Below are 65,935 nucleotides of genomic sequence, written 5' to 3'. Positions count from 1 at the left end.
TTTACGTGGTGGTGGCGTGAACTTGATTGGTCCTGTGCAGAGCAGGGCAGGGCTGGCGTTATTACTTGAATAATTTTTTTATTTTTTTATTTTTTTTACGTGGTGGTGGCGTGAACTTGATTGGTCCTGTGCAGAGCAGGGCAGAGCCAGGGCTGGTGCTATTACTTGAATAATTTTTTTTTTTTTTTTTTTTTACGTGGTGGTGGCGTGAACTTGATTGGTCCTGTGCAGAGCAGGGCAGAGCTAGGGCTGGTGCAATTACTTGAATAATTTTTTTTTTTTTTTTTTTTTTTACGTGGTGGTGGCGTGAACTTGATTGGTCCTGTGCAGAGCAGGGCGAGCAGGGTAGGGCTGGCGCTATTACTTGAATATTTTTTTTTTTTTTTTTTTTACGTGGTGGTGGCGTGAACTTGATTGGTCCTGTGCAGAGCAGGGCAGGACTTTCGCTATTAGTTGAATATTTTTTTTTTTTTTTTTTTTCTACGTGGTGGTGGCGTGAACTTGATTGGTCCTGTGCAGAGCAGGGCAGAGCAGGGCAGGGCTGGTGCTATTACTTGAATAATTATTTTTATTTATTTATTTTTTTTTACATGGTGGTGTCGTGAACTTGATTGGTCCTGTGCAGAGCTGGGCGAGCAGTTCAGGGCTGGCGCTATTACTTCAATATTTTTTTTTTTTTTTTTTACGTGGTGGTGGCGTGAACTTGATTGGTCCTGTGCAGAGCAGGGCAGAGCAGGGCAGGGCTGGTTCTATTACTTGAATAATTTATTTTATTTTATTTTTTTTTTACTTGGTGGTGGCGTGAACTTGATTGGTCCTGTGCAGAGCAGGGCAGGGCTGGCGCTATTAATTGAATATTTTTTTTTTTTTTTTTTTTTTACGTGGTGGTGGCGTGAACTTGATTGGTCCTGTGCAGAGCAGGGCAGAGCAGGGCAGGGCTGTTGCTATTACTTGAATAATTTTTTTTTTTTTTTTTTTTTACGTGGTGGTGGCGTGAACTTGATTGGTCCTGTGCAGAGCAGGGCAGGGCTGGCGCTATTACTTGAATAATTTTTTTTTTTTTTTTTTTTTACGTGGTGGTGGCGTGAACTTGATTGGTCCTGTGCAGAGCAGGGCAGGGCTTTCGCTATTAGTTGAATAATTTTTTTTTTTTTTTTTTTTTACGTGGTGGTGGCGTGAACTTGATTGGTCCTGTGCAGAGCAGGGCAGGGCTATCGCTATTAGTTGAATATTTTTTTTTTTTTTCTTTTTTTTTTACGTGGTGGTGGCGTGAACTTGATTGGTCCTGTGCAGAGTAGGGCAGGGCTGGCGCTATTACTTAATCATTTTTTTTTTTTTTTTTTTTTTTTTACGTGGTGGTGGCGTGAACTTGATTGGTCCTGTGCAGAGCAGGTCAGAGCAGGACAGGGCTGGCGTTATTACTTGAATAATTTTATTTTTTTTTTTTTTTTTTTTTTTTACGTGGTGGTGGCGTGAACTTGATTGGTCCTATGCAGAGCAGGGCAGGGCTGGCGCTATTACTTGAATAATTTTTTTTTTTTTTTTTTTTTTTTTTTTTACGTGGTGGTGGCGTGAACTTGATTGGTCCTGTGCAGAGCAGGGCAGGGCTGGGCTGGCGCTATTACTTGAATAATTTTTTTTTTTTTTTTTTTTTACGTGGTGGTGGCGTGAACTTGATTGGTCCTGTGCAGAGCAGGGCGAGCAGGGCGAGCAGGGCAGGGCTGGCGCTATTACTTCAATAAATTATTATTATTTTTTTTTTTTTTTTGTACGTGGTGGTGGCGTGAACTTGATTGGTCCTGTGCAGAGCAGGGCATGGCTGGCGCTATAACTTGAATAATTTTTTTTTTTTTTTTTTTTTTTTACGTGGTGGTGGCGTGAACTTGATTGGTCCTGTGCAGAGCAGGGCAGGGCTGGCGCTATTACTTGAATAATTTTTTTTTTTTTTTTTTTACGTGGTGGTGGCGTGAACTTGATTGGTCCTGTGCAGAGCAGGGCAGGGCTGGCGCTATTCAATATTTTTTTTTTTTTACGTGGTGGTGGCGTGAACTTGATTGGTCCTGTGCAGAGCAGGGCAGGGCTGGTGCTATTACTTGAATAATTTTTTTCTTTTTTTTTTTTTACGTGGTGGTGGCGTGAACTTGATTGGTCCTGTGCAGAGCAGGGCAGGGCTTTTGCTATTAGTTGAATAATTTTTTTTTTTTTTTTTTTTTTTTACGTGGTGGTGGCGTGAACTTGATTGGTCCTGTGCAGAGCAGGGCAGGGCTGGCGCTATTAATTGAATAATTTTTTTTTTTTTTTTTTTTTTTATGTGGTGGTGGCGTGAACTTGTTTTTTCCTGTGCAGAGCAGGGCAGGGCTGGCGCTATTGAATATTTTTTTTTTTTTACGTGGTGGTGGCATGAACTTGATTGGTCCTGTGCAGAGCAGGGCAGAGCAGGGCAGGGCTGGCGCTATTACTTAAATAATTTTTTTTTTTTTTTTTTTTTACGTGGTGGTGGCGTGAACTTGATTGGTCCTGTGCAGAGCAGGGCAGGGCAGGGCTGGCGCTATTACTTGAATAATTTTTTTTTTTTTTTTTTTACGTGGTGGTGGCGTGAACTTGATTGGTCCTGTGCAGAGCAGGGCGAGCAGGGCAGGGCTGGCGCTATTACTTTAATATTTTTTTTTTTTTACGTGGTGGTGGCGTGAACTTGATTGGTCCTGTGCAGAGCAGGGTAGAGCTGGCGCTATTACTTGAATAATTTATTTATTTTTTTTTTACGTGGTGGTGGCGTGAACTTGATTGGTCCTGTGCAGAGCAGGGCAGGGCTGGCGCTATTACTTCAATATTTTTTTTTTTTTTACGTGGTGGTGGCGTGAACTTGATTGGTCCTGTGCAGAGCAGGGCGAGTAGGGCGAGCAGGGCAGGGCTGGCGCTATTACTTCAATAATTTTTTTTTTTTACGTGGTGGTGGCGTGAACTTGATTGGTCCTGTGCAGAGCAGTGCGAGCAGGGCGAGCAGGGCAGGGCTGGCGCTATTACTTCAATAATTTTTTTTTTTTTTTGTACGTGGTGGTGGCGTGAACTTGATTGGTCCTGTGCAGAGCAGGGCAGGGCTGGCGCTATTACTTGAATAATTTTTATTTTATTTTTTTTGTACGTGGTGGTGGCGTGAACTTGATTGGTCCTGTGCAGAGCAGGGCAGGGCTGGCGCTATTACTTGAATATTTTTTTTTTTTTTTTTTTTTACGTGGTGGTGGCGTGAACTTGATTGGTCCTGTGCAGAGCAGGGCAGGGCTGGCGCTATTCAATATTTTTTTTTTTTTTACGTGGTGGTGGCGTGAACTTGATTGGTCCTGTGCAGAGCAGGGCAGGGCTGGCGCTATTAATTGAATAATTTTTTTTTTTTTTTTTTTTTTTACGTGGTGGTGGCGTGAACTTGTTTTTTCCTGTGCAGAGCAGGGCAGGGCTGGCGCTATTACTTGAATATTTTTTTTTTTTTACGTGGTGGTGGCATGAACTTGATTGGTCCTGTGCAGAGCAGGGCAGAGCAGGGCAGGGCTGGCGCTATTACTTGAATAATTTTTTTTTTTTTTTTTTTTTTACGTGGTGGTGGCGTGAACTTGATTGGTCCTGTGCAGAGCAGGGCAGGGCAGGGCTGGCGCTATTACTTGAATAATTTTTTTTTTTTTTTTTTTACGTGGTGGTGGCGTGAACTTGATTGGTCCTGTGCAGAGCAGGGCAGGGCTGGTGCTATTACTTGAATAATTTTTTTCTTTTTTTTTTTTTACGTGGTGGTGGCGTGAACTTGATTGGTCCTGTGCAGAGCAGGGCAGGGCTTTTGCTATTAGTTGAATAATTTTTTTTTTTTTTTTTTTTTTTTACGTGGTGGTGGCGTGAACTTGATTGGTCCTGTGCAGAGCAGGGCAGGGCTGGCGCTATTAATTGAATAATTTTTTTTTTTTTTTTTTTTTTTTACGTGGTGGTGGCGTGAACTTGTTTTTTCCTGTGCAGAGCAGGGCAGGGCTGGCGCTATTACTTGAACATTTTTTTTTTTTTACGTGGTGGTGGCATGAACTTGATTGGTCCTGTGCAGAGCAGGGCAGAGCAGGGGAGGGCTGGCGCTATTACTTGAATAATTTTTTTTTTTTTTTTTTTTACGTGGTGGTGGCGTGAACTTGATTGGTCCTGTTCAGAGCAGGGCGAGCAGGGCAGGGCTGGCGCTATTACTTCAATATTTTTTTTTTTTTACGTGGTGGTGGCGTGAACTTGATTGGTCCTGTGCAGAGCAGGGTAGAGCTGGCGCTATTACTTGAATAATTTATTTATTTTTTTTTTACGTGGTGGTGGCGTGAACTTGATTGGTCCTGTGCAGAGCAGGGCAGGGCTGGCGCTTACTTCAATATTTTTTTTTTTTTTACGTGGTGGTGGCGTGAACTTGATTGGTCCTGTGCAGAGCAGGGCAGGGCTGGCGCTATTAATTGAATTTTTTTTTTTATTATTACGTGGTGGTGGCGTGAACTTGATTGGTCCTGTGCAGAGCAGGGCAGGGCTGGCGCTATTAATTGAATAATTTTTTATTTTTTTATTTTTTTTACCTGGTGGTGGCGTGAACTTGTTTTTTCCTGTGCAGAGCAGGGCAGGGCTGGCGCTATTACTTGAATAATTTTTTTTTTTTACGTGGTGGTGGCATGAACTTGATTGGTCCTGTGCAGAGCAGGGCAGAGCAGGGCAGGGCTGGCACTATTACTTGAATAATTTTTTTTTTTTTTTTTTTTATGTGGTGGTGGCGTGAACTTGATTGGTCCTGTGCAGAGCAGGGCAGAGCTGGCGCTATTACTTGAATAATTTATTTATTTTTTTTTTACGTGGTGGTGGCGTGAACTTGATTGGTCCTGTGCAGAGCAGGGCAGGGCTGGCGCTATTACTTCAATATTTTTTTTTTTTTTACGTGGTGGTGGCGTGAACTTGATTGGTCCTGTGCAGAGCAGAGCAGGGCTGGCGCTATTAATTGAATATTTTTTTTTTATTATTACGTGGTGGTGGCGTGAACTTGATTGGTCCTGTGCAGAGCAGGGCAGGGCTGGCGCTATTACTTGAATAATTTTTTTTTTTTTTTTACGTGGTGCTGGCGTGAACTTGATTGGTCCTGTGCAGAGCAGGGCGAGCAGGGCAGGGCTGGCGCTATTACTTGAATATTTTTTTTTTTTTTTACGTGGTGGTGGTGTGAACTTGATTGGTCCTGTGCAGAGCAGGGCAGGGCTGGCGCTATTAATTGAATAATTTTTTTTTTTTTTTTTTTACGTGGTGGTGGCGTGAACTTGATTGGTCCTGTGCAGAGCAGGGCAGGGCTGGCGCTATTAATTGAATAATCTTTTATTTTTTTATTTTTTTTACGTGGTGGTGGCGTGAACTTGTTTTTTCCTGTGCAGAGCAGGGCAGGGCTGGCGCTATTACTTGAATAATTTTTTTTTTTTACGTGGTGGTGGCATGAACTTGATTGGTCCTGTGCAGAGCAGGGCAGAGCAGGGCAGGGCTGGCGCTATTACTTGAATAATTTTTTTTTTTTTTTTTTTTTACGTGGTGGTGGCGTGAACTTGATTGGTCCTGTGCAGAGCAGGGCAGGGCTGGCGCTATTACTTGAATAATTTTTTTTTTTGTTTTTTTTTTTTTTTACGTGGTGGTGGCGTGAACTTGATTGTTCCTGTGCAGAGCAGGGCAGGGCTGGAGCTATTAATTGAATAATTATTTTTTTTTTTTTACGTGGTGGTGGCGTGAACTTGATTGGTCCTGTGCAGAGCAGGGCAGGGCTGGCGCTATCACTTGAATAATTTTTTTTTTTTTTTTTTTTTACGTGGTGGTGGCGTGAACTTGATTGGTCCTGTGCAGAGCAGGGCAGGGCTGGCGCTATTACTTGAATATTTTTTTTTTTTTACGTGGTGGTGGCGTGAACTTGATTGGTCCTGTGCAGAGCAGGGCAGGGCTGGTGCTATTACTTGAATAATTTTTTTTTTACGTGGTGGTGGTGTGAACTTGATTGGTCCTGTGCAGAGCAGTGCGAGCAGGGCGAGCAGGGCAGGGCTGGCGCTATTACTTCAATAAATTTTTTTTTTTTTTTTTTGTACGTGGTGGTGGCGTGAACTTGATTGGTCCTGTGCAGAGCAGGGCAGGGCTGGCGCTATTACTTGAATAATTTTTTTTTTTACGTGGTGGTGGCGTGAACTTGATTGGTCCTGTGCAGAGCAGGGCAGGGCTGGCGCTATTACTTGAATAATTTTTTTTTTTTTTTTTTTTTTTCGTGGTGGTGGCGTGAACTTGATTGGTCCTGTGCAGAGCAGGGCAGGGCTGGCGCTATTAATTGAATATTTTTTTTTTTTTTTTTTTTACGTGGTGGTGGCGTGAACTTGATTGGTCTTGTGCAGAGCAGGGCAGAGCAGGGCATGGCTGGTGCTATTACTTGAATAATTTTTTTTTTTTTTTTTTAACGTGGTGGTGGCGTAAACTTGATTGGTCCTGTGCAGAGCAGGGCAGGGCTGGCGCTATTAATTGAATAATTTTTTTTTTTTTTTTTTTTTTTACGTGGTGGTGGCGTGAACTTGATTGGTCCTGTGCAGAGCAGGGCAGGGCTGGCGCTATTAATTGAATAATTTTTTTTTTTTTTTTTTTTACGTGGTGGTGGCGTGAACTTGATTGGTCCTGTAGATCAGGGCAGGGCTGGCGCTATTAATTGAATAATTTTTTTTTTTTTTTTTTTTTACGTGGTGGTGGCGTGAACTTGATTGGTCCTGTGCAGAGCAGGGCAGGGCTGGCGTTATTACTTGAATAATTATTATTATTTTTTTTTTTTTACGTGGTGGTGGCGTGAACTTGATTGGTCCTTTGCAGAGCAGGGCAGGGCTGGCGTTATTACTTGAATCTTTTTTTTTTTTTTACGTGGTGGTGGCGTGAACTTGATTGGTCCTGTGCAGAGCAGGGCAGGGCTGGCGCTATTAATTGAATAATTTTTTTTTTTTTTTTTTACGTGGTGGTGGCGTGAACTTGATTGGTCCTGTGCAGAGCAGGGCAGGGCTGGCGCTATTAATTGAATAATTTTTTTTTTTTTTTTTTTTACGTGGTGGTGGCATGAACTTGATTGGTCCTGTGCAGAGCAGGGCAGAGCAGGGCAGGGCTGGCGCTATTACTTGAATAATTTATTTTATTTTTTTTTTACGTGGTGGTGGCGTGAACTTGATTGGTCCTGTGCAGAGCAGGGCAGGGCTGGCGCTATTACTTGAATATTTTTTTTTTTTACGTGGTGGTGGCATGAACTCGATTGGTCCTGTGCAGAGCAGGGCAGGGCTGGCGCTATTACTTGAATAATTTATTTTATTTTTTTTTTACGTGGTGGTGGCGTGAACTCGATTGGTCCTGTGCAGAGCAGGGTAGGGCTGGCGCTATTACTTGAATTTTTTTTTTTTACGTGGTGGTGGCATGAACTCGATTTTTCCTGTGCAGAGCAGGGCAGGGCTGGCGCTATTACTTGAATTTTTTTTTTTTACGTGGTGGTGGCGTGAACTTGATTGGTCCTTTCCAGAGCAGGGCAGGGCTGGCGCTATTACTTTCTTTTTTTTACGTGGTGGTGGCGTGAACTCAATTGGTCCTGTGGAGAGCAGGGCAGGGCTGGCGCTATTACTTGATTTTTTTTTATTACGTGGAGGTGGCGTGAACTCGATTGGTCCTTTGCAGTGCAGGGCAGGTCTTGTGCTATTACTTGCTTTTTTTTACGTGGTGGAGGCTTGAACTCGATTGGTTCTGTGCAGAGCAGGGCAGGGCTGGTGCTATTACTTGCTTTTTTTAATTTTTTTTACATGGTGGTGGCGTGAACTCGATTGGTCCTGTGCAGAGCAGGGCTGGGCTGGTGCTATTACTTGATTTTTTATTTTTTTTTGTGTTCCGCTAGCTCGGGGTGAACACCTGCTCATCCCCCGCCGAGCTGCACGGGTGTTAGTCTGGGTCCCGTGTCTCGAGGGAACATCGTTTCAATGCACGTCCCCTGTACCCCGCGGCGCACGAGTATTATGAGGCTGGACTGGTGTTCCGCGAGGTCGGGGTGAACACTTGCACAAGAGCTGCGGAGACCCCGTTAGAAGCAGCCCCGGAGGCCAGCGAAAACAGCCGAGAGTTAAGCCCCTCCCCGCCGTGGCTTCGGCTGCCTTCCGCCACGTCACATCGGACGGGACTCTGGTCATGTGTTTTGCAACATGACCAGAGTCCCGTCCGTCTTGAAGTGGCGGATGGCTGCCCATGCCACGGTGGGGAGGGGCTTAATTCCCGGCTATTTTCAAACTCGGCGGGAAGGCAGCAGGAGGCTCCATTCACGGCTAACTCCCTGCGATCCCCGCTGACCGATCGGAGCCGGTTTAGCGCTCCAGGCAGTCGGATACTTTAGCGCCTCAGCAGCGGGGGCGACGACCTCGAACATTCCCCGGGCCTGCCCGAGTGTAAGGCTGGGACCCGTCTGCCGGGGGAAAAAAATACCTGCATGTCCCCCGTCCCCCCCGGGTGCACGGGTGTTATGAGGCCGGGCTGGAGTTCCACGAGCTCGGGGTGAACACCTGCTCATCCCCCGCGGAGCTGCACGGGGGTTAGCCTGGGTCCCGTGTCTCGATGGAAAATCGTTTCAATGCACGTCCTCTGTAACCCGCGGCGCACGAGTATTATGAGGCCGGGCTGGAGTTCCGCGAGGTCTGGGTGAACACTTGCACAAGCGCTGCGGAGGCCCCCCCTGTCCTTAACCCTTTCAGACCTGGTGTCCATTACAATGGACATCACATGTTTGAGCGTTTTTTCTAGAGTTCTAAAAACACCTGCAGTGATTTTAGAAGAATTCTTGCAGAAATCAGATTTCTTTAGCAATTCAAACAAGAGTAACAGCATTTGCATCGGGTTCCCCAATGTCATAATTATTTTCCACCAGTAGATGGCAGCAGCCCCAAAGAAGTGGCGTCAAAAAACATTGAAATACTTGAAAATGTACCTTTTGAAGTGTTTTTCAGCCATGCAACCAGGCAGAAACACCATTTCAAGGGCTGTAGGATCAGACCAACAGTCTGTGACTGAGCCCAGTGTTTTTAGAGTGATTCCTGCAAAATTCAGGTTTTTTGCCATTCAAATCAGTCGACCGCTGCTTTAAGCCTATGGGGAGTTTGGAACACATTTGGCAGGCTCTCAAAACATCGGCGAATGCGGTAGGTGGCTGAAACTTGCTACAGAGCACCTCTAGGACGTGTAGATAATTGGTTGAAAAGCACAGGTCGCTGGGCCTTTCGGTTCCGACGCCGCCCCTGTCCTTGAATGCCACTTCGAAGTGGTCTGCGGGCCCCTTGAAAACGTACCTTTTGAAGTGTTTTTCAGCCATGCAACCAGGCAGAAACACCATTTCAAGGGCTGTAGGATCAGACCAACAGTCTGTGACTGAGCCCAGTGTTTTTAGAGTGATTCCTGCAAAATTCAGGTTTTTTGCCATTCAAATCAGTCGACCGCTGCTTTAAGCCTATGGGGAGTTTGGAACACATTTGGCAGGCTCTCAAAACATCGGCGAATGCGGTAGGTGGCTGAAACTTGCTACAGAGCACCTCTAGGACGTGTAGATAATTGGTTAAAAAGCACAGGTCGCTGGGCCTTTCGGTTCCGACGCCGCCCCTGTCCTTGAATGCCACTTCGAAGTGGTCTGCGGGCCCCTTGAAAACGTACCTTTTGAAGTGTTTTTCAGCCATGCAACCAGGCAGAAACACCATTTCAAGGGCTGTAGGATCAGACCAACAGTCTGTGACTGAGCCCAGTGTTTTTAGAGTGATTCCTGCAAAATTCAGGTTTTTTGCCATTCAAATCAGTCGACCGCTGCTTTAAGCCTATGGGGAGTTTGGAACACTTTTGGCAGGCTCTCAAAACATCGGCGAATGCGGTAGGTGGCTGAAACTTGCTACAGAGCACCTCTAGGACGTGTAGATAATTGGTTGAAAAGCACAGGTCGCTGGGCCTTTCGGTTCCAACGCCGCCCCTGTCCTTGAATGCCACTTCGAAGTGGTCTGCGGGCCCCTTGAAAACGTACCTTTTGAAGTGTTTTTCAGCCATGCAACCAGGCAGAAACACCATTTCAAGGGCTGTAGGATCAGACCAACAGTCTGTGACTGAGCCCAGTGTTTTTAGAGTGATTCCTGCAAAATTCAGGTTTTTTGCCATTCAAATCAGTCGACCGCTGCTTTAAGCCTATGGGGAGTTTGGAACACTTTTGGCAGGCTCTCAAAACATCGGCGAATGCGGTAGGTGGCTGAAACTTGCTACAGAGCACCTCTAGGACGTGTAGATAATTGGTTGAAAAGCACAGGTCGCTGGGCCTTTCGGTTCCGACGCCGCCCCTGTCCTTGAATGCCACTTCGAAGTGGTCTGCGGGCCCCTTGAAAACGTACCTTTTGAAGTGTTTTTCAGCCATGCAACCAGGCAGAAACACCATTTCAAGGGCTGTAGGATCAGACCAACAGTCTGTGACTGAGCCCAGTGTTTTTAGAGTGATTCCTGGAAAATTCAGGTTTTTTGCCATTCAAATCAGTCGACCGCTGCTTTAAGCCTATGGGGAGTTTGGAACACATTTGGCAGGCTCTCAAAACATCGGCGAATGAGGTAGGTGGCTGAAACTTGCTACAGAGCACCTCTAGGACGTGTAGATAATTGGTTAAAAAGCACAGGTCGCTGGGCCTTTCGGTTCCGACGCCGCCCCTGTCCTTGAATGCCACTTCGAAGTGGTCTGCGGGCCCCTTGAAAACGTACCTTTTGAAGTGTTTTTCAGCCATGCAACCAGGCAGAAACACCATTTCAAGGGCTGTAGGATCAGACCAACAGTCTGTGACTGAGCCCAGTGTTTTTAGAGTGATTCCTGCAAAATTCAGGTTTTTTGCCATTCAAATCAGTCGACCGCTGCTTTAAGCCTATGGGGAGTTTGGAACACTTTTGGCAGGCTCTCAAAACATCGGCGAATGCGGTAGGTGGCTGAAACTTGCTACAGAGCACCTCTAGGACGTGTAGATAATTGGTTGAAAAGCACAGGTCGCTGGGCCTTTCGGTTCCGACGCCGCCCCTGTCCTTGAATGCCACTTCGAAGTGGTCTGCGGGCCCCTTGAAAACGTACCTTTTGAAGTGTTTTTCAGCCATGCAACCAGGCAGAAACACCATTTCAAGGGCTGTAGGATCAGACCAACAGTCTGTGACTGAGCCCAGTGTTTTTAGAGTGATTCCTGCAAAATTCAGGTTTTTTGCCATTCAAATCAGTCGACCGCTGCTTTAAGCCTATGGGGAGTTTGGAACACTTTTGGCAGGCTCTCAAAACATCGGCGAATGCGGTAGGTGGCTGAAACTTGCTACAGAGCACCTCTAGGACGTGTAGATAATTGGTTGAAAAGCACAGGTCGCTGGGCCTTTCGGTTCCGACGCCGCCCCTGTCCTTGAATGCCACTTCGAAGTGGTCTGCGGGCCCCTTGAAAACGTACCTTTTGAAGTGTTTTTCAGCCATGCAACCAGGCAGAAACACCATTTCAAGGGCTGTAGGATCAGACCAACAGTCTGTGACTGAGCCCAGTGTTTTTAGAGTGATTCCTGGAAAATTCAGGTTTTTTGCCATTCAAATCAGTCGACCGCTGCTTTAAGCCTATGGGGAGTTTGGAACACTTTTGGCAGGCTCTCAAAACATCGGCGAATGCGGTAGGTGGCTGAAACATGCTACAGAGCACCTCTAGGACGTGTAGATAATTGGTTGAAAAGCACAGGTCGCTGGGCCTTTCGGTTCCGACGCCGCCCCTGTCCTTGAATGCCACTTCGAAGTGGTCTGCGGGCCCCTTGAAAACGTACCTTTTGAAGTGTTTTTCAGCCATGCAACCAGGCAGAAACACCATTTCAAGGGCTGTAGGATCAGACCAACAGTCTGTGACTGAGCCCAGTGTCTTTAGAGTGATTCCTGCAAAATTCTTTTTTTTTGCCATTAAAATAAGTTGACCGCTGCTTTAAGCCTATGGCCAAATTTGGAGCAATTTCGGCAGGCTCTCAAAGAATCAGCGAATGTGGTAGGTGGCTGGAAATTGCTACAGAGCACCTCTAGGACATGCAGATAAGAGGGTGAAAAGCACAGGTTGCTGGGCCTTTCGGTTCGGACGCTGCCCCTGTCCTTGAATGCCACTTCTAAGTGGACTGCGGGCCACTTTAAAAACTATATCTTTGTGTTCGCTGGGTTACTATCGAATCTATTACTGACACCTCGTGGTCATGATTCGCAACTGCATGTCATTACGTTTGCTTAACATTCCATGTCTGCAAGCGTGTCACGTGAATCTCGTTTCGTGTTGTTTGTATACTCTTAGTAAATGAAGGGTACAACCAAAAATATGTTTTAAAACAAACAGCATGTATTTACATTCACAACATAGAACTGCATAAACATTCTGCGTGGGCAAATATGATCGCACAGTTGCGTTTTTCCAAATGGTAAAGGATTTACTCCCGGTGAGTCAGGGCAGTACGTGTGCTGCTTAGAGTGACTGTATCCTACTTCCAGCGCATCGACTCAGACAACACGGGTGTAAAAAAAGCCCCAATAAGTGACCCCTGTCACCTAATTACGAGATCATTTTTTAAAACCTAGTTACGTGATCATTTAATTTCTCGTGAATACGGGTTGCTTTGTCACGTGTATACGTGATATTTTTTAACACACATTTACGTCATAATTTTTGTTTACGAGTGTAAGTCGCCCTGGACAAGTGCGTCTGCTAATAAATAAATAAATAAATAAATAAATAAATAAATAATTACGTTTTACTTGTTGTCACGTATGTGCGTGATATTTTCCTTTCATGTAAATAGGTGTTTTATTATTATTTATTTATTTATGTAAGGGAGCAATGCGCTTCCTTAATAGCTGTAATTACAGAACCGCATCTGAATGAACTGCGTTGAACCAGGCAGCTGTGAAAGGGAGTCATTAAGGGTGCGTTCACGGAGATCATTTTGTGTAGAATCTGACCAGTTGATAGAAGTTCATTGGATCAATTGGTCACATTCTGCACAATATCTGCGCAGAATTATCTCCGTGAATGCACGCTGAGACTTTATTCACTTCAGTGCGCAAGCGCAGCTGTAAAACAAGAGAGCGACGCTGGGAAATGCAGTCTTTCGATTTCACTTCAATGCGCAAGCGCCGCTGTATAAAGAGAGAGCGATGCTGAGAAATGCAGACTTTCTATATTCACTTCAATGTGCATGTCCCGATGGAACATCAATTAAATGCACGTCCCCTTTTCCCCCGGGTGCACGAGTATTATGAGGCCGGGCTGGAGTTCCACGAGGTCGGGGTGAACACTTGCACAAGAGCTGCGGAGACCTCGTTAGAAGCAGCCCCGGAGGCCAGCGAAAACAGCCGAGAATTAAGCGCCCTCCCCTCCGAGGCTTTGGCTGATTTCCGCAACGTCACGTCGGACGGGGCTCTGGTCATGTTATTATTATTTTTTTTTCACATGACCAGAGTCCCGTTCGTTTGTTCGTGGCGGAAATCGACCGAAGCCTCAGAGGGGAGGGCGCTTAATTCTCGGCTATTTTCGCCGGAATATCTCGGTCGGTATCGGAGCTTTCTGCACGGGGGGGTCTGCGAGCTCGTCCCCCCGGGGAGCTGCACCGTGTAGAAGCACCGTTTCAAGGGCTGTAGTATCAGATGAACAGTCTGTAAGTGACCCCAGTGTTTCTCGAACGATTGCTGCACAAATCTGAGTTTTAGCCCTTCAAATACGTCGACCGCTGCTTTAAGCCTATGGGCAATTTGGAACAATTTAGGCAGTCTCTCAAAGAATCAGCGAATGTGGTAGGAGGCTGAAAATTGAATCCTCTCATGTAATTGGGTTAGTTGTGTGTTTGTGTTTATTGAAGAGGCCGCTGCTGTAGGAGAGCAGGATCGGGAGATTGGCGGGTAGGATAGTAGGGAGTACATTTACAAGAGGGACCCTAATTAACTGGGAAAAAATTCATCATTTTGTGTCATTGGCAATGTTACCTGAAAGCAGTGTCAATGTTATTTTATAACATTAGTTACGTAAGATCTCGTAACTTTACGAAAACATTCCAAAAAATGTTCTTTAAAAATTACTTAATGTTATGCTGACTTTCAAATAACATTCTCCTAACGTTCCGGAAACATCATTGTGTTAGCTGGGTTACTATCCAATCTATTACTGACACCTTGTGGTCATGATTCGCAACTGCACGTCATTAAAGTTGCTTAACATTCAATTTCTGCAAATGTGTCACATGATACTTATGGAGGGTGATCCGTGCCAAAATTAAGATGCACTTCCGCAATGGTATTCTGCTTGCTGATCATGATCATGATTATGCAACATGGTATTCTGCTTGCTGATTGTGATTATGCAACATGGTATTCTGCTTGCTGATTGTGATTATGCAACATGGTATTCTGCTTGCTGATTGTGATTATGCAACATGGTATTCTGCTTGCTGATTGTGATTATGCAACATGGTATTCTGCTTGCTGATTGTGATTATGCAACATGGTATTCTGCTTTCTGATTGTGATTATGCAACATGGTATTCTGCTTGCTGATCATGATCATGATTATGCAACATGGTATTCTGCTTGCTGATTGTGATTATGCAACATGGTATTCTGCTTGCTGATTGTGATTATGCAACATGGTATTCTGCTTGCTGATTGTGATTATGCAACATGGTATTCTGCTTGCGGATCATTAACATGAAGACCGTATTCGTTTACCAGGGTTGCCATGGAAACTGTGGACCCACAATCCTCCTGGTGCATCGCTCACGTTACAGGTGGCGGATAGACCTGAATTAAGGCAAGTTCGAGTTTATTCCGAGTTTTCTTTTTATATTTGTTTGTTATTGTATAAAAATTAATACTCGATCACATGTGCTCATAACATAGACGATGCATGATACAATTTAGCTATAGATAACCAACTTATAATGATTTGAGAGAGTATAGTGACCACATTTGTCACTGTTTTTTGTTTTTTTTTGTTTTGTAGTATATAGTGTATGTAACTGTAAAACGGTGGTGGGTGGGTGGGTAATGGTACCTGTATTTAAAAGTAAGTATTGGAAAATCGTGATGGGTTTTTGAATATTATTACAGTAGGTACAGTATTCTGGTCGGATTAAGAGACAGACGTGTATCAAGGCAAGTTATTTATTTTATTTAAATTTTTTTTGGCGGGGGAAGTGGGTAAAAATGAGTATTTCATGAATTAATTTCCCGTCGTCTACTGCAGCTACCTGTCTGAGATGTTGCATCAGTATTATACAGTTGTACCGCTTCACTTAAGATGTACCTATCATTTGTATTAATTACTTGCTAGATGTATAGGTATTTAGAGTTAAGTTTTCTTTTTAAATTTATTTTAAAGCTGATCAATACTTGGAGTAGCACAAGGGTGTAAGCAGGACGGTTCTCCTAGTTCTTGTGAGGTCAAACAAGTGCTGCAGTTGTGTGTGTAAAATACTTGCAGCATTCATTTTATATATATATATGTACATTTATCAGTGCGGCAGTGTAGAGTGGTGGTTAGGATTCCGGGGTTCGATTGTATGTAAATAGCTTTGGATTAAAGCATCTGCTAAATTAATTAATTTTATTTTAGTTTATGTGAATATATGATTTCAGTTCCGTTCCTTTTGTAGTGGTGAGAGTGCCAATGTTGGGGCTGCTCGACTTCTTCAAGAAGCTGCAAGGATTTTGAAGAGAGAGTCAGAAAGCACAGCCACTGCTGGCTCAGGATCACAGACTGGTACTGGGACGTGTTCACCCAGTTCTTTTAGAGGTTTGTTTAACAACATGCAAACCTCACTAGCTGAAGTACAACAGGGAACCCCTACAGTCGATTCAGGCAGGATTCCCTGCACTAGAAATGACCACATTCAAAGAAATCTTGTGCAGCTGTTTCAGCCATGTGATCGGGCAAGGGGGCAAAAGATGTTCCAGAAAACTGGAAAGTGTAAACGGAAAACTACACACAGTGAAACCTGGACACGTGATTTCTTTTGCTTACAGAGACCAATGTTCAAACTGTGCCCAATGGAGAAGACCGCATTGGTTTACAGAATTCAGCCCTTGGTAGGAAAAAAATAACATTTGCAGACAAAAATGGAGGATTTTCTGAACTATGTGAAACTCTGTTTTCACATTTTCCACAATTGAAAGGTGCAGGAGGCTTTCAGATGTTGAGGTCCGTTAATAAAACCAAACAATTGGCACCAATTCCAATGCCAGCCGGTGAGTACAGTGAGAAATTTCTGAGAACTGAGAGTGGCCTGAACCAGGCAATGGCCTACATTCGACCACTTCAGAAAAACCTGGAGAGCATTGCGAAGCGTGAGGCTGAAGAGGTAAGAACAGTTGTCAAAATCTGATCTCCTCTATATTCCTTCTTCTTCGCCTCCCTCTACAGACCTTTCTATCTGAATTTCCCTTGATTCTATCACCCTTTCCCCTTCCTCCTCTGCCCAAACCTTGGTGTCACCTTTGATTCCTCCCTTTCCAACTCTCAACATATTTCTTCACTGGCACGCTCTTACTGTCTCTTTTTGAGCAATATCTATTGCATTAAACCTGCTGGACTATGGCCCTCGACGATCAGGACTGGAGATCACTGGGTTAAGGTGTAAATGCACATGTAACACATACTATAAAAATGAAGCATGTTAAAAATAAATGTGTGTTTGTTTGTTGTAGTGTCAAGAGGTGGTCATGGAGAAGTGCAAAAGGTGTGGAAAAGATATCCCTCTGCAATGCCTTTCAGAACACATTGAAAACTGTGGAAGGTCATCTGTTTTTCTGGTGTATTTGTCATATAAATTGCTCATTTACTTTTACAACATAGTGGTTGACTTGTATCTGTGGTAAATATGTTTTGACATTCAAAGCATGTATGTCTTTGTTAACTGTTTTCAGACAGCCTGATGACACTGATTTGGAAGATGATGTCGTTATGGAGATATCTGAAGAGACTCAACTATCTATGTCATCACATGACAACACATCCCATGTTCTAAATTATTACAACAAGTGCCATGCTTCTTCTAGTGGACTGTACAGGTATGTAATGTTTTCAATGTGGAGTACTCGTAAGTAATTGTCATTTTTATATAATCAAAATATTTTTTATTTTTTTAACATTAATATTGAGTACGATGTTTGTTTCCATGCCAGTAATTTCTGTTGTGCACAATGTCTCACATTGATGTAATTTAAAAGACTTTTACTATCAAAGGACTATTACTGCAGAAGGAAAGTAAGAATGGAGCTTCAAATGCTATCAGTGTTATAGTGGGCTGAATTTCTTATTTATTCTTTTGTTTCTTAGAGACTATGTGGACCTTGTCAGTGAAGACAATGTATTTAGTGATTCTGAAGAAGAGCAGCTGAATAGAGTTCTAGAGGAATCGCTAAAGGAAAGCTCGCATGCAGCTTTTAAGTAAGTGTTACAAGCCTTATTGATTGTTTTTTCCCCCAATTAAAATAAGTCTTGAGGAACAGATGTATTCATACAACTAAATTAATATTTGCTTGGTGACTGTATATTTTAAATGTATGTTTAGAATTAATTCATTTAAATAACTTTTTGTCATAGAATTCTTTGTCATGACATTTATGAACACCACCATTTTCTGTGAATGTAACATTGTAACACAATGTCCACCACCCATAGGAAAGTAAACACTTTGTGTTGTGCCAGATTATGGGATGGCAGAGGTCAGAGTTCTTTGTGTTCTTTGTGTCAGAGGTCGTTGTGTTGTGCCAGATTATGGGATGTCTTTTTATCGTTGTTTTTAAACAACAAAAAGACACATTGCACTTTCATATTCATGATTCAGTCAGTTGTTGCCATTCATTTCCACACAGCTTAGCTTCCGAGATGTACTTAGCTGATGAAAACCGTTTTGATAGGCTTTTATGTTTAATCTGTATGTATCTGGGAATATAATACACTGGAAATGAAATGCACTAATTGAGTTTTGATTGATAGTTAAGTTCAATGTATATTTTTGTTGTTTGTGTCTGTATGGAATTTGTATCTATGCCCCAAAATATTTGTGTTTTAAGCTGTTGGCTGGTCAAGGAGCACCCCTGTGCCCTTTTTTAAATAAAAAAACTGTAATGTTTTAAAGTGGATTATTTGAAGCATTGCTTAAACTTGAAAAAAAGGTTTTAATGAAATCATGTGTACTCTCATTCTTGTCTAGCTTCTCATTATTTGTCCTCTTCCTTTGCATTCCTTGTTTAGTGGATGTTTGTATGTATTTAAAACAAGTATATTGATATTTTTTATGCAAATAAATAGTCCTAAATCCAGAAACATAAATTAACAGGTTATATTTAGAAAATAAATAAATATTGGATGTCAGGACTGAAGAGGATTTATTGTGGATGCTGACTCTTGGATTTATATTTTGCTTCAATGTGCATGCATGTTCTCTTTATTTCAATTTTAAGATTTCAAAGTCAGACAATTAAAAAGGAACTGGATGATGCGGTTCGACTGGTATGTTCTTCAGCGAACAAGAACACAGTTTGAAAGGTTTGCTTTTTACAAAAAATCTAATATTACAAAGAACAGTACCCACCTAATGTTGATGCTCCATAGTTACAAAAAAGTTATAAAGTCGACTCATTCCATTCCTAAACTCAGCCAGCCAAAGCAGTCTCAGCCTTTTAAATTCACAGCCTAATTGTTATATTAATTATATATTAAATATATATTAAATGTGTTCTGAGAAGTTTAATAAAAGTGTTCTATGTTATTATGTAGCATGCAGATGTGTACTGAATTGAAAACCAAACTGAATCTACTTTGTCCCTATATTGTGCTGAAGAAATATCACTTATTATATGTTGTGACTAGCACCAAGCTGTATATTTATACTAATACATAGAGAATCACATTCCCCCTACCCACATCTGGGCTACTTAATTAAATAATTAATGTATTGAAGAAAGCCAGTGGCTTGTTTTATATATTTTAAAAAAATCTACATTATTATTGAAGAGAATATTTTATATGCTCTGAAAACAAGCATTGCATTGGGGTATGTACATCTTTTTTTCAAGTGTCTACTGTATTACTAATTCAGAACATTCATTATTCAAATATTTTGCACAGGTTGCAAGAAGGACTCCGTTCTCTCGGTGTAATGGATTCTATGAAGGCCCACCCTGAAACCTTTAAACCTATTTTCTGTCAATCGACAGAGAAGCTGACTGCTGATGTGCTTGAAGAGCAGCGATCTGACTGTGGGAGTAACAAGTTTGAGAGAGAAAATGAAGCAGTATGTCATTGGAGGGATTATCTCTTGGATGTAGAGAGTACGTTTTATTTTAAATGCAATTTCAATAAGATGTTGTGTATCCACATTGAACTAGCATCCCAATATAGTAGTATACATTTAAGAAGTTTATATACAATTTAAAACAGTCATGTGAGAGGGTTCTTGATGGAAAATGTAGCTCTCAGCAGGTACATGTCAAGAAACAATTGTATAATGAATAAAATGCTTGCGTATTATTATTATTATTATTATTATTATTATTGATTGCCTGACATTTAGATAAATTAATTATTTGTTATCAGACCAAGGTTTAAACAGGTTACATATTCAGTACTTTGTTTAAAATACAAAACTAATATGAATGAAGTTATATACCGTTAGTTACAGTACTTCTATGTAAACGTTTATACATAGTTAATTGGACTTGCTCATAAAACATATATTATAATAACTTTATATAAGGATTAAAAAAATACAAATCATCACTTAAATCTGTAGAGTGTGCATACATATTTCAAAATAATCAGTGATACAATTTAAAAGTCTTTAACTTAATCATATTTTAATTATATTAATAACATTATTCTGCCATTGGCATACAGTGCTTTCTGCCCTTCAAAATGGAGACCCAACAGCAGTGACGTCCCGTGAAAAACCTCAATGGCAGTTACAAAGATGATTGATGTATTTTTCTGTTTGTTTTTTTTTAGTGGGGATTTGTGGAGTTACCCTGGAGGACATCCTTGTCTTTGCCACAGGAAGTGACAGTGTACCAGCATTGGGCTTCAACCCTGCTCCAACTGTTGAATTTTTGCATGATGGTTCACGGTTTCCACTTGCAAACACATGTTCCAGCATATTAAGGGTACCATGCAGGCATTCATACGAGTCCTTCAGGGATGATATGGACTTTGGAATTAAAAATTCCCCAGGCTTTGGAAGGGCATAACCAAATTCCTTTGCTTACCATACCTGTAGTCAAAGGGCACAAGTATGTTCGATCCTAAGAACAATGTTATGCATGCCAAAGTGCTGCTAGAATTTTTATGTTTGTCATTTTTGTTATCTATAATTCTTTGTACACTTAAATTTAGCAAGTGAGTCACTTTTGGTTGAGAATTCTTACCTGTAGTTATTATTATTGCAGATATTTAGCAGACACCTTTATTAAGCACTACAATTCAATTTACTAAAATATTAAAATGTAATAGTTCAATCTGTCAATATTAACATCAGTGCCTTTAAATAAAAGTATAGGCTGGATCTTTTCCCTCCTAAGGATTTTTGGTAATAGAGAATTCTTAACAGTTGTTAAGTTGTTCCAAGAAAGAACATTTTACTTTTCCTCCTTATTAATAAACACTATTTGCATTTCTGTGATGTAAAGTCTGTTTGCAGCTTATTTTTAAACTGAGAATTAAAACACAAATCCATCAGCTATATTCACATTATATTTAACACTACTTAAATCAAAATGGCAAAATACTGTGATACTCCAAGTTGACTAGAAATTGGCCTTTACAAACTGGGTTTAAAATAAAAAGGGTAAAAATAATTATTTTTATTATAAAAACTATTCACATTAACACTTGCAGAGGTGATGAGAAGAGAACCCTTGCTAAAACCTGAGTGCACTGTACAATACATGTTTGAAAGCCTTTTCAGGATGAAAAGGAGCGGTTGTGGTATGTAAAGGTCTTAAAACCTACATTTAGGCATTTCTGTTGTTTGCTACACTTAATGCTTCTAAATAAAGATCAAGTCCAAAACAGCTGCTCGTCCTCAAAGGGTCAATGTTGACTGGAAGGAGAGGAACCAGTGTGTCCTGCAATGAAACTGGGGGCTCTGATTCACGGCAGGCTCCAGGTCCTTCCATAGTTATCAAAATCCATCTAGTAAAATGGAGACAATCAATTTAACATGTTAATTAGATATATAAGGTAACCTTTATTTGTATCGCTGAAGAAAAGGAAGTACCATATCAGAGTTCCAAGTCTCACAGGAAGTGGGATTTCCGCTGCTGTAGTTTGACAGTAGCCCTTGAATCCATAGCTGCTGTGGGGATTTCATGTGCTCCGAGGATAGAGGACGTCGGTCCCACATATCAAGGTGCATGTTCAGTCTTGGAATCATCACGTAGTGAAGTTCATCATCTGGGTCAAGTGCCTGTATTGCCTGCAAGTACTGCAAGGCAGCATAATAATTGCTGGTAACTGTGTAGCAGACATCACGCCACAGCCTCTCAATGCGCTGGTTGTGCACACTTCGACCTGTGATATGGCTTCCTCTGTCTACAAAAAATTAGAAATAGACAAACAGTTTAAAATGCTAGTGTTTTAACGATGGCAAAACCAACTTACTTTAAACAAAATATTTACACAGGATTCTAAATTCTGCCTTAGTATGAAATTATTTTGTCATTTATTTTAATTATAAAATACTTAATATTTACTTATTAAATACAAGACACTAAACAGTATGTAAATTCAATAAATTTAACTGAATAAATGCACTATTTTTCCATTACAGTTCTGTAATAATTTACCCAACACACGACGAGGATGCTCCAGCATAAATCGAGCCACTTCAATGTTTTCAAGGCCTTCGGACTTGTGATGGTAAGCCAAACTGATATACAGCTCCAACAAAACTTTCAAAAACTGTACAAGCTCTGTTGATGTTGCTGGCTTTCAGGTACACCATTTTTCTACTGTAGCCATCAATGCCGCCATGAATGACTATCCTCCATCTGTAGGCAAAATAAGATACAATGTTAACCAGAACAAAATATTTGCTTCTTTGTACTGTAGTTCCTACTTTGCCTGTGTTTCTAAAATGTGCTATTATACACTTATCGTGCTTTTAATAACTGTAAATGCTTCCAAAGCGTTTACAGTTCTTATGAAATCTGTACAATTGGATGAAGGGGAGTGGAAGAATATGCGGAAGCAGTTATTGGTGAACTGGAATTTAGCCAGGACACCAGGGTTGACAACCCTACTCCTTTTGAAATGTGCCCCATGGGATCTTTAATGGCCACAGAGAGTTAGGGCCTCAGTTTAAAGCCTCATCCAAAAGACTAATTGGAAGATATTATTATCATTTAACACAAAATATCACAATACATTTTACTAATAGTAACACAGTATCTTGTTCTGCAGTGAATGCAATGTTGAACTTCATTGAAATACAAGGTGATGCAGTGATGTACTACATACTATTAGTAATATACATTGCCTTATGCTTGTAAATACATTTTTAATGTATTGATACTTTGTGTTCAAATTTAAAGTATGTTTTGTATTTGTGTACTTACTGAATTAACTCATGATTCCCATCTATGTGCCAGAGTGACAAAGGAGAAGGAACACTGTAGGCTCTTCGTTGGGTAACGCTCAAGTCTTCACAAAAGTGTCCCAATTGGATCAACAATCCTCATAGTTTCTCTCATTCTGCATTGCTGTACCCTATTAAAAATACATCAATAAATATACAGTATAGTGTTGGTGGAGGCCTCATACCGCAGAGGGTCACACCGTGCTATTCTACTGAAATATTTCCATACTTGGAAAGTATGTTTTTGACAGTACAGGCCCAATGTTGCATTGAACACATTAAGTGTAATTTATTATTATTATTATTATTATTATTATTATTATTATTATTATTACAGACATTTAGCAGACAACTTTTTCCAAGGTTTATCAAGCAGCAAAATACAATCTACTATAAAAAATTACAATGTAACAACTTCACTGTAATAAATTAGCCACAGACAACAGTAGACATTAAAAAATAGAGAGTAAATACATACATAAAATAAAGCATAAAAAATATGAAAGCAGATTACAAAAGTGTGTGGGGGGAAAAATCCTTTATGTCTATGTACACATACCTAATCTGATTAGTTAAAAAAAAGTCAGTGTGTGTGCGTCAGTGTGTGTGTGTGTGTGTGTGTGTGTGTAAGCGCATGGAGAGGTCACATGAGGTTTATTTGAAATGCATCCAAAACTGATACTGAACTTGAAACCCAGAGTGTTTATAAGAATTCAAAAGCTCACTTCAGAGGAATGATGGCCCGGCTTCACTGTCAGTTCCACGAAGTTGCCTAGAAAAGAAAAGGGTTGGGTTAAAATGACAGTTTGGAGAAAGCACATGCACAAGTAAAAAGGTACGTTCACTTAGATTTGAATGAACATGAGCGTGATTCACCTGTCGCTCCTTTCCTCCTGTGTGAGGCGCGAATCTCAGCGTCTCTGTGATGAGGTCTTCCACGCCGCTGGCCTTCACACGTCTGTCCGGCCCATAAACTGCTTCTACAAAACAAAAGAGCTGGAGACAGAGATTAATAACCCTGAAAATAAGAGTCTAAACGGCCGAAAACATCATCCCAAAAGCTTTGTTCAAGATCATTCAAATTAAACTCTACAATGCTCATTTGCAGCAGCTTTTTCATTTATGTTAACAATTGAATGAAAAAGACTTCCCTCGATATGAAGTTACATATTTTCATGAACTAAATTAGACAATCTACCTGGATGAGCCTTAAATTACAATATTGGAATACAAGAAATATGAAAATGGCAAATCTAAATATATATGAATATACAGAGAAAACAGAATTAGTGGAAATGATTCTGCAGAGGCCAAGACCCTGAAAAGGCTTTTTTTCCTTTCCTGCCTTTAAGCTGTATTGAGCCCAGAGGGAATGTGACCTCAACGCCCCAGACCTGCCAACCTTGACATTTCATTTTGAGTAGCACTCTTTCACAAGGACATCTCGGCTTCCCCTCAGAATTGCTTTAGGGTATCAAACAGCTAAATGCTACACTCTGGAGAGTTCTGAGGATGAAATTATCAGTAAAAAAATAATGAGATTAGATATGATTGTTTCAGTTTAAATTTAATTTTGTTTACCTTAGTATAGATGAAACCTTTTTAATTTATACCAACTGAATTATTTTAAGTACAGAAAATAGCCATTTTTGTAGTATGTTGGTATTTTATTTACTGTCAAAACAAAACAAATTGAAATGTATAAGCTTCTAAAAACAGAAACAAAGCACTTTCAAAAAATGGAAAAACCCCTTGTAAATAGTCAGTGAGTCAGCACCAAATGTAATAGCAATCCACAAAGTGAGTTGTTTGGAACAGAAAGGAATCCAACAGGTCAAACTGCACTTTCAGATCTTGAATGTTTAGCTTCATAGGTGGCTGACTTGGCTTTCCTGAGCAAGGTGTCACGAAAGGTTTGTGTGTGACACACTTGCTGCTTCGCTGACATCAGGACTTTGTGCGTTACCAGTGATCTTAGCATGTCTGTGCTCAGGCTGGCTCTGTGTTGGGTTTTGTTTTTGGTCACCAAGCTGAACACTCTTTCACAGTCAGCATTACTATGGAAGATGACCAAAATGCCGAGCGCGGTTATGCCCGATTCTTTTGTTCTGGACAGAAATATAAAGTTTCCTTCTGATCCAGACAAAAAAAAACGAAAAAGACTGAAACCGTTCGTTTGCAGTGAGCGCTTCATAAAAATTTAATATGAGTAAGCATATATTAGTAGTTCTGATATTACGTTATTATTAGTAGTCGTACTTGTATAGTCGTTTTTTTTTCATAAATATTATAAAAAATAAAAATTTATAAAAATATTATAAATATTCAGCTATACATTTAAACAGGATTACACTTATGCGGGTCGATTATTCCCAGTCCTTACATATACACACACATATATATATATATATATATATATATATATATATATATATATATATATATATATATATATATACCGTTAACAAAATCCATAATGCTACATTGATGATCTTACTGAACTTCAATATAAAATCACAAACCAGCCCGTTTATGACCTGTTTAAAGCACAATGAAACGGCATTTATCTACAATGTAATTGTACGCTACTTGCAAAGTAAACAGAAGCCTTACGTCCCTTAACCACATTAACAATGTTAATGCTGCGCTCATTTTTATGAAATCGAATTTTACTGACATCCCTGTATGGTAACATGCGTTTGTGAAAAACGGGACAATGAGCCAAAAACAGAATATTAAACTTCAATATTGTACTATATTATTATAATAAATGTTTGTACTTACTCCCTCGCCATTCTCGTACAATCCTCATTCAGCTGTAGTTTCTTTTCATGCGATACAGTTATCCAAACCGAGCTCGTTTTTCTTTAAAACGCAAGTGGGGTTTTACCCCCCCAGACAAAAATGAATGCTTAAATAATGCATTAATTAAAAAACAAAATGTACCATAGCCAGTTTGAAACAAATAATTTCCTCACAAGTCCCAGTACTTCACACTCCCTCCAGTGTTTCCGAAACTAGCAGCTGAAACACAAGCGAGTCAGCTCAACAAAGCCTGATAGGCTACAGTAGCATGGCAGGGATTATACAAAGAAACTTAGTGCTGGGAAATTCTGTCTGTCAACCCACGATAACTTTTTTTTTTTTTTTTTTTTTTTTTTAAACGGAGGTTGGCTCGTCAACTAAACTCAAAAGCTGAGTGGTTAATTTATCTTGCTTGCCTTGCCATAATGCCGGCCCTGACGTTAGACGTTAGCCAATCGGAGCTCCTCTCTTGTCACCAAGTCAGCCAATCGGAGCTCCCCTCTTGCCACCAAGCCAGCCAATCGGAGATCCCCTCTTGTCACCGAGTCAGCCAATCGGAGCTCCCCTCTTGTCACCCAGCCAGCCAATCGGAGCTCCCCTCTTGTCACCGAATCAGCCAATCGGAGCGCCCCACTTGTCAGCCCGCCAGCCAATCGGAGCTCCTTTCTTGTCACCGAGTAAGCCAATCGGAGCTCACCTCTTCTCACCCAGCCAGCCAATCGGAGCTCCCCTCTTGTCACCAAGTCAGCCAATCGGAGATCCCCTCTTTTCACCGAGTCAGCCAATCGGAGCTCCCCTCTTGTCACCCAGCCAGCCAATCGGAGCTCCCCTCCTGTTACCCAGCCAGCCAATCGGAGCTCCCCTCTTGTCACCCAGCCAGCCAATCGGAGCTCCCCTCTTGTCACCGAGTCAGCCAATCGGAGCTCCCCTCTTCTCACCAAGGCAGCCAATCGGAGCTCCCCTCTTCTCTCCAACCCCTCTACTGATTAAATGTCAATGTTGTAGACAGCGCGCGTGAGAATCAGATTATTAGGCTATTAAAGATTTATAATTATTATTTATTAGGAGGGATTAATAATCATCCTCCGGTGAGTTTTAGCGGGCAGCAGCCATTCCAATAAATGAAAAAGGAATACATTGTGGATGGACAGATGTGATCACACAGTTCCGTTTTTCAAAGCTGGTAAAGGATTTACTCACAGAACTAGTTTTTAAAAAATGATCGCTTAATTGCGTGACAGGGGTCAGTTATGGGGGCTTTTTTTACACCCGTGTTGTTTGAGTCGATGCGCTGTAAGTAGGATACAGTCACTCTAATAAACACATGTACTGCCCTGACTCACGAGTAAATCCTTTACCAGCTTTGTAAAAACGGAACTGTGCGATCACATTTCTCCATGCAGAATGTTTATGCTGTTCTATGTTGTGAAAATAAATAAATGGTGTTTGTTTTAAAACATATTTTTGGTTGTACCATTAATTTACTAAGAGTATACAAACAACACGAAACGAGTATCATGTGACACACTTGCAGAAATTGAATGTTAAGCAACTTTAATGACGTGCAGTTGCGAATCATGACCACAAGGTGTCAGTAATAGATTGGATAGTAACCCAGCTAACACAATGATGTGCCCAGAACGTTAGAAGAATGTTATTCGAAAGTCAGGATAACATGAAGTAATTTTTAAAGAACATTTCTTTGGAAGGTTTTCGTAAAGTTACGAGAACGTTCGTAACTAATGTTATGAAATAACATTGACGCTGCTTTCAGGTAACATTGCCAACGACACAAAAAGATGAATTTATTCCCAGTTAATTAGGGTCCCTCTTGTAAATGTACTCCCTAGTATCCTACCCGCCAATCTCCCGATCCTGCTCTCCTACAGCAGCTGTCTCTTCAATAAACACAAATCTTTCTTCAGGTGTTGTTATTTTGATATAGTTTTGAGGCTGAATATTTCAGTCCAGGTTTGAAGCACTCAGTCTTCATTACTGATATTTAAATCCAGAAGAAACACAATTACAATTTAAAAAAAAATAAATACAAATCTGTGTTGAAGTATTTGTATTGGGGTTGTTCATTTTAAATGCCACGTGTTTACAATTACCAGTTCTAGATTAAACAGCAGAAATAATTTTACTGGCTTGCCAGACACAAGAGCCTTTTCATTTCACAGGCTAGCAGCCCACGTCAGTATTTTAATAGTATTATATTTTCATGCTTCTAGTGAAGAATTGTTTTACTATCAGTCATATTTTAAAACGGCCAGTTTCGAAATAACCAAAGAAAACAACGATTCTAAACCGGAACGTGCGTGAAGGAATCAACTGTAGTTCTCTTTTATAGCGGTTTAAAATGTATCTAAAAGTATATACGGGTGTTTGTAATAATTTAATCACAGACGTAGAAATATAACCAAGATTCACGACGACCATTGTATTGATAGAGCAGTTGTTTAAATAAAAGAGCAGCGTCAGTTTTGGAAATGTCACATTTTATATTTGTGTCAGTTTTTAGTTAAGTAAATTGGAAAACTACAAGCGGCGTGTATTTCAGTATGCTAACGTGACGTTTTTCAGCAGGTTTCATTTGATTTTATGAAGCAGAATTAGTTAACACTCAATTCAACCCCTCGACAGCAGTTCTACTAAATGTCCACACGAGGGCAGCATTGGCTAGGAAATGAAAGCTAAAGCCTCGTCTGTCTCCCTGAAGTTCGCTACCAATTGTAAAGAGCAGAGGACAGCTCAGCCGGAGGCGTGTGTCTGTGTGAAACGACTTTATTTCATGTGATAAGTTTGTGGAAGAAGGACGCCATGTGAGGAGGCGTTTGCTATTGTTTTACACAGACTACGAGGGACAGCGCTCGTTAAACCAGGTGAGTGCATCTCGTTTACTTTGTTTATTATTCAGTGCAGCGGTTGTTTTTGAATCCCGCATTTTTAATAACAAATGGCCGTCCGGACCCGCTTGTGACTGTTTGCTGAGTGGCTTTTAACAGTGTTTGTCTTTGTGAGCTCTGATCAGCAGGGTGCGGTTTGACGGGGGTGTGATTCCCCGGCTATATTGACTGGGGGTCATCTTTATTGTTTATAATCGTACGTTGTTCTTGCCTTTTAGCTCATGAGCATAATAATCTCAATCCCGTTTGAAATGACACTAAGTGCATTTGCATGGTGTCAGATGAGGGATGTTGCTTCACTCGAGGCTTGCGTACTGATGAAGATGTAGATTCAGTGTTTAATGCTCATCCCCTCACTGTGTGTCTGTGTGTTCTTGTCTCTCTCCTGTCCTGTGAGGATGAAGATGTAGTTTCAGTGTTTAATGCTCATCCCCTCAGTGTGTGTCTGTATGTTCTTGTCTCTTGACAGGTCTGTGAGGATGAGAAGGTCTCCACAGTCTGGAGTCTGGTCTCTGACAGGCTCAACATACCTGTCAATCAACAGGGACTCCTCTACAAAGGCAAGGCGCTGGCAGGTAGGCTGAACAGCACAGCACAGCACAGCACAGCTCAGCACTCAGTTAAAAAGCATGCATGTTATTCTACATATATCTATTAACAGTAACACCTGCAAACAAAGTGTTTTCAACCTTTTATCATCTTTGAGTTGCATGAAGTGTTTTAACCCTATGCTGCCTACGGGGAATAACCATATCCGGTCATAAACATGAACACTTTCTGTTTAAACACTTGTAGTTTTGGAACCTTAAATCAGAAATGAAAACCCAATACACCTACAGAAAGGCATTAAGTAGATCTTTCCATTGATGTAATTTATTTTGTTGTGGGGTGATTTTATTTTTATTTTCATATGAGCTACACCTCCCAAAAAATTATCGAAATATGAAAAATAATAAATAATATTTTTAAAAATGGTCAATTTCAACCTCTTTCCAAGTGTTATATAAAAAAAAAAAAAACTTAGAGTATATTGTAGCTGCACAATTTTCCAAGGAATTCAAATCTGAAATCAGAATTGAAATATCTTGAACAGTTGCAGAGCTAGATAAGGTTTTGCAATGCCTAGTATTTTACAAAAATCAACCTCCGAAATGGCAAAGGCAGACCAGGGTTAAAACTTGGCAAAAAGTGAGACTGGAAACACTGTTGCCCTGTTTGAGATACAATTATATTTCAGTACAAAAATAAAGAAACAACACACAAGTTATCAAGTAAAATGTTTAATTTTTTTATTTGAAAAAAAAAGTATATTACAAATAAAACTCTGAAATTAAGAATTTTATTTGGGAGGGAGGGAGACAAAAAAATAAAACCTTCCATATTGTGCTGTATATATTTATTATCAAAACTACCCTGCAGTTGAAGTGCTGGACTGGGGCTCCTCCAGATCACTCTCCTCCTCCTCCTCATCCTCCTCCTCCTGCAGCAGCTCTTCATCAGGGAGGTCCTCCTCCATGGCGTACATGCCCTCGATCTCTTCCTCAGTCAGGGCCCTCCTCCTCTTCAGTGACTGAACCACATGCTAGAGCTGATTGTCTCCATCCATTTTCTGGCTTACACACACCCACATAAAACATTAAAATAAATACCAATTAATAATAATAATAATAATAATAATAATAATAATAATAATACTAATATTAATATTCTGCTCCATCCTTTTTCACACACATAAAAAAGTAAACAAGTAATAAAATACATGGCTAAATAATAATAGTGACAACAGCTAAATAATGTTTTCTGTTCTTTACACACAGTAAACGAGTAATAAAATACATGGCTAAATAATAACTCCAGCTAAATGTCTTTGTTTTTTACATAGGCTACATACACAACGTAAAAATAAAAACTAAACAAGGTGTTTTCCTCATTCTTTTACACATCGAATAAAAAAAGTTAAAAAATAATAGATGCATAATTAAATAATAATAACGACTACAGAGAAATAATGAATCGACTAGAAAAAGTAAAACACAGACGTACACAAACGCCTAACTTTGCATCACATGCGATAGACCTGTTAGTTTTGCCTTCTCTCCTGAGGAAAAACAAGTCTAAAATAAAAACGTATGTGAAACTAACTATAAGAAAGATGTTTAAAAAAACAAACAAACAAAACGAAACGTGGTGTTGGTACAGTAGCTCCTCTCGTCTACAGCAGTCATGAAGTTAGCCCTGCCCAGCAAGCAAGCGAGCACACGAGAGACACAGAGAAAACAAAACAAAAATAAACACTGCAGATGTACTCAGCACAAAAAAACAATATCAAGTTGAAAAAAAAAACAACAACAATATGGTTAATTAGCCCAAGTACCTCCCGTTTAGATGATATGTAGATTAGCACTCTTGGGATTGTAAAACTGGAGATACAGAGCTTCGACTCTGCTGTGCACTCAGTCACAATGGCGCCAACAGAGACTCGCCCTTGTAATCAAAATATTATATGTCCCGCCCACCCTAGCCCTAAACCAATGGTATCATGACAAGTCCCGTAGTCATGGCTATGACTCATACTTTAAAAAAACAAAATTGCTGATTGGACGGCAGAGATATGACGTGTTTTGTCATCGTAACAAAAGTTATGAAATTACACTGAGTCAGCAGCTAAGAGTTAATCTACCTGGTCTTGAATCTCTCCTGTTTCTCCCCCTCCCTCTCTCTCTCTCAGATGAGCACAGACTGTCACATGACTCCATCGCTCCCGATTCCAAGCTGAACTCGTTGTGACGCCCCCAACAGAGAAAGTGTCACCCGAGCAAGAACAGCACTCCGTGTCACCCCTCCTCTCAGACCTCACCCCTCACCCTCGCCTCACCCCTCCTGTCACACCTCACCCCTCGCCACACCCCTCCTCTCACACCTCACCCCTCCTCTCACCCCTCTCCTCAACCCTCCTGTCACCCCTCGCCCCTCCTCTCACCCCTCGCCTAACCCCTCCTCTCATGCCTCGCCTCACCCCGGGTCAGTGTGGCACAGCCTGCCTGCTATTCTGAACAAACACTTCAGCCCTGCCGACGCAGTGAGAGTCTGGAGCAGCAACACAAGGTAACCTGAACACAATAAACACACACACTGCTATATACACACACACACACAAACAGACACACACACACACAGTGAGAGTCTGGAGCAGCTACACAAGGTAACCTGAACACAATAAACACTGCTACACACACACAATCCTAGCTGCAGCACATGCACAGTGTTATACAGACACACACAGACACAGTTGTACAGTGACACAGAGACGCACACACAATCACAGCTGCAGCACACACACTCTGAAATGCAGGTGTAGTGCAGCGTGTAGTTGTGACTCTGTGTCTCTCCCTCTGCCTCTCTCTCAGGATTACGAGCGGAGGCTGCGCTTATTGAGCCTGGATGATATGGAGCGGCTGGCGACCCGCATGCTTCACCCTGAGGCAATGGGGAGTGCATGGAGCTGTCCTTCCTGGACTGAGCAATACTGCTGCTGCCCTCTCCACCTCTCCCCTCTCTCCTCCCCCTCTCCTTACTTTGTTTAAAAGAATAGAAGCACACCCAGTGAGCAAGGTATTGAGCAGCCCCACATCCCGCTTCACAATACCGCTACATATTGACTGACTGTTCGCATTGTGTGTGTTTGGTAAGACAAACCACATTTTCTCCTTTCTGCTATTTTAAAAGGAGCCCAGTTTGGTGCAGGAGGCTTGTGGGTAACAGAGTGTGTTTTTGCTGGGGACTGCAGCCCTTCCATTACCATTGCTCGTAGAGGGGAGATTGTTTTACTTTCAAGCCTTTTTCTTTAATAAATCCGGACGTTTGGAAATACATACTGTGTGGACGTTTCCCTTCTTCATGGCTCCATGCAGCATCCTGTCACACAACAAGCCCTGAAAGGGGATCCATACATATTTATTCTCAATCACCAGGCAGTAATCGCAGCTACAATACAGACACACAACGTGGCACTTTTATTGGCTGAAACTTTAAACTACGACTAGAAGCCTCTGAAGCCTTTTCATGGCCCTCCACCTGTCCTTGATCAGAACGCTGTCCTTCCTCTAAGGGGTCGCTTTCCATGCTAATCTAACGTTTCCTCTGCAGAAAGGACAGGACAGTGTTCACAGAGCTCCCTTCACTCCAGCAAAGCCAAGACATCCAGGCTCTTGTGCTGCTTTACTCCCCAGCGCCCGAGTGCTTGCTGGCAGTGCTGAGGCACGCTCACCCTGAACAGCAGCGCTAGCTTTGCCTATTGAGGAAGGCTTGGCGCTCCCGTTGGTTCATCAGTAATAATGATTTAGTGGAGACAGTACAGTGCTCGGGGGGGGGATGAAAGTTTACATCAGAATAGAAACTTTGCACAAAGTCAACCTGCTGGAAGTGGAATCATTTCTGCTGCGCAGCTTCAGATTCCACAGCTTGACGAGGAACACAATATAAAAAACACATGTTCCTCTGGAAGCCACACAGTTATTATATATATGATTAGTGTTAACACTCATAGCATTGACCTGGTATCCCTGGTATTTACCTCCGAGCCCTGCTGTGTAACAGGGGTGTTTCATAATCCCTCCTCTCTTCAGTGGCATGAAAGACTGCAACTGTGCAGCCAGCGCCAGGATTCTCAACTCCTGCAGTGTGCGATCTTTGACAAGGTAAGTGAACCTCATATACAAGGTTAGACAGCAAGGCAGTCACAAGCAGACAGGTGGTGCAGTGGGCTAGTTCACTAGCATGCTGTGCTGCTCACCTTGGGGGACTGAGTTCAAATCCTGGTGCGTTCTTCCATTGTTTTCAAAGACTTGGTTAATTTCTTATATAAGGCAATGAAAAAGCAGACTCCTCCGTGGAAGTGAGATGGACTGGGTTCAAATCCAGGCGAGTTCTTTGCTTGTTTCAAAGAATGTGTTAATTGAGCTTATATATAGTGTGAACCAAAGCATTCCTGTGGGAGCTGGTGGCGCAGTGGCTATGCTGATGGCCTTCTCTCCCTGAAGACGGTGGTTTGAATCCTGGTCCCGGAGGCGAGTTCCTGAGGTAAGTAATGCTGTTGTTTGTGAGTCATGGTGGTGGTTGTAAATCTGGGTGTTGACTGTAAGTAATGATGCAGGTTGTAACTAACGATGTTGGTTGTGTCTCCACAGACGGAGGAGGGCCGTGTGCCCTGAAGAGGAGCCGGAAGAGGATGAAGAGGGGGCTTCGGCCCCCGGCCGTGGGGGGAGTGGAAGACGGGGGTGTTGGTACCATGGGGGGAGGAAAAGCAGGAGGTGTAAACATGGGGGAGCAGGCAGGGATGTTACCTTGCCTTTTATGCCCTGCAATGGGCCCGATCAGCTGAGCTCTAGAGATGATTATAGGACATAAAGAGACGCTCCCTGTCAGATGGCAGGGCAAAAGGAATATCCCTGCCTGCTCCCCCATGTTTACACCACCTCCTTCTTTTCCTCCTCTCTGGTACCAACACCCCCATCTTCCACTTCCCCCACAGCCGGGGGCCCCAGCCCCCTCTTCATCCTCTTCCGGCTCCTCTTCAGGGCACACTGCCCTCCTCCGTCTGTGGAGACACAACCAACATCGTTAGTTACAACCTGCATCATTACTTACAGTCAACACCCAGATTTACAACCAACCACCATGACTCACAACCAACAGCATTACTTACCTCAGAAACTCGCTTCCAGGACCGGGATTCGAACCACCGTCTTCAGGGAGAGAAGGCCATCAGCATAGCCACTGCGCCACCAGCTCCCACAGGAATGCTTTGGTTCACACTATATATAAGCTCAATTAACACATTCTTTGAAACGAGCAAAGAACTCGCCTGGATTTGAACCCAGTCCATCTTACTTCCACGGAGTAGTCTGCTTTTTCATTGTCTTATATAAGAAATTAACCAAGTCTTTGAAAACAAAGGAGGAACTCACCGGGATTTGATCCCAGTCCCCCAATGTGAACAGCACTGCATGCTAGTGAACAAGCCCACTGCACCACCTGTCTGCTCGTGACAACCCAGCTTTGCACAGAAGCCCTTATATCATCCTCTTTATATTATTTGTATGCTTAGACCACTGACCCCTTGTCCTGTTACGTAAACACAAGTCTATCAAAATAGGTAAAGTGTTTGAAAATGAAAAGGAAACACCTGCCCCGGGTTTGAACCCGCTACCCAGGGAATCACGGGTCTCTGCTCTACCAACAGAGCTATCCCGCCGACTGGTGCTGATGTTGTTTGAAACACATTATTACATTGTGTGGTGAGGACCTGGGGGCTAAGAGGTGATTCTTAGCTTTGTTTAATTTGTGATGAACTGGATTCAAAACCAAACCTTATAAACAGGTAAGTTTAATAATATTTTTGAAATCAATAGATTAACACTTGTGCTTTACATGTGACTTGAACCAACAACCTTGGAAGTCAGAGTCCAGTGCTCTACCAACTGAGCCAGCCAGAGAGCTGCGTTTTCCTTCTGTCAAATGACCTCCAGTACATTAACTAATAATTTGTACAAAATGCAGATCATTGGAAATATCCAATAAAAGAGTCACTTCTATCAATCTGCAGCTTGGATTTGATCCCAGTCTCTCAAGGTAAAGAGCATTTAGGCACAGGGACCGCCCCCACTGCACCACCTAGCAGCTGTCCTTGATGTTAGGTTTACATTGCCTACAAGGCAAATTAACCAACTTGAAAAAAAAACTACCGTGAGCAGGGTTTGAACCACCAGCCCTGGAAATCAGGGCCCTGTACTCTACCAACTGAGCCATTCTGCCAGCTGTACCACTGTACTCATTTGTGACTTGAACTGGCCTAATGATCTGTACAACAGAGGTGATTACTGCCTTGAAAATATCCAATAAAAGAGTCACTTCTGTTGTATCTGACAGATTCAAACAAACAGACGCTGTGGAGAAACAAAACAAGCACACAACACAAGACTTTAAACACAATTCTGGTGTTCATTTATCATTTCTCTTAATCAAAGGACATCAGTAATGCTGTGCCATTGCATTGTGGGTCTGGTTTCAAACTCAGTTCACATGCCCTGTGAGCTGGCTTTGAACCCAGACCTCCAAGGGGAAAGGCAGGAAGAGCTAGTGAACCAGCCCACTGCACCACCTAACTGCTTGTGACAGTCTAGCACTCTAACCTGGTATATGAGATTCAATTCCCTTGTCAGCACACACACACACACACACACACACACACACACACACACACACACACACACACACACACACACACACACACACACACACACACACACACACACACACACACACACACACACACAGAGTTGCATGCCACTGAAGAGAGGAGGGATTATCAAACCCAACCCTATTATACAGTAGCTCCATAAGCTAAATTAAACAATATTTCTGAGTAAGTCGCCCTGGATAAGGAATCTGCTAAGAAATAAATAATAATAAATAGACACCCCCCCCCCCCCCCCCCAGGTGAGGTGATTAATTCAGGACAGTGTTCACAGAGCTCCCTTCACTCCTGCAAAGCCAAGACATCCAGGCTCTTGTGCTGCTTTGCTCCCCAGCGCCCGAGTGCTTGCTGGCAGTGCTGAGGGATGCTCACCCTGAACAGCAGCGCTAGCTTTGCCTATTGAGGAAGGCTTGGCGCTCCCGTTGGTTCATCAGTAATAATGAATTAGTGGAGACAGTACAGGGCTCGGGGGGGATGAAAGTTTACATCAGAATAGAAACTTTGCACAAAGTCAACCTGCTGGAAGTGGAATCATTTCTGCTGCGCAGCTTCAGATTCCACAGCTTGACGAGGAACACAATATAAAAAACACATGTTCCTCTGGAAGCCACACAGTTATTATATATATGATTAGTGTTAACACTCATAGCATTGACCTGGTATCCCTGGTATTTACCTCCGAGCCCTGCTGTGTAACAGGGGTGTTTCATAATCCCTCCTCTCTTCAGTGGCATGAAAGACTGCAACTGTGCAGTCAGCGCCAGGATTCTCAACTCCTGCAGTGCGACCTCTGACAAGGGAAGTGAACCTCATATACAAGGTTAGACAGCAAGGCAGTCACAAGCAGACAGGTGGTGCAGTGGGCTAGTTCACTAGCATGCTGTGCTGCTCACCTTGGGGGTCTGAGCTCAAATCCAGGTGAGTTTTGTTTTCAAAGACTTGGTTAATTTCTTATATTATTTCTTAATCCAGAAGAAACACAATTACAACTTAAAAAAATAAATAAAAATCTGTGTTGAAGTATTTGTGTTGGGGTTGTTCATTTTAAATGCAGTGTGTTTACAATTACCAGTTCTAGATTAAACAGCAGAAATAATTTTACGGGCTTGCCAGACCCAAGAGCCTTTTCATTTCACAGGCTAGCAGCCCCTGGCCTTAAAAAAAGAAATGCTGCTGCTGTTCTCCTAGGTTCTGCTTTTATAAGCTGGCATCTCTGCATTGTTAACGAGCTTATTTTTATCAGAGCGATGTAATTTTTCACAGTTTTGGTCGCTCAGCTTTCACGGGCAGTTTCTCTTCCCAAGCTCCAGAGGTTCACAGTGAAAACTGCGAACGCTATCTTCACAAACAGCGACAGACGGGCCAATCGGGGCGGGGACGTCGCAAACGCGCTCGAGTCATGCGGAGCCGGCGCCACGGAGGCGCTCGGCTCCCTCCAGTGGACACGCACCGGTACTGCAGTCGGGAGGCGCTGGAAGATTATTTGATGAATTCCTTACCGATGCGGCTATCTCGTGGAGAGAAAGTGGAACGGTTACGTCATGTCCTAAACAATCTGATTGGATAAAAGACAAGTCACAAATTAAGTGACTTCTGATTGGCGAACGCAGTTAGCGAATCAAAAGTTAGAAATGCGTTACCTAATTTGTATAGACCCTATAGCTGTCCAAGGTGCGCACCTGTTTAAAAATATACATTTATTATTAATAAAACATTTTTTAGTACACGTGTCCACGTCAGTATTTTAATAGTATTATATTTTCATGCTTTTAGTGAAGAATTGTTTTACTATCAGTCATATTTTAAAACGGCCAGTTTCGAAATAACCAAAGAAAACAACGATTCTAAACCGGAACGTGCGTGAAGGAATCAACTGTAGTTCTCTTTTTATAGCGGTTTAAAATGTATCTGAAAGTATATACGGGTGTTTGCAATAATTTAATCACAGACGTAGAAATATAACCAAGATTCACGACGACCATTGTATTGATAGAGCAGTTGTTTAAATAAAAGAGCAGCGTCAGTTTTGGAAATGTCACATTTTATATTTGTGTCAGTTTTTAGTTAAGTGTATGGAAAACTACAAGCGGCGTGTATTTCAGTATGCTAACGTGACGTTTTTCAGCAGGTTTCATTTGATTTTATGAAGCAGAATTAGTTAACACTCAATTCAACCCCTCGACAGCAGTTCTACCAAATGTCCACACGAGGGCAGCATTGGATAGGAAATGAAAGCTAAAGCCTCGTCTGTCTCCCTGAAGTTCGCTACCAATTGTAAAGAGCAGAGGACAGCTCAGCCGGAGGCGTGTGTCTGTGTGAAACGACTGTATTTCATGTGATAAGTTTGTGGAAGAAGGACGCCATGTGAGGAGGCGTTTGCTATTGTTTTACACAGACTACGAGGGACAGCGCTCGTTAAACCAGGTGAGTGCATCTCGTTTACTTTGTTTATTATTCAGTGCAGCGGTTGTTTTTGAATCCCGCATTTTTAATAACAAATGGCCGTCCGGACCCGCTTGTGACTGTTTGCTGAGTGGCTTTTAATAATGTGTTTGTCTTTGTGAGCTCTGATCAGCAGGGTGCGGTTTGACGGGGGTGTGATTACCCCGGCTATATTGACTGGGGGTCATCTTTATTGTTTATAATCGCACGTTGTTATTGCATTTTAGCTCATGAGCATAATAATCTTAATCCCATTTGAAATGACACTAAGTGCATTTGCATGGTGGCAGATGAGGGATGTCACTTCACTCGAGGCTTGTGTACTGATGAAGATGTAGTTTCAGTGTTTAATGCTCATCCCCTCACTGTGTGTCTGTGTGTTCTTGTCTCTTGACAGGTCTGTGAGGATGAGAAGGTCTCCACAGTCTGGAGTCTGGTCTCTGACAGGCTCAACATACCTGTCAATCAACAGGGACTCCTCTACAAAGGCAAGGCGCTGGCAGGTAGGCTGAACAGCACAGCACAGCACAGCACAGCTCACCCCTCCTCTTACCCCTCGCCTCACCCCTCCTCTCACTCCTCGCCTCAAACCCGGGTCAGTGTGGCACAGCCTGCCTGCTCTTCTGAACAAACACTTCAGCCCTGCCGACGCAGTGAGAGTCTGGAGCAGCAACACAAGGTAACCTGAACACAATAAACACACACACACACACACACACACACACACACACAGTGAGTCTGGAGCAGCTACACAAGATAAATTGAACACAATAAACACTGCTACACACACAATCCTAGCTGCAGCACATGCACACTATTATACAAACACACACAGACACAGCTGTACAGTGACACAGATACGCACACACAATCACAGCTGCAGCACACACACTCTGAAATGCAGGTGTAGAGCAGCGTGTAGTTGTGACTCTGTCTCTCCCTCTGCCTCTCTCTCAGGATTACGAGCGGAGGCTGCGCTTGTTGAGCCTGGATGATATGGAGCGGCTGGCAACCTGCATGCTTCACCCTGAGGCTGTGGAGTGCATGGAGCTGTCCTTCCTGGACTGAGGAATACTGCTCTGCCCTCTCCACCTCTCTTCTCCCCTCTCCCCTCTCTCCTCTCCTCTGTACTCTCTCCTCCCACTGTCCTCTTCTCTCCTTACTTTGTTTAAAAGAATAGAAGCACACCCAGTGAGCAAGGCATTGAGCAGCCCCACATCCCGCTTCACAATACCGCTACATATTGACTGACTGTTCGCATTGTGTGTGTTTGGTAAGACAAACCACATTTTCTACTTCTACTTTCTACGATTGGGCAAGTCAGCGGTTGTTTGATAACAGAACATAAAACATCACAGAGTGGGTTGAACTGCATTGCTGCAAACCAAGGCCCTTTAAAATGTGTACCTTCCCAGCTCAGGTATTGCTGAGGTAAAGAGACACTTCCTACAGGAGGACAGGACGTTGTCAAGGAGGGGATGTCGACACGTGTCCTGAGGGCTTTCTTAAAAACATTGTTTTATTATTTCTAAGCGCACGTTGTTACTGCCTTTTAGCTCTTGAGCATAATAATCTCAATCCCGTTTGAAATGACACTAAGTGCATTTGCATGGTGGCAGATGAGGGATGTCACTTCACTCGAGGCTTGCTTACTGATGAAGATGTATTTTCAGTGTTTAATGCTCATCCCCTCACTGTGTGTGTGTGTGTGTGTGTGTGTGTGTGTGTGTGTGTGTGTGTTCTTGTCTCTCGCCTGTCCTGTGAGGATGAAGATGTAGTTTCAGTGTTTAATGCTCATCTCCTCACTGTGTGTCTGTGTGTTCTTGTCTCTTGACAGGTCTGTGAGGATGAGAAGGTCTCCACAGTCTGCAGTCTGGTCTCTGACAGGCTCAACATACCTGTCAATCAACATGGACTCCTCTACAAAGGCAAGGCGCTGGCAGGTAGGCTGAACAGCACAGCACAGCACAGCTCACCCCTCCTCTCACTTCTCGCCTCACCCCGGTTCAGTGTGGCACAGCCTGCCTGCTCTTCTGAACAAACACTTCAGCCCTGCCGACGCAGTGAGAGTCTGGAGCAGCAACACAAGGTAACCTGAACACAATAAACACACACTGCTATACACACACACACACACACAGACACACACACAGTGAGAGGCTGGAGCAGCTACACAAGGTAAATTGAACACAATAAACACAGACACTGCTACACACACAGACACACACACACAGTGAGTCTGGAGCAGCTACACAAGATAAATTGAACACAATAAACACTGCTACACACACAATCCTAGCTGCAGCACATGCACACTGTTATACAAACACACACAGACACAGCTGTACAGTGACACAGAGACGCACACACAATCACAGCTGCAGCACACACACTCTGAAATGCAGGTGTAGAGCAGCGTGTAGTTGTGACTCTGTGTCTCTCCCTCTGCCTCTCTCTCAGGATTACGAGCGGAGGCTGCGCTTGTTGAGCCTGGATGATATGGAGCGGCTGGCGACCTGCATGCTTCACCCTGAGGCTGTGGAGTGCATGGAGCTGTCCTTCCTGGACTGAGGAATACTGCTGCTGCCCTCTCCACCTCTCCCCTCTCTTCTCCCCTCTCCCCTCTCCTCTCCTCTTTACTCTCTGCTCCCCCTCTCCTCTCCTCTCCTTACTTTGTTTAAAAGAATAGAAGCACACCCAGTGAGCAAGGCATTGAGCAGCCCCACATCCCGCTTCACAATACCGCTACATATTGACTGACTGTTCGCATTGTGTGTGTTTGGTAAGACAAACCAAATTTTCTACTTCTACTTTCTACGACTGGGCAAGTCAGCGGTTGTTTGGTAACAGAACATAAAACATCACAGAGTGGGTTGAACTGCATTGCTGCAAACCAAGGCCCTTTAAAATGTGTACCTTCCCAGCTCAGGTATTGCTGAGGTAAAGAGACACTTCCTACAGGAGGACAGGACGTTGTCAAGGAGGGGATGTCGTCACGTGTCCTGAGGGCTTTCTTAAAAGCGTACGTTGTTACTGCCTTTTAGCTCTTGAGCATAATAATCTCAATCCTGTTTGAAATGACACTAAGTGCATTTGCATGGTGCAGATGAGGGGTGTCGCTTCACTCGAGGCTTGTGTACTGATGAAGATGTAGTTTCAGTGTTTAATGCTTATCCCCTCAGTGTGTGTCTGTATGTTCTTGTCTCTTGACAGGTCTGTGAGGATGAGAAGGTCTCCACAGTCTGGAGTCTGGTCTCTGACAGGCTCAACATACCTGTCAATCAACAGGGACTCCTCTACAAAGGCAAGGCGCTGGCAGGTAGGCTGAACAGCACAGCACAGCACAGCACAGCTCAGCACTCCGTTAAAAAGGATGCATGTTATTCTACATATATCTATTAACAGTAACACCTGCAAACAAAGTGTTTTCAATCTTTTATCATCATTGAGTTGCATGAAGTGTTTTAACCCTATGCTGCCTACGGGGAATAAACATATCCGGTCATAAACATGAACACTTTCTGTTTAAACACTTGTAGTTTTGGAACCTTAAATCAGAAATGAAAACCCAATACACCTACAGAAAGGCATTAAGTAGATCTTTCCATTGATGTAATTTATTTTGTTGTGGGGTGATTTTATTTTCATATGAGCTACACCTCCCAAAAAATTATCGAAATATGAAAAATAATAAATAATATTTTTAAAAATGGTCAATTTCAACCTCTTTCCAAGTGTTATATAAAAAAAAAAAACTTAAAGAGTATATTGTAGCTGCACAATTTTCCAAGGAATTCAAATCTGAAATCAGAATTGAAATATCTTGAACAGTTGCAGAGCTAGATAAGGTTTTGCAATGCCTAGTATTTTACAAAAATCAACCTCCGAAATGGCAAAGGCAGACCAGGGTTAAAACTTGGCAAAAAGTGAGACTGGAAACACTATTGCCCTGTTTGAGATACAATTATATTTCAGTACGAAAATAAAGAAACAACACACAAGTTATCAAGTAAAATGTTTAATTTTTTTATTTGAAAAAAAAAGTATATTACAAATAAAACTTTGAAATTAAGAATTTTATTTGGGAGGGAGGGAGACAAAAAAAATAAAACCTTCCATATTGTGCTGTATATATTTATTATCAAAACTACCCTGCAGTTGAAGTGCTGGACTGGGGCTCCTCCAGATCACTCTCCTCCTCATCCTCCTGCAGCAGCTCTTCATCAGGGAGGTCCTCCTCCATGGCGTACATGCCCTCGATCTCTTCCTCAGTCAGGGCCCTCCTCCTCTTCAGTGACTAAACCACATGCTAGAGCTGATTGTCTCCATCCATTTTCTGGCTTACACACACCCACATAAAACATTAAAATAAATACCAATTAATAATAATAATAATAATAATAATAATAATAATAATATTAATACTAATATTAAAATTCTGCTCCATCCTTTTTCACACACATAAAAAAGTAAACAAGTAATAAAATACATGGCTAAATAATAATAGTGACAACAGCTAAATAATGTTTTCTGTTCTTTACACACAGTAAACGAGTAATAAAATACATGGCTAAATAATAACTCCAGCTAAATGTCTTTGTATTTTACATAGGCTACATACACAACGTAAAAATAAAAACTAAACAAGGTGTTTTCCTCATTCTTTTACACATCGAATAAAAAAAGTTAAAAAATAATAGATGCATAATTAAATAATAATAACGACTACAGAGAAATAACGAATCGACTAGAAAAAGTAAAACACAGACGTACACAAACGCCTAACTTTGCATCACATGCGATAGACCTGTTAGTTTTGCCTTCTCCTGAGGAAAAACAAGTCTAAAATAAAAACGTATGTGAAACTAACTATAAGAAAGATGTTTAAAAAAACAAACAAACAAACAAAACGAAACGTGGTGTTGGTACAGTAGCTCCTCTCGTCTACAGCGGTCATGAAGTTAGCCCTGCCCAGCAAGCAAGCGAGCACACGAGACACAGCGAAAACAAAACAAAAATAAACACTGCAGATGTACTCGGCACAAAAAAACAATATCAAGTTGAAAAAAAAACAACAACAATATGGTTAATTAGCCCAAGTACCTCCCGTTTAGATGATATGTAGATTAGCACTCTTGGGATTGTAAAACTGGAGATACAGAGCTTCGACTCTGCTGTGCACTCAGTCACAATGGCGCCAGCAGAGACTCGCCCTTGTAATCAAAATATTATATGTCCCGCCCACCCTAGCCCTAAACCAATGGTATCATGACAAGCCCCGTAGTCATGGCTATGACTCATACTTTAAAAAAACAAAATTGCTGATTGGACGTCAGAGATATGACGTGTTTTGTCATCGTAACAAAAGTTATGAAATTACACCGAGTCAGCAGCTAAGAGTTAATCTACCTGGTCTTGAATCTCTCCTGTTTCTCCCCCTCCCTCTCTCTCTCTCTCTCTCAGATGAGCACAGACTGTCACACGACTCCATCGCTCCCGATTCCAAGCTGAACTCGTTGTGACGCCCCCAACAGAGAAAGTGTCACCCGAGCAAGAACAGCACTCCGTGTCACCCCTCCTCTCAGACCTCACCCTCGCCACACCCCTCCTCTCACCCCTCGCCTCACCCCTCCTGTCACCCCTCGCCCTTCCTCTCACCCCTCGTCTCGCCCCTCCTCTCACACCTCCTCTCACGCCTCGCCTCACCCCGGGTCAGTGTGGCACAGCCTGTCTGCTCTTCTGAACAAACACTTCAGCCCTGCCGACGCAGTGAGAGTCTGGAGCAGCAACACAAGGTAACCTGAACACAGTAAACACACACACTGCTATATACACACACACACACACACACACACACAGTGAGAGTCTGGAGCAGCTACACGAGGTAACCTGAACACAATAAACACACACACTGCTATATACACACACACACAGACACAGACACACAGTGAGAGTCTGGAGCAGCTACACAAGGATCCCTGAACACAATAAACACACACACAAACAGACACACGCAGTGAGAGAGAGGCTGGAGCAGCTACACAAGATAAATTGAACACAATAAACACTGCTACACACACAATCCTAGCTGCAGCACATGCACAATGTTATACAGACACACACAGACACAGCTGTACAGTGACACAGAGATGCACACACACTCTGAAATGCAGGTGTAGAGCAGCGTGTAGTTGTGACTCTGTGTCTCTCCCTCTGCCTCTCTCTCAGGATTACGAGCGGAGGCTGTGCTTGTTGAGCCTGGATGATATGGAGCGGCTGGCGACCCGCATGCTTCACCCTGAGGCTGGGGAGTGCATGGAGCTGTCCTTCCTGGACTGAGGAATACTGCTGCTGCCCTCTCCACCTCTCCCCTCTCCACCCTCTTCTCCTCCCCCTCTCCCCTCTCTCTCCTCTCCTCTTTACTCTCTGCTCCCCCTCTCCTCTCCTTACTTTGTTTAAAAGAATAGAAGCACACCCAGTGAGCAAGGCATTGAGCAGCCCCACATCCCGCTTCACAATACCGCTACATATTGACTGACTGTTCGCATCGTGTGTGTTTGGTAAGACAAACCACATTTTCTCCTTTCTGCTATTTTAAAAGGAGCCCAGTTTGGTGCAGGAGGCTTGTGGGTAACAGAGTGTGTTTTTGCTGGGGACTGCAGCCCTTCCATTACCATTGCTCGTAGAGGGGAGATTGTTTTACTTTCAAGCCTTTTTCTTTAATAAATCCGGACGTTTGGAAATACATACTGTGTGGACGTTTCCCTTCTTCATGGCTCCATGCAGCATCCTGTCACACAACAAGCCCTGAAAGGGGATCTATACATATTTATTCTCAATCACCAGGCAGTAATCGCAGCTACAATACAGACACACAACGTGTCACTTTTATTGGCTGAAACTTTAAACTACGACTAGAAGCCTCTGAAGCCTTTTCATGGCCCTCCACCTGTCCTTGATCAGAACGCTGTCCTTCCTCTAAGGGGTCGCTTTCCATGCTAATCTTCCGTTTCCTCTGCAGAAAGGACAGGACAGTGTTCACAGAGCTCCCTTCACTCCCGCAAAGCCAAGACATCCAGGCTCTTGTGCTGCTTTGCTCCCCAGCGCCCGAGTGCTTGCTGGCAGTGCTGAGGCACGCTCACCCTGAACAGCAGCGCTAGCTTTGCCTATTGAGGAAGGCTTGGCGCTCCCGTTGGTTCATCAGTAATAATGATTTAGTGGAGACAGTACAGTGCTCGGGGGGGATGAAAGTTTACATCAGAATAGAAACTTTGCACAAAGTCAACCTGCTGGAAGTGGAATCATTTCTGCTGCGCAGCTTCAGATTCCACAGCTTGACGAGGAACACAATATAAAAAACACATGTTCCTCTGGAAGCCACACAGTTATTATATATATGATTAGTGTTAACACTCATAGCATTGACCTGGTATCCCTGGTATTTACCTCCGAGCCCTGCTGTGTAACAGGGGTGTTTCATAATCCCTCCTCTCTTCAGTGGCATGAAAGACTGCAACTGTGCAGTCAGCGCCAGGATTCTCAACTCCTGCAGTGCGACCTCTGACAAGGGAAGTGAACCTCATATACAAGGTTAGACAGCAAGGCAGTCACAAGCAGACAGGTGGTGCAGTGGGCTAGTTCACTAGCATGCTGTGCTGCTTACCTTGGGGGACTGAGTTCAAATCCAGGTGAGTTCCTCCTTTGTTTTCAAAGACTTGGTTAATTTCTTATATAAGACAATGAAAAAGCAGACTACTCCGTGGAAGAAAGATGGACTGGGTTCAAATCCAGGCGAGTTCTTTGCTGGTTTCAAAGAATGTGTTAATTGAGCTTATATATAGTGTGAACCAAAGCATTCCTGTGGGAGCTGGTGGCGCAGTGGCTATGCTGATGGCCTTCTCTCCCTGAAGACGGTGGTTTGAATCCTGGTCCCGGAGGCGAGTTCCTGAGGTAAGTAATGCTGTTGGTTGTGAGTCATGGTGGTGGTTGTAAATCTGGGTGTTGACTGTAAGTAATGATGCAGGTTGTAACTAACGATGTTGGTTGTGTCTCCACAGACGGAGGAGGGCAGTGTGCCCTGAAGAGGAGCCAGAAGAGGATGAAGAGGGGGCTTGGGCCCCCGGCCGCGGGGGGAGTGGAAGACGGGGGTGTTGGTACCATGGGGGGGAGGAAAAGCAGGAGGTGTAAACATGGGGGAGCAGGCAGGGATGTTACCTTGCCTTTTATGCCCTGCAATGGGCCCGATCAGCTGAGCTCTAGAGATGATTATAGGACATAAAGAGATCTTAACGCTCCCTGTCAGATGGCAGGGCAAAAGGAATATCCCTGCCTGCTCCCCCATGTTTACACCACCTCCTTCTTTTCCTCCTCTCTGGTACCAACACCCCCATCTTCCACTCCCCCCACAGCCGGGGGCCCCAGCCCCCTCTTCATCCTCTTCCGGCTCCTCTTCAGGGCACACTGCCCTCCTCCGTCTGTGGAAACACAACCAACATCGTTAGTTACAACCTGCATCATTACTTACAGTCAACACCCAGATTTACAACCACCACCATGACTCACAACCAACAGCATTACTTACCTCAGGAACTCGCCTCTGGGACCAGGATTCGAACCACCCTCTTCAGGGAGAGAAGGCCATCAGCATAGCCACTGCGCCACCAGCTCCCACAGGAATGCTTTGGTTCACACTATATATAAGCTCAATTAACACATTCTTTGAAACAAGCAAAGAACTCGCCTGGATTTGAACCCAGTCCATCTTACTTCCACGGAGTAGTCTGCTTTTTCATTGTCTTATATAAGAAATTAACCAAGTCTTTGAAAACAAACAAGGAACTCACCGGGATTTGATCCCAGTCCCCCAATGTGAAGAGCACTGCATGCTAGTGAACAAGCCCACTGCACCACCTGTCTGCTCGTGACAACCCAGCTTTGCACAGAAGCCCTTATATCATCCTCTTTATATTATTTGTATGCTTAGACCACTGACCCCTTGTCCTGTTACGTAAACACAAGTCTATCAAAATAGGTAAAGTGTTTGAAAATGAAAAGGAAACACCTGCCCCGGGTTTGAACCCGCTACCCAGGGAATCACGGGTCTCTGCTCTACCAACAGAGCTATCCAGCCGACTGGTGCTGATGTTGTTTGAAACACATTATTACATTGTGTGGTGAGGACCTGGGGGCTAAGAGGTGATTCTTAGCTTTGTTTAATTTGTGATGAACTGGATTCAAAACCAAACCTTATAAACAGGTAAGTTTAACAATATTTTTGAAATCAATAGATTAACACTTGTGCTTTACATGTGACTTGAACCAACAACCTTGGAAGTCAGAATCCAGTGCTCTACCACCTGTGCTAGCCAGAGAGATACTCTCTCCTGCTGCCAAATGACCTCCAGTACATTAACTAATGATTTGTACAAAATGTATATCACTCCATTGGAAATATCCAATAAAAGAGTCACTTCTATCATGTCTTTGACAGATTCAAACTACAAGGTGCTGTGAAAACAGAAGATTTCAATCTGTATCCTGGATATGATCCCAGTGTCTCAAGGGAAAGAGCATTTAAGCACAGGGACTGACCCCACTGCACCACCTAGCAGCTGTCCCTGAAGTTAGATTTACATTGCCTACAAGGTAAAATAACCAACTTGAAAAAAAAACCAAGAAAAACATGCACGTTGCACGGGGTTTGAACCACCAACCCTGGGAATCAGGGCCCTGTGCTCTCCCAACTGAGCCATCCTACCAGTTGTACTGCTGCAGTCATTTGTGACTTGAACTGGACTAATGATCTGTACAACATGGAGGTGATTACTGCCTTGAAAATATCCAATAAAAGAGTCACTTCTGTTGTATCTGACAGATTCAAACAAACAGACGCTGTGGAGAAACAAAACAAGCACACAACACAAGACATCAAACACAACTCTGGGGTTTATTTATCAATTCTTTTTTTAAGTCTCTTAATCAGAGAACACCAGTCATGCTGTGCCATTGAATTGTGGGTCTGGTTTTAAACTCAGTTCACTTGTCCTGTGAACCCAGACCTCCAAGGTGAAAGGCAGGCAAAGTTAGGGAACTAGCCCACTGCACCACCTGGCTGCTTGTGACAGACCAACACTCTAACCTGGTATATGAGATTCACTTCCCTTGTCAGAGACTGCACACGCATGCAGAGTTCCATGCCACTGAAGAGAGGAGGGATTATCAAACCCAACCCTATTATACAGTAGCTCTATAAGGTAAATTAAACAATATTTCTGAAAATGAGGGAAAAAAACATAACTTGTGTCTCATATGGAACTTGAAACACCTGTCAAGAGAATTTGAAGCCGATACGCTACCAACTACACCAATCAGAAAGCTCTCGATGCGCCTCAGATGCTCCCCAGTATTTGAATTCTTCATGTGTGCAGCTGAGGGGTTGCAAGGATGCTGAAATAGACCAGCAGCACAGACCCCCCTGCTGAGTTCACCTTTAACATTACATCAAAGATTCTGGAACAATAAATGTAAAAAATAAGGCATTTAACATCACGTTGAATTTTTCTGCCAAGGTTTGAACCCTGTCCACCAATAGTCACATACCTAGCCAACCAGACTCCTGTGCTATCTGTCGGCTTAAGGTGGGATAGTGTGTAACATTGTCTATAAGGTTCATTCTTTAAAAATGAAAGTACAGCACAGTGAACAGTGCACCAAGTGTAACCCACACATAGGAGAAGCATGCAATTCCTCGTTACTCCACTGGTCGGCGTGTTTTTTAACTTTTTTTTCAAATGTAAATGTTTTTCATGAAAATATCACTTTGTTTTTTGACAAAAAAAAAACAACAACATTGAAACGCACTAGGATGTAAACAGTGGACTAATAAACCAATAACTCGAACATTTAATAATACAAAATAATAAAATCAGTGTGAAATGAATGAAAAACGACTTAGGCATACTTGCAGCAGTAGGAGGTTATGGATTCTGAAATGTCATGACCAACTACTGCTGAATGTATGCTCAAGACTCCACCCAGCGACGGAAAGAGGTAATGCACGTCCAAAACCATACTGAGCCAGCCAGAGTGCTGAGAATCACACAAAAACCAGACGCGCTCAAAGGCCCAGGCGGGGTGCCTGAATCCAAACCATACCGAGCGAGCCAGCCAGAGAGCTGCCGAACACCACGCTGAGCTGCACAGCACGGCTTCAATTCATATACTGAGCCAGCCAGCCAGAGAGCTGCTGAACACAACACTGAGCTGCACAGCATGGCTTCAATTCATATACCCAGAGAGCCAGCCAGAGAGCTGCCGAACACCACGCTGAGCTGCACAGCACGCTTCAATTCATATACCGAGCCAGCCAGCCAGAGAGCTGCCGAACACCACACTGAGCTGCACAGCACGGCTTCAATTCATATACCCAGAGAGCCAGCCAGAGAGCTGCCGAACACCACGCTGAGCTGCACAGCACGCTTCAATTCATATACCGAGCGAGCCAGCCAGAGAGCTGCCGAACACCACGCTGAGCTGCACAGCACGCTTCAATTCATATACCGAGCGAGCCAGCCAGAGAGCTGCCGAACACCACGCTGAGCTGCACAGCACGGCTTCAATCCATTCTGTGTACAATAAATACATTGGGGCTCATTTCCTGCATTTGAGGACACCAGATCAGACAACTGGACCACCTGGCCCGCTTTCGTGGCACTTGCTTTATCAATAAGGAGAACATTTTTGAAGAGAAAAAGAGGAATATACACATGCAATCAACACCTGGTGGGTTTGAACCCAGAATTCTAGGAAACAGAATCCCACACTCTACAGGTGAGCTATCCAGCCTGCTTATGAAGGGGCCAGGTCAAAGCATTATTACATGTTGTGATGTAGACCTGGGGAGCCATAAACACCAGCTTGAGAGAGACTTGTGACGAAATGGATTTAAAACCAAGCTCACAAAAGGTCAAAATGAATTAATATGAAGAAGAATATACATGCGGGACTTGAACCCGCTACCGTGGTAATCACAGTCCCCTGCTTTACTGACAGAGCTTTCCAGCTGACTGGTTCTCCTACTGCGTGAAACACATTATTATATTGTGTGGTGTGGACCTGGAGCTAATGTGATACTCAGCTTCGTTTCATTTGTGACTTGAAATGGATTCCAACCCATCTCACTTCCATGGAGGAGTCTGCTTTTTCATTGCCTTATATAAGAAATTAACTAAGTCTTTGAAAACAAAGGAGAAACGCACCTGGATTTGAACCCAGTCCCCCACAGCAACCAACACAGCATACCAGCAAACTAGCCCACTGCACCACCTGTCTGCTTGTGACGAGCCAGCATTGCACAGAAGCCCTTATATCACCCTCTTTATATTATTGTATGAAAACACGTCCTGTTATGTAAACCCAAGTCTATCAAAATGGGCAAAGTGTTTGAAAATGAAAAGGAAAAACATACCCTTAACAAGGGTTTGAACTCACTACCTGGGGAATCACAGTCCCCTGCTCTACCAACAGAGCTATCCAGCTGACTGGGTCTCCTGCTGCGTGAAACACATTATTACATTGTGTGGTGTGGACCTGGGGGCTAAGGTGATTCTCAGCTTTGTTTCATTTGTGACAAACTGGATTCAAAGCCAAACCTTATAAACCTGATAAAAAGGTAAATTTAACAATAGTTTTTAAATCGACAGATTAACCAACAACCTTGGAAGCCAGAGTCCAGTGCTCTACCAATTGAGCCAGCCAGACAGCTGCTCTCTCCTGCTCTCAAATGACCTCCAGTAGATTAACTAATGATTTGTAGAAAATGCAGATCACTCCATTGGAACTATCCAATAAAAGAGTCACTTCTATCGTGTCTTTGACAGATTCAAACTACAAGGTGCTGTAAAAACAGAAGATTTCAATCTGCAGCCTCGATTTGAACCCAGTCTCTTAAAGTAAACAGCATTTAAGCACAGGGACCAACCCCACTGCGACACCTAGCAGCTGTCCTTGATGTTAGGTTTACATTGCCTACAAGGCAAATTAACCAACTTGAAAAAAAAAAACCAGAAAAACATGCACATTGCACAGGGTTTGGACCACCAACCCTGGGAATCAGGGCCCTTTGCTCTACCAACTGAGCCATCCTGCCAGCTGTACCACTGCACTCATTTGTGACTTGAACTGGATTAATGATTTGTACAACATGGAGGAGATTACTGCCTTGAAAATATCTAAAATAAAAGAGTCACTTCTATTGTATCTTTGACAGAGTCAAACAAATACGGGCAGCAGTGTGGAGTAGTGGTTAGGGCTCTGGACTCTTGACCCGGAAGGTTGTGGGTTCAATCCTAGATGGGGGACACTGCTGCTGTACTCTTGAGCAAGGTACTTTCTTTACCTAGATTGCTCCAGTAAAAACCCCACTATATAAATGGGGAATTGTATGTAAAAAATAATGTGATATCTTATAACAATTGTAAGTCGTGCTGGATAAGAGCGTCTGCTAAGAAAATAATAATAAATAGACACACCCCCACCCCCACTGAGCTGATTAATTCAGCGTGGCTTTGTCAAGCAGGTTACAACAATGGGCAAAGCAGGCAGTGAACTTTATGAAGACAGGCAGAACGAAGCTCTTGCTCTTCAAAAAAAAGTTTTATCTTAACACAGCTCAGTTGCCCACTGTAATGACTCGGATTAACCTTACCACTGTGCAAAAACAAAGACATTTCCGATACATTCTTAAAATAATAATCACAATAAATAAAACACAAAAAATAATGACAATGTACAGGAAATAGACTTTATATCACAGTGCGGAGCTGTGACAAGATGAAGGGAGCTTGAGGTTGTTCAGTCTAAAGCACTTCCCATTGTAGATAAAATAAATCAATCTCACGCTAGGCTGGGAACGGAGCTGCTTTTGTTTTGTTTAATTCCTTGTTTGTTGGTAAAGCAAAAACTCACAGCCAGCCAAGTACAGCAGCAGACTTCATTAAAACACAAACAATAACCGGTACAGTACATGCTGTAGTTACGGACTCTAGAGCTGTGTGTTTAAGATGCAGTGATTTGCAGTTCCAAACCCCCATAAGAGGCTGTGTGCTCCAGTGGGCAAAGAAAAGGGCTTGCAGGGAAATAAGCATCACACAGGCTTTCATTTTTTAATTGTTATTTGTCAAATAGCGAGTTGGAGATCATGTACATTTTCTTTACTTGTTTTTTTTAAAAACAACTTCACCGTCAAATAGCACATTTTCCAACACAGATTCTCAAATAAATAAAGTCCATCATTATTGCAGGGAAGACTGAAAGACAAACTTGCAGGTCCTCTTCAAAGATTAACAAATGGCTAAAACACACAAGTCCATTTGTCCCAGCCCCAAACAAACTTCTGCAGCAGTGAGCTGGACAGCTGACCAGGGGATGCACATGGGTGCAAATGCATGCACATGGATTAGGGAGTGGTTAACATGTAGAAAACAGAAAGTACTGATTAGAGGAGAAATCTCAGAATGGAGCGAGGTAACCAGTGGTGTACCACAGGGATCAGTATTAGGTCCTCTGCTCTTCCTAATCTACATTAATGATTTAGATTCTGGTATAGTAAGCAAAATTGTTAAATTTGCAGACGACACATAAATAGGAGGAGTGGCAAACACTGTTGCAGCAGCAAAGGTCATTCAAAATGATCTAGACAGCACTTAGAATTGGGCAGACACATAGCAAATGACATTTAATAGAGAAAAGTGTAAAGTATTGCATGCAGGCAATAAAAATGTGCATTATAAATATCATATGGGAGATACTGAAATTGAAGAAGGGAACTATGAAAAAGACCTAGGAGTTTATGTTGACTCAGAAATATCTTCATCTAGACAATGTGGGGAAGCTATAAAAAAGGCCAACAAGATGCTCGGATATATTGTGAGGAGTGTTGAATTTAAATCAAGGGAAGTAATGTTAAAACTTTACAATGCTTTAGTAAGACCTCACCTAGAATATTGTGTTCAGTTCTAGTCACCTCGTTACAAAAAGGATATTGCTGCTCTAGAAAGAGTGCAAAGAAGAGCAGCCAGAATTATCCCGGGTTTAAAAGGCATGTCGTATGCAGACAGGCTAAAAGAATTGAATCTATTCAGTCTTGAACAAAGAAGACTACGCGGTGATCTGATTCAAACATTCAAAATCCTAAAAGGTATAGACAATGTCGACCCAGGGGACTGAAAAAAGAAACAAGGACCAGGGGTCACAAATGCAGATTAGATAAAGGGGCATTCAGAACAGAAAATAGGAGGCACTTTTTTACACAGAGAATTGTGAGGGTCTGGAACCAACTCCTCAGTAATGTTGTTGAAGCTGACACCCTGGGATCCTTTAAGAAGCTGCTTGATGAGATTCTGGGATCAATAAGCTACTAACAACCAAACGGGCAAGATGGGCTGAATGGCCTCCTCTCGTTTGTAAACTTTCTTATGTTCATATGTTCTAAAAGTAGACAAAAGTAAGGCAGGGCTACAGTTTGATTAAAGGGGAGGTTCACTGCATGGCTTTTTATTTTTATCTGCCCGTGTACTATGTTGGTGCGTGTTCGTGCCACTGTCTTTTCGTATGAACTTTAAAATGTGTGATCGACGACTGTTTCAATGGTAAACTGTTTTAAACCCCTGTCTTTTTATGTTTCTATAACATCGATGTCAATCTGATGTAGTTTATGTGTGATCGCGGAGATTTATTTATATATTAAATGATTTTACATGTCAAAATGTTGTCAATCTTTAATCAAAATTAAAATGTTTCAGTAATATAATGACATGCTGCATCCATAATATTATTAGCAGGGCAAGTCATTTTATACATTTTAATATTAGTATAGCTAATATTTTAAATCGTGATAATTCACTTTAATTCAATATACTGTATCTCTTTCTCGTTACATGTCTTATTGGTTGTTGCACTACAGGGATTTACCATTTTAAAATGATGCTGATATATAGTAGCCTGCATATACTGTATGATCTCTCTCACAACACAAAATCATGGTTGGTATTGAACTACAGGTATTTACCACGGTTTAGCAAAGACGTTAACTCTTTAGATTTTAATTAATGAATGTATTGTTTCTTCCCAAACTTGTAATTGAAATACATGCACTATGATAACCAGTTTCCTGTTCATTTTCTGTCCTTTATTATACAAAATACTGTATGTAAAATAAATGAAAGAACAAATATTAAATAATAATACTGTATTAGCAACGTTTTTCAAGTACATCCTGTGATTGATGTGCTCCGTGGCCTAGTTAGTGATCGCAGCATGGAGCTTAATGTTTTCCATGATTGAAACTCATGCTTTAACTTTTGGACAATCGCTCGCATACCTGCTGTCCAAACTGTAGTGCTTCCCAAAACAAAAGCACCTCCAGAAATGCAAAATAACTTCAATACGCAACACGTTTTGCTAGTTAACGTTTGTTACACAAACAGAAATACACAATCAGAAATGTACAATCGTACAATTCATTTTAAATGATTTATTTGCTGCTAATATATATTACAAGGATATTCACATTCCCTTATCTAGCGTAATACTGTCGAATGTATCCGATCTACATGTTAATGTAAATTATACCTACAAAAGTCATTTTAAATTATGCATTTTTGTTAGGCTAATATATCGGATCTGAAGCGATATTCACATCATCTTATCAAGCAGCATACCAACGAATAAATCAGATTATTAATTGATATAAATTATACCTACAAAATTAATTTTAAATGATTTTTCATTAACATATCCGATCAACTTAGAAACAATGGAACCTCCCCTTTAAATTCTAGAGCTTGATCAACTTATTTCCTGGGACACCGGCAACAGCAGTCTCCAAACTGGGCTCTCATCTCATGCATCGATTCAACAATATGTAATCGCAGCTCGGGAAATTTAAGGGCAGAGGATGGATAAATGGATTGATTGTTGCTCCACTACTCCTCACTGTCTGCTACAGCACTGCGCACACTGGATACATGAGGATACAAGTACAGACAATAACTGACAATGTTGATGAACCTGTGCAAGCTGTGACTTGCAGGTTACTGTCGTCATGAATTACTGTAGTCATGAACCAGCTGACACTCGCAATGCAAGATGAGCACATCCACACTGTCAGCTACATGTGAACTAACATGCTGAACTACATAAAGAAATGTTCCAGCCAGCATCCCATTCATCACGAGAAGCTAGTCCTGATTCTCAGGTACAAACGCCCTCACACAATGTCGAGGGCAGACAGGCAGACTCTGCAGGACACTGTCCCTTAAAAGCAGCTCCAGGGCTCAGAGTCACAGGAGCGAGCCACACTGACCCTGACACTCACCACTACAAGTCACCTCTCCTCAAGAAAGAACCAGAATTGAAACGACTTCTCTTAAGTTCTGGATGTCACTCAGGCACACAGCCACACACTCCAGGAATCTGTCAAAGACAACAATAACGACCAAGCGAATGACATTCTATCAACTGCAGAGCAAACACTGGTCATGGAACGACCTTCAAAAGCATGTCAAACTATCTCATTATTAACAGATTAAAAAAAATCAGGGGGGAAATTTTATTTCTGATAAATGTACTTGTTTTAATTAATTTTAAAGTTGCAAATAATCCAATGAAATGTCCTGATTAATTACTGTTTCATGGTATTAATATTTTTGAAATGTTTCTGTTAATCTGTTAATGTGTGTGATTGTTTCTGTATTGCTGCCCTCTTGGTCAGATCTGTCTTGAAAAAGAGATTTTGAATCTTAACGTGACTTCCTTTTTAAATAAAGGTTTTTTAAAAAAAAAAAAACATTATCCAAAATACAGTGACCCCTTGTGGCAGTGACCCACAGTGCAGCACAAACACCCCTCATGACAGATCAGTGAAACACAAACACCCCACATGACAGATCAGTGACCCACAGTGCAGCACAAACACCCCTCATGACAGATCAGTGAAACACAAACACCCCACATGACAGATCAGTGACCCACAGTGCAGCACAAACACCCCTCATGACAGATCAGTGACCCACAGTGCAGCACAAACACCCCACATGACAGATCAGTGACCCACAGTGCAGCACAAACACCCCACATGACAGATCAGTGACCCACAGTGCAGCACAAACACCCCTCATGACAGATCAGTGAAACACAAACACCCCACATGACAGATCAGTGAAACACAAACACTCCACATGACAGATCAGTGAAACACAGTGCAGCACAAACACCCCACATGACAGATCAGCGAAACACAAACACTCCTCATGACAGATCAGTGACCCACAGTGCAGCACAAACACCCCACATGACAGATCAGTGAAACACAAACACCCCACATGACAGATCAGTGACCCACAGTGCAGCACAAACACCCCACATGACAGATCAGTGAAACACAAACACCCCACATGACAGATCAGTGACCCACAGTGCAGCACAAACACCCCACATGACAGATCAGTGAAACACAAACACCCCTCATGACAGATCAGTGACCCACAGTGCAGCACAAACACCCCACATGACAGATCAGTGACCCACAGTGCAGCACAAACACCCCACATGACAGATCAGTGAAACACAAACACCCCACATGACAGATCAGTGAAACACAAACACTCCACATGACAGATCAGTGAAACACAGTGCAGCACAAACACCCCACATGACAGATCAGCGAAACACAAACACTCCTCATGACAGATCAGTGACCCACAGTGCAGCACAAACACCCCACATGACAGATCAGTGAAACACAAACACCCCACATGACAGATCAGTGACCCACAGTGCAGCACAAACACCCCACATGACAGATCAGTGAAACACAAACACCCCACATGACAGATCAGTGACCCACAGTGCAGCACAAACACCCCACATGACAGATCAGTGAAACACAAACACCCCTCATGACAGATCAGTGACCCACAGTGCAGCACAAACACCCCACATGACAGATCAGTGACCCACAGTGCAGCACAAACACCCCACATGACAGATCAGTGAAACACAAACACTCCTCATGACAGATCAGTGACCCACAGTGCAGCACAAACACCCCACATGACAGATCAGTGACCCACAGTGCAGCACAAACACCCCACATGACAGATCAGTGAAACACAAACACCCCTCATGACAGATCAGTGACCCACAGTGCAGCACAAACACCCCACATGACAGATCAGTGAAACACAAAAACTCCTTATGACAGATCAGTGACCCACAGTGCAGCACAAACACCCCACATGACAGATCAGTGAAACACAAAAACCCCTTATGACAGATCAGTGACCCACAGTGCAACACAAACACCCCACATGAGAGATCAGTGACCCACAGTGCAGCACAAACACTCCACATGACAGATCAGTGCAGCACAAACACCACAATGACAGATCAGTGACCCACAGTGCAGCACAAACACCCCACATGACAGATCAGTGACCCACAGTGCAGCACAAACACCCCACATGACAGATCAGTGAAACACAAACACTCCTCATGACAGATCAGTGAAACACAGTGCAGCACAAACACCCCACATGACAGATCAGCGAAACACAAACACCCCTCATGACAGATCAGTGACCCACAGTGCAGCACAAACACCCCACATGACAGATCAGTGAAACACAAACACCCCTCATGACAGATCAGTGACCCACAGTGCAGCACAAACACCCCACATGACAGATCAGTGAAACACAAACACTCCTCATGACAGATCAGTGAAACACAAACACCCCACATGACAGATCAGTGACCCACAGTGCAGCACAAACACCCCACATGACAGATCAGTGACCCACAGTGCAGCACAAACACCCCACATGACAGATCAGTGAAACACAAACACTCCTCATGACAGATCAGTGACCCACAGTGCAGCACAAACACCCCACATGACAGATCAGTGAAACACAAACACCCCTCATGACAGATCAGTGACCCACAGTGCAGCACAAACACCCCACATGACAGATCAGTGAAACACAAACACCCCTCATGACAGATCATTGACCCACAGTGCAGCACAAACACCCCACATGACAGATCAGCGAAACACAAACACCCCACATGACAGATCAGTGAAACACATTGAGGCACAAACACCCCACATGACAGATCAGTGACCCACAGTGCAGCACAAACACCCCACATGACAGATCAGTGAAACACAAACACCCCTCATGACAGATCAGTGACCCACAGTGCAGCACAAACACCCCACATGACAGATCAGTGACCCACAGTGCAGCACAAACACCCCACATGACAGATCAGTGAAACACAGTGCAGCACAAACACCCCACATGACAGATCAGTGAAACACAAATACCCCTCATGACAGATCAGTGAAACACAAAAACCCCTTATGACAGATCAGTGACCCACAGTGCAGCACAAACACCCCACATGAGAGATCAGTGACCCACAGTGCAGCACAAACACCCCACATGACAGATCAGTGACCCACAGTGCAGCACAAACACCCCACATGACAGATCAGCGAAACACAAACACCCCACATGACAGATCAGTGAAACACAGTGAGGCACAAACACCCCACATGACAGATCAGTGACCCACAGTGCAGCACAAACACCCCACATGACAGATCAGTGAAACACAAACACCCCTCATGACAGATCAGTGACCCACAGTGCAGCACAAACACCCCACATGACAGATCAGTGACCCACAGTGCAGCACAAACACCCCACATGACAGATCAGTGAAACACAGTGCAGCACAAACACCCCACATGACAGATCAGTGAAACACAAACACCCCTCATGACAGATCAGTGACCCACAGTGCAGCACAAACACCCCACATGACAGATCAGTGAAACACAGTGCAGCACAAACACCCCACATGACAGATCAGTGACCCACAGTGCAGCACAAACACCCCACATGAGAGATCAGTGACCCACAGTGCAACACAAACACCCCACATGACAGATCAGTGAAACACAGTGCACCACAAACACCCCACATGACAGATCAGTGAACCACAGTGCAGCACAAACACCCCACATGACAGATCAGTGAAACACAAACACCCCACATGACAGATCAGTGACCCACAGTGCAGCACAAACACCCCACATAACAGATCAGTGAAACACAAACACCCCACATGACAGATCAGTGACCCACAGTGCAGCACAAACACCCCACATGAGAGATCAGTGACCCACAGTGCAGCACAAACACCCCACATGACAGATCAGTGAAACACAAACACCCCTCATGACAGATCAGTGACCCACAGTGCAGCACAAACACCCCACATGACAGATCAGCGAAACACAAACACCCCACATGAGAGATCAGTGACCCACAGTGCAGCACAAACACCCCACATGACAGATCAGTGACCCACAGTGCAGCACAAACACCTCACATGACAGATCAGTGAAACACAAACACCCCACATGACAGATCAGTGACCCACAGTGCACCACAAACACCCCACATGACAGATCAGTGACCCACAGTGCAGCACAAACACCCCACATGACAGATCAGTGAAACACAAACACCCCTTATGACAGATCAGTGACCCACAGTGCAACACAAACACCCCACATGACAGATCAGTGACCCACAGTGCAACACAAACACCCCACATGACAGATCAGTGACCCACAGTGCAGCACAAACACCCCACATGAGAGATCAGTGACCCACAGTGCAGCACAAACACCCCACATGAGAGATCAGTGACCCACAGTGCAGCACAAACACCCCACATGACAGATCAGTGAAACACAAACACCCCTCATGACAGATCAGTGACCCACAGTGCAGCACAAACACCCCACATGACAGATCAGCGAAACACAAACACTCCTCATGACAGATCAGTGAAACACAGTGCAGCACAAACACCCCACATGACAGATCAGTGAAACACAAACACCCCACATGACAGATCAGTGACCCACAGTGCAGCACAAACACCAAACATGACAGATCAGTGACCCACAGTGCAGCACAAACACCCCACATGACAGATCAGTGAAACACAAACAACCCTCATGACAGATCAGTGACCCACAGTGCAGCACAAACACCCCACATGACAGATCAGTGACCCACAGTGCAGCACAAACACCCCACATGACAGATCAGTGAAACACAAACACTCCTCATGACAGATCAGTGAAACACAGTGCAGCACAAACACCCCACATGACAGATCAGCGAAACACAAACACTCCTCATGACAGATCAGTGACCCACAGTGAAACACAAACACCCCTCATGACAGATCAGTGACCCACAGTGCAGCACAAAAACCCCACATGACAGATCAGTGACCCACAGTGCAGCACAAACACCCCACATGACAGATCAGTGAAACACAGTGCAGCACAAACACACCCCTCATGACAGATCAGTGACCCACAGTGCAGCACAAACACCCCACATGACAGATCAGTGAAACACAGTGCAGCACAAACACTCCTCATGACAGATCAGTGAAACACAGTGCAGCACAAACACCCCACATGACAGATCAGCGAAACACAAACACTCCTCATGACAGATCAGTGACCTACAGTGCAGCACAAACACCCCACATGACAGATCAGTGAAACACAGTGCAGCACAAACACCCCACATGACAGATCAGTGAAACACAAACACTCCTCATGACAGATCAGTGAAACACAGTGCAGCACAAACACCCCACATGACAGATCAGCGAAACACAAACACTCCTCATGACAGATCAGTGACCCACAGTGCAGCACAAACACCCCACATGACAGATCAGTGACCCACAGTGCAGCACAAACACCCCACATGACAGATCAGTGACCCACAGTGCAGCACAAACACCCCACATGACAGATCAGTGACCCACAGTGCAGCACAAACACCCCACATGACAGATCAGTGAAACACAAACACTCCTCATGACAGATCAGTGAAACACAGTGCAGCACAAACACCCCACATGATAGATCAGCGAAACACAAACACTCCTCATTACAGATCAGTGACCCACAGTGCAGCACAAACACCCCACATGACAGATCAGTGAAACACAAACACCCCTCATGACAGATCAGTGACCCACAGTGCAGCACAAACACCCCACATGACAGATCAGTGAAACACAAACACCCCTCATGACAGATCAGTGACCCACAGTGCAGCACAAACACCCCACATGACAGATCAGTGACCCACAGTGCAGCACAAACACCCCACATGACAGATCAGTGAAACACAAACACCCCTCATGACAGATCAGTGACCCACAGTGCAGCACAAACACCCCACATGACAGATCAGTGACCCACAGTGCAGCACAAACACCTCACATGACAGATCAGTGAAACACAAACACCCCACATGACAGATCAGTGACCCACAGTGCACCACAAACACCCCACATGACAGATCAGTGACCCACAGTGCAGCACAAACACCCCACATGACAGATCAGTGAAACACAAACACCCCTTATGACAGATCAGTGACCCACAGTGCAACACAAACACCCCACATGACAGATCAGTGACCCACAGTGCAACACAAACACCCCACATGACAGATCAGTGACCCACAGTGCAGCACAAACACCCCACATGAGAGATCAGTGACCCACAGTGCAGCACAAACACCCCACATGAGAGATCAGTGACCCACAGTGCAGCACAAACACCCCACATGACAGATCAGTGAAACACAAACACCCCTCATGACAGATCAGTGACCCACAGTGCAGCACAAACACCCCACATGACAGATCAGCGAAACACAAACACTCCTCATGACAGATCAGTGAAACACAGTGCAGCACAAACACCCCACATGACAGATCAGTGAAACACAAACACCCCACATGACAGATCAGTGACCCACAGTGCAGCACAAACACCAAACATGACAGATCAGTGACCCACAGTGCAGCACAAACACCCCACATGACAGATCAGTGAAACACAAACAACCCTCATGACAGATCAGTGACCCACAGTGCAGCACAAACACCCCACATGACAGATCAGTGACCCACAGTGCAGCACAAACACCCCACATGACAGATCAGTGAAACACAAACACTCCTCATGACAGATCAGTGAAACACAGTGCAGCACAAACACCCCACATGACAGATCAGCGAAACACAAACACTCCTCATGACAGATCAGTGACCCACAGTGAAACACAAACACCCCTCATGACAGATCAGTGACCCACAGTGCAGCACAAAAACCCCACATGACAGATCAGTGACCCACAGTGCAGCACAAACACCCCACATGACAGATCAGTGAAACACAGTGCAGCACAAACACACCCCTCATGACAGATCAGTGACCCACAGTGCAGCACAAACACCCCACATGACAGATCAGTGAAACACAGTGCAGCACAAACACTCCTCATGACAGATCAGTGAAACACAGTGCAGCACAAACACCCCACATGACAGATCAGCGAAACACAAACACTCCTCATGACAGATCAGTGACCTACAGTGCAGCACAAACACCCCACATGACAGATCAGTGAAACACAGTGCAGCACAAACACCCCACATGACAGATCAGTGAAACACAAACACTCCTCATGACAGATCAGTGACCCACAGTGCAGCACAAACACCCCACATGACAGATCAGTGACCCACAGTGCAGCACAAACACCCCACATGACAGATCAGTGACCCACAGTGCAGCACAAACACCCCACATGACAGATCAGTGACCCACAGTGCAGCACAAACACCCCACATGACAGATCAGTGAAACACAAACACTCCTCATGACAGATCAGTGAAACACAGTGCAGCACAAACACCCCACATGATAGATCAGCGAAACACAAACACTCCTCATTACAGATCAGTGACCCACAGTGCAGCACAAACACCCCACATGACAGATCAGTGAAACACAAACACCCCTCATGACAGATCAGTGACCCACAGTGCAGCACAAACACCCCACATGACAGATCAGTGAAACACAAACACCCCTCATGACAGATCAGTGACCCACAGTGCAGCACAAACACCCCACATGACAGATCAGTGACCCACAGTGCAGCACAAACACCCCACATGACAGATCAGTGAAACACAAACACCCCTCATGACAGATCAGTGACCCACAGTGCAGCACAAACACCCCACATGACAGATCAGTGAAACACAAAAACCCCTTATGACAGATCAGTGACCCACAGTGCAGCACAAACACCCCACATGACAGATCAGTGAAACACAAAAACCCCTTATGACAGATCAGTGACCCACAGTGCAGCACAAACACCCCACATGAGAGATCAGTGACCCACAGTGCAGCACAAACACCCCACATGACAGATCAGTGAAACACAAACACCCCTCATGACAGATCAGTGACCCACAGTGCAGCACAAACACCCCACATGACAGATCAGTGACCCACAGTGCAGCACAAACACCCCACATGACAGATCAGTGATCCACAGTGCAGCACAAACACCCCACATGACAGATCAGTGACCCACAGTGCAGCACAAACACCCCACATGACAGATCAGTGACCCACAGTGCAGCACAAACACCCCACATGACAGATCAGTGAAACACAAACACTCCTCATGACAGATCAGTGAAACACAGTGCAGCACAAACACCCCACATGACAGATCAGCGAAACACAAACACTCCTCATGACAGATCAGTGACCCACAGTGCAGCACAAACACCCCACATGACAGATCAGTGAAACACAAACACCCCTCATGACAGATCAGTGACACACAGTGCAGCACAAACACCCCACATGACAGATCAGTGAAACACAAAAACCCCTTATGACAGATCAGTGACCCACAGTGCAGCACAAACACCCCACATGACAGATCAGTGAAACACAAAAACCCCTCATGACAGATCAGTGACCCACAGTGCAGCACAAACACCCCACATGACAGATCAGTGACCCACAGTGCAGCACAAACACCCCTCATGACAGATCAGTGACCCACAGTGCAGCACAAACACCCCACATGACAGATCAATGAAACACAAACACCCCTCATGACAGATCAGTGACCCACAGTGCAGCACAAACACCCCACATGACAGATCAGTGACCCACAGTGCAGCACAAACACCCCACATGACAGATCAGTGAAACACAAACACTCCTCATGAAAGATCAGTGAAACACAGTGCAGCACAAACACCCCACATGACAGATCAGTGAAACACAAACACCCCTCATGACAGATCAGTGACCCACAGTGCAGCACAAACACCCCACATGACAGATCAGTGAAACACAAACACCCCTCATGACAGATCAGTGACCCACAGTGCAGCACAAACACCCCACATGACAGATCAGTGACCCACAGTGCAGCACAAACACCCCACATGACAGATCAGTGAAACACAAACACTCCTCATGACAGATCAGTGACCCACAGTGCAGCACAAACACCCCACATGACAGATCAGTGAAACACAAACACCCCTCATGACAGATCAGTGACCCACAGTGCAGCACAAACACTCCACATGACAGATCAGTGACCCACAGTGCAGCACAAACATCCCACATGACAGATCAGTGACCCACAGTGCAGCACAAACACCCCACATGACAGATCAGTGACCCACAGTGCAGCACAAACACCCCACATGACAGATCAGTGACCCACAGTGCAGCACAAACACCCCACATGACAGATCAGTGAAACACAGTGCAGCACAAACACTCCTCATGACAGATCAGTGAAACACAGTGCAGCACAAACACCCCACATGACAGATCAGCGAAACACAAACACTCCTCATGACAGATCAGTGACCCACAGTGCAGCACAAACACCCCACATGATAGATCAGTGACCCACAGTGCAGCACAAACACCCCACATGACAGATCAGCGAAACACAAACACTCCTCATGACAGATCAGTGACCCACAGTGCAGCACAAACACCCCACATGATAGATCAGTGACCCACAGTGCAGCACAAACACCCCACATGACAGATCAGTGAAACACAAACACCCCTCATGACAGATCAGTGACCCACAGTGCAGCACAAACACCCCACATGACAGATCAGCGAAACACAAACACCCCACATGACAGATCAGTGACCCACAGTGCAGCACAAACACCCCACATGACAGATCAGTGAAACACAAACACTCCTCATGACAGATCAGTGACCCACAGTGCAGCACAAACACCCCACATGACAGATCAGTGAAACACAAACACCCCACATGACAGATCAGTGACCCACAGTGCAGCAGAAACACCCCACATGACAGATCAGTGAAACACAAACACCCCTCATGACAGATCAGTGACCCACAGTGCAGCACAAACACCCCACATGACAGATCAGTGACCCACAGTGCAGCACAAACACCCCACATGACAGATCAGTGAAACACAGTGCAGCACAAACACCCCACATGACAGATCAGTGACCCACAGTGCAGCACAAACACCCCACATGAGATCAGTGACCCACAGTGCAGCACAAACACCCCACATGACAGATCAGTGACCCACAGTGCAGCACAAACACCCCACATGACAGATCAGTGAAACACAAACACCCCACATGACAGATCAGTGACCCACAGTGCAGCACAAACACCCCACATGACAGATCAGTGAAACACAAACACCCCTCATGACAGATCAGTGACCCACAGTGCAGCACAAACACCCCACATGACAGATCAGTGAAACACAAACACTCCTCATGACAGATCAGTGACCCACAGTGCAGCAC

General features: G+C 43.5%; 5 long non-coding RNA genes across 14 annotated transcripts; 3 read left to right on the top strand and 2 right to left on the bottom strand.

Moving 5' to 3' along the window:
* Nucleotides 1-15,716: 15,716 nt before the first annotated feature.
* Nucleotides 15,717-20,739, top strand: LOC117414430 (uncharacterized). Of its 10 annotated transcripts, none has more exons than XR_004546230.3 (7): nt 15,717-16,419; nt 16,766-16,854; nt 16,985-17,128; nt 17,397-17,507; nt 18,527-18,611; nt 19,194-19,396; nt 20,070-20,739. It is a non-coding gene; the product is annotated as an uncharacterized LOC117414430 (long non-coding RNA). The 10 variants fall into 10 exon arrangements; XR_004546233.3 differs by having other exon boundaries at nt 16,766-16,872; XR_004546231.3 differs by having other exon boundaries at nt 15,717-15,854; nt 16,085-17,128.
* Nucleotides 20,740-21,129: 390 nt separating this feature from the next.
* Nucleotides 21,130-21,964, bottom strand: LOC131725094 (uncharacterized). Its single transcript, XR_009320434.1, has 3 exons — nt 21,905-21,964; nt 21,337-21,650; nt 21,130-21,251 (listed from the first exon to the last, which is right to left on the bottom strand). It is a non-coding gene; the product is annotated as an uncharacterized LOC131725094 (long non-coding RNA).
* A 3-nt stretch (nt 21,965-21,967) lies between these two features.
* On the bottom strand, nt 21,968-25,881 carry LOC131725095 (uncharacterized). The gene is made up of 5 exons (XR_009320435.1): nt 25,480-25,881; nt 23,572-23,691; nt 23,421-23,467; nt 22,676-22,826; nt 21,968-22,108 (listed from the first exon to the last, which is right to left on the bottom strand). It is a non-coding gene; the product is annotated as an uncharacterized LOC131725095 (long non-coding RNA).
* A 1,456-nt stretch (nt 25,882-27,337) lies between these two features.
* LOC117965903 (uncharacterized) lies at nt 27,338-32,278 on the top strand. The gene is made up of 4 exons (XR_009320437.1): nt 27,338-28,382; nt 28,876-28,981; nt 31,135-31,511; nt 31,814-32,278. It is a non-coding gene; the product is annotated as an uncharacterized LOC117965903 (long non-coding RNA).
* Nucleotides 32,279-43,553: 11,275 nt separating this feature from the next.
* Nucleotides 43,554-44,850, top strand: LOC131725096 (uncharacterized). Its single transcript, XR_009320436.1, has 2 exons — nt 43,554-43,898; nt 44,332-44,850. It is a non-coding gene; the product is annotated as an uncharacterized LOC131725096 (long non-coding RNA).
* The last annotated feature ends 21,085 nt before the right edge of the window (nt 44,851-65,935 follow it).

Source organism: Acipenser ruthenus, unplaced genomic scaffold, assembly GCF_902713425.1.
Source record: "Acipenser ruthenus unplaced genomic scaffold, fAciRut3.2 maternal haplotype, whole genome shotgun sequence".
Taxonomy (NCBI): domain Eukaryota; kingdom Metazoa; phylum Chordata; class Actinopteri; order Acipenseriformes; family Acipenseridae; genus Acipenser; species Acipenser ruthenus.
The sequence above is the reverse complement of the archived record's forward strand: the minus strand, read 5'-3'. Positions and strand labels throughout refer to the sequence as shown.